This window comes from Diceros bicornis, chromosome 19, assembly GCF_020826845.1.
Source record: "Diceros bicornis minor isolate mBicDic1 chromosome 19, mDicBic1.mat.cur, whole genome shotgun sequence".
In the NCBI taxonomy this organism is placed as follows: domain Eukaryota; kingdom Metazoa; phylum Chordata; class Mammalia; order Perissodactyla; family Rhinocerotidae; genus Diceros; species Diceros bicornis.
The window spans coordinates 17,307,799-17,373,656 of record NC_080758.1 but is presented as its reverse complement, the minus strand read 5'-3'; the positions used below and the strand labels follow the sequence as shown (position 1 = coordinate 17,373,656).

General features: G+C 45.7%; 3 protein-coding genes and 1 pseudogene across 5 annotated transcripts; 3 read left to right on the top strand and 1 right to left on the bottom strand.

Annotated features, from left to right (window-relative positions):
* The first annotated feature begins 4,668 nt into the window (after window positions 1-4,668).
* LOC131418124 (large ribosomal subunit protein eL33-like) lies at window positions 4,669-5,015 on the top strand (annotated as a pseudogene).
* Window positions 5,016-13,074: 8,059 nt separating this feature from the next.
* Window positions 13,075-27,270, top strand: SGK2 (serum/glucocorticoid regulated kinase 2). 2 transcript variants are annotated; one of them, XM_058562119.1, is made up of 12 exons: window positions 13,075-13,125; window positions 13,657-13,706; window positions 14,225-14,282; window positions 14,478-14,561; window positions 15,488-15,619; window positions 17,011-17,123; window positions 17,427-17,463; window positions 18,503-18,589; window positions 20,734-20,829; window positions 21,794-21,949; window positions 24,203-24,292; window positions 27,078-27,270. In XM_058562119.1, the coding sequence occupies exons 1-12, from the start codon at window positions 13,090-13,092 to the stop codon at window positions 27,240-27,242; spliced, it is 1,104 nt and encodes a 367-aa protein (XP_058418102.1). In that variant the 5' UTR covers window positions 13,075-13,089; the 3' UTR covers window positions 27,243-27,270. The 2 variants fall into 2 exon arrangements, with proteins under 2 accessions (XP_058418102.1, XP_058418101.1); XM_058562118.1 differs by having other exon boundaries at window positions 13,090-13,125; window positions 13,675-13,706.
* A 3,705-nt stretch (window positions 27,271-30,975) lies between these two features.
* On the top strand, window positions 30,976-62,544 carry IFT52 (intraflagellar transport 52). 2 transcript variants are annotated; one of them, XM_058562668.1, is made up of 14 exons: window positions 30,976-31,087; window positions 33,490-33,614; window positions 35,103-35,190; window positions 38,331-38,460; window positions 38,758-38,833; window positions 39,926-39,997; window positions 44,175-44,301; window positions 47,469-47,555; window positions 48,726-48,794; window positions 52,331-52,485; window positions 57,104-57,191; window positions 58,182-58,290; window positions 60,225-60,370; window positions 62,264-62,544. In XM_058562668.1, the coding sequence occupies exons 1-14, from the start codon at window positions 31,067-31,069 to the stop codon at window positions 62,309-62,311; spliced, it is 1,341 nt and encodes a 446-aa protein (XP_058418651.1). In that variant the 5' UTR covers window positions 30,976-31,066; the 3' UTR covers window positions 62,312-62,544. The 2 variants fall into 2 exon arrangements, with proteins under 2 accessions (XP_058418651.1, XP_058418652.1); XM_058562669.1 differs by lacking the exons at window positions 30,976-31,087; window positions 33,490-33,614; window positions 35,103-35,190; ... (1 more) ...; window positions 38,758-38,833; window positions 44,175-44,301 and having other exon boundaries at window positions 39,925-39,997.
* LOC131418427 (peptidyl-prolyl cis-trans isomerase NIMA-interacting 4) lies at window positions 43,460-43,886 on the bottom strand. Its single transcript, XM_058562670.1, has one exon. The coding sequence runs from the start codon at window positions 43,872-43,874 to the stop codon at window positions 43,479-43,481; it is 396 nt and encodes a 131-aa protein (XP_058418653.1). The 5' UTR covers window positions 43,875-43,886; the 3' UTR covers window positions 43,460-43,478.
* Window positions 62,545-65,858: the final 3,314 nt, after the last annotated feature.

Genomic DNA, 65,858 nt, shown 5'->3' with positions numbered 1-65,858 from the left:
GCAGCGGTTAAGTTCGTGCATTCTGCTTTGGTGGCCCAGGGTTCACTGGTTCAGATCCTGGGCGTGGGCCTACTCACCGCTCATCAAGCCATGCTGAGGTGACGTCCCATATAGAAGAGCTACAACGCTACAACTATGATACACAACTGTGTACTGGGGCTTTGGGGAGGAAAAAGAAAAAGAGGAAGATTGGCAACAGATGTTAGCACAGGGCCAATCTTCATAAATACATACATACATACATACATACATACATACATAAAAATAAAATAAAATAAAAAGGAAATTTTGGGGCTGACCTGGGGGCATAGTGGTTAAGTTCAGCATGCTCCACTTCGGTGGCCTGGGTTCGTGGATTCAGATCCCGGGCACGGACCTGCATCACTCATCAAGCCATGCTGTGGAGGTGTCCCACATACAAAATAGAGGAAGGTTGGCATAGATGTTAGCTCAGGGCCACTCTTCATCACCAAAGAAAAAAGGAAATTTCATGTAGGTGAGAGACAATAGTCTACAAATTGAAAAGTCACACTGAATGCCCAGCGCAATGAATGCAAAAGGAATGTCACCAAGCTACGTTATTTTGAGATGTCAGAATATTGAGAACAGAGAGAAGATCTAAAAAGCTTCCAGAGTGAATAAAAGAGGTCTCATCCAAATGAACATGAGTCACTATAGTGTTGAACTTCTCAATAGCAATGCTGGAAGCAAGAGAGTGGAGCAATGTCTTCACAATTCCAAAGGAAATTTATTTCCACCCTAGAATTCTGTACTCAGCCAAGCTGTCAAACAAATGTGAAGGCAGAACATTTTTAAACATACAAAGTTTCAAACTTTTACCTCCTGTGCACCTTTCCCCAGGAAGCCACAGGAGGATGTGCTCCATCAAAATGAAAAAGTAAATCAAAAAAGAGGAAGATCCCAGGAATGCAAGGGTAGTTCAACACAAGAAAATCAATCTATGTAATACACCACATTACTAGAACAAGGGGGAAAAAACATATGATCCTCTTAATTGATGCAGAAAAGGCATTTGATAAAATCCAACACCCTTTCACAGTAAAAGCAGAAAACTAGGAATAGAAGGGAACTTCCTCAACATGATAAAGAGCACCTACAAAAAAAAAAAAAAAAAAAAACAGCTAGCATCATACTCAATGTCAAAAGACTGAAAGATTTCTCCCTAAGATGAAGAACAAGACAAGGAAGCCCCCTTTTACCACTGCTATTCAGTATTGTACTGGAAGTTCCAGCCAGAGCAATTAGATAAGAAAAAGAAATGAAAGGCACCCAAATTGGACAGGAAGATGTAAAACTATCTCTCTTCGTAGATGACATGATCTTATATACAGTTGACCCTCCATATCTGTGAGTTCTACATCTGTGGATTCAACCAACTGGGAATCAAAAGGCCTACAATGGTTGCATCTGTACTGAACATGTATAGACCTTTTTTTCTTACCATTTATCCCTAAATGATACAGTGTAAAAACTATTTACATAGTATTTACACTGTATTAAGTAACATAAGTAATCTAGAGATGACTTAAATATATGGGAGGATGTGCATAGGTTATGTGCAAATACTACCCCATTTTGTATAAGAGACTTCAGCATCTGTGGATTTTGGTACCCCGGGGGGGGTCCTGGAGCCAAAACCTGGCAGATACCAAGGGACAACTGTATGAAAAATCCACAAGAAAGCTGCTAGAGCTAATAAAGTTGCAGGGTGTAAGATCAGCACACAAAAATCACTTGTGTTTCTATACACCTGCAACAAACAATCCAAAAAGGAAATTAATAAAACAATCCTATTTATAATAGCATCTGAAAGAATAAAATACCTAGGAGTAAACGTAAACAAGGAAGTGAAAGACTTATATACTGAGAACTACAAAACATTGCTGAAAGAATTAAAGACCTAAATAAACGGAAAGACATCTGTGTTCATGGGTAGGAAGACTTAATAGTGTTAAGATGTCAATACTATCCAAAGTGATCTACAGATTCAGTGCAAACCCTATCAAAAGTCCAGTGGCTTTTTTTCCAGGAATGGAAAAGCTGATTCACATATTCATATGGAATTGCAGGGGGCCCCAAAAAGCCAAAGCAATCTTGAAAAAGAACGAAGTTGGAGGACTCAGACTTCCTGATTTCAAAACTTAATACAAAGATAACGTAATCAAAATAGTGTGATACTGGCATAAGGACAGACGTAAAGACTGATTGAATAGAATTGAGAATCTGGAAATAAACCCATACATCTATGCCCAGTTGATTTTTGATAAGAGTGTCAAGTCCGTTTGACTGAAGAGAACAATCTCTTCAACAAATGGTGCTGGGACAACTGGATTTCCATGTGTGAAAGAAATGAAGTGGGATGCCTACCTTACATCGTATACAAACATGAACTCAAAATGGATCGATTACCTAAATATAAGAGCTAAAACCATAAAACCCTTAGAAGAAAACACAGAAGTAAATCGTTATGACCTTGGAATTGGCAGTGGATTCTAGGTGTGACACCAAAAGCACAAGCAACAAAAGAAAAAGTAGATAAGTTGAACTTCATCAAAATGAAAAACTTTTGTGCATCAAAGGACGTTACCAAGGAAGTGAAAAGATAACCTACAGAATGAGGGGAAATATTTTCAAATTGTGTGTCTGACAAGGGTTTAATATCCAGAAAATATAAAGAACTCCTAAAACTAAACAACAAAAAGACAACCCAAGAGAGAAATGGGCAGAAGACTTGACTAGACTTTTCTCCAGTGAAGATATGCAGATGGCCAACAAACACATGAAAAGATATTCAACATCATTAGTCATTAGAGAAATGCAAATGAACCACAGTGGGATACCACTTCACACCCACTAGGATGGCTATAATCAAAAAAAAAAAAAAAAAAAGGAAAATAATCATTATTGGCAAGGATGTGGAGAAATTGCTGGTTGGAATGTAAAATGATGCAGCCACTCTGGAAAACAGTTTGGCTGTTTGACATAAAAGGACAAATATTGTATGATTCCACTTACATGAAATATCTAGAATAGGCAAATTCACAGAAACAGAAAGTAGATTAGAGGTTACCAGGGGTTGGGGTGAAGGGGGAATGAAGAGTTATTGCTTAATGGCTACAGAGTTTCTCTTTGGGATGGTGAAAAAGTTTTGGAAATAGATGGTGATGGTTGCACAACATTGTGAATGTACTTAATGCCACTGAATTGTCTACTTAAAAATGGTTAAAACAGCAACTTTTATGTTGTATAGATTTAACCACAACTTAAAAAAATTTTTTAAAAGAAGAGGAAAACATAGGATCCAGGAAACAGAATGTTCAGTGAGGAGAGAGACAAAGGGAATTTCCAGTGATGGGAAAGGAAGGGCCGGGTTGACAATTGAGCAACTGTCCAGGTGAGACAGAAGGATGAAAGGCTACAGGAATGATGAAAAAAACAAACACAAACCAAAACCGATATGTATTATTGTATGAAGAGGATACTTTCAGTTCTTATCAGAGAGTTTGAGAGAATTATATGTGTGTGTGTGTATATATATTCAATATTTCAAACCATCAAATGAGGCTATTATGAATTAAGTTTAGGAAAAGCAGAAGTGTGTGTTTGGATGGCCGAGATCTGAATATTCATGTTCCATAGGAGGAAGGAAGCCACTTCATCGTTTTTAAAACTGAAAGATGAAGGAATAGCAGTATAATCATGCTATTTAGACACATGGAGGTAAATACCAAAGGAAGCAGCTACAAAAGGTGAGGAATAGGACAAGGAACTGATAATTATCCACCTCATAGTCCTATTTGATTTTTAAAATTTTGTACATTTATCACTTTCTAAAAATCTTTTTTTCCAAAAGAAAACTGGGGGTGCATCTCCGACCTATGTGTGAACTCTGCTCCCAGCCCACGTGGGTAACAGATTTTTCTGTACTGACCCTATGCCCATTATTCCCTCTACTAATGGATGCATCGGCAGGTGTGAGAAGGTGTGTGCAGGTGGGGGTAATGGTGGGAGTGGGGGCGCAGCAGACAAAGCACAGAAAAGTGGGTGGAGGAAGGTCAGGGTGGAGGGAATATGCATGGCGGTGGGTTCCCATTGGCTCAGTCTCTTGCTTCCCCTCCTCATCCGTGAGAACCTATCTTTGACCTTCATACCCAGACACCGGAATCCAGCCAGCTGAGAGGGAAGAGACAGGGAGGGTGCGAGGGAAAAGAAGAAGGCAGCGGAAGATGGGGGTGGAGATTCATATCTGCAGGGGCCTCACAGCAGGAGTGGCCTTGGTTATTTTCTGCAGCATCGCTGAGGGGAAAGGGCACGCTCAAGCACTGCTGATAGCCGTGGCAGCTGGGACGACTTTTTACAGTAATTTGGTGGCTAGGCCACAATTAACCCAGCACTCCCACTTGTAGGAGTTGATCAGACGGAAACACTAGCACAAGGCCACAGGATATTAACACACAGATGTTCTCTGCAGCCTTGTTAGAATTTTTGTGAAATTGCTCCTTAGCAGCCTAAATATCCATCAGCAAAGGGACAGCGAGGTGGGATTAATAAGGAAATTAATCCCACATGATACAATGTGAGGCAGATGTTTTAAAAAACCTCTTTCCGCCATCTTGGAGGCTATGGAGGCCTTCTGGAGACAGGACTTCTAAAACGACAAGTATGTCTGGAAGGCTGTGGTCCAAGGCCATTGTTGCTGGCTAAAAGTGAGGTCTCTGGAACCAGAGGGAGCACATAGGCCTTCTTAAAATTGAAGGTGTTTATGCTCAAGATGAAACTGAATTCTATCTAGGCAAGAGATGCGCTTACATGTACAAAGCAAAGAACAGCACAGTGACTCCTGGTGGCAAACCTAACAAAACCAGAGTAATCTGGGGAAAGGTAACTCGTGCTCATGGAAACAGTGGCATGGTTCGTGCCAAATCCCAAAGCAACTTTCCTGCTAAAGCCATTGGACACAGAATCGTGTGATGCTGTACCCTTCAAGGCTTTAACCTTATTGAGAAGTAAATAAGTAAAAGTGTGGATTTGTAAAAGAAAAAAAAAATGTTGAACCTCTATATGTTGACATGGAAAGGTATGTATGAGAAAAAAAATGAGTTGCTGAACAATATGTATAGCACAGCCCATTTTTCTGGGAAAAAAAGTGTATAAGATGCGTAGCTTAGGGCTTACACAAGAGTCTGGAAGGATAGCCACCATTTAGTTAACAGCAGTTACCTCTGGAAAAGAGATTGAAGATGGGTTGGAGGAGAAGCTTTCACCTTTTATTCCACATTCTTCTGTATGTTGGAATTCTTTGATACAGTTTATGCAATACCATTATGCGGAGTTTTTTAAAAGCGGCTTGCGGAGTGCAGGGGAGGAGGGGCTGGGCGGAGCAGAAGCAGCTGCCGCTCTGGGAAGGGGCGGGACCCACAGCTCTGCCCTGATTTGCTCTGCTCTTGGGCCAGCTGCCACCACTCTTTGGGCGGGGGCCAGACACATGCTGATGTGTGTTTTGGTGGAGGTGGGGCGTGGGGCGTGCAGGGCTCCTCCAGAGCACGGTAGAGCAGCCAGTTTTTAAAGCACTAGAATGACGCGGAGGTGGTTGACATTCTAATGAAAAGGCAATAGAGGAAGCAGTGTGGCAATCAGACTCTGCGTTGTTGTCTACAGAGGAGGAGTCACCTGTCCAATAGGCCAGGCCCTGCCCCTGCCCTGAGTTAGAACCCTCGGTCCAGGTAACTTCAGGTCAACCAGGAGAAAGCCTTCCTTCCATGCGAGCTGGGGAGAGCTGAGCCCTGGTTCCTGAGCCTAAAGTCTCCGAAGGGCAGAGGGGGACATGGGTCTCAGCTTAGCCTTGGTTCTCCTCCCAGGATGGTGCCTGGGCAGTGCCAGAGCAGGTGAGCTCTGGGCGGCAGGCTTTGGCTCAACACATGAGAGTGCCAGTGGTGTCAGGCAATGAGGCTGGCTCAGGAGGGAACGAGCTGCCCCTCCCTGGAGGTGTCCATGAAAAGCCTAATCACAGAGGCTGGTGGTCTCCATCCGGGAAGGAGTAGAGGAGACAGTTACATGAGACAAGCCCTTTCCATGGTCAGTTCTCCAGGCCCTAAGAGAAAGGGAAAGTGATTCAGCTGATGGAATCAGGGAAGGCTATGTGGGAGAGTCAGCATTTGAGGAGGACCTGGGAGGTGGGAGGGAAGGGGGTTGAAAGGGACTTCAGAGACCCTCCCTGTGGGGTAGGACACACACCATCATCACCAATTCACATGAGGCTCAGGGAGCTGACGTCACTTGCCCAAGGTCACGCAACTTAAGTTGTGCAGTAGCTTTTAAAAGGTCAGAGGGTCCCCAGGGCAGGGTCCGTGGAGGAGCCAGTGGGTGCAGCCAGCATCGTGACTTAGGTCCAGTGGTTAATTAGTAACTGGAAGGCCCTGCAGCCAGCTCCCAGCCAGCTCCCAGCCAGCAGGGCTGGGAGGTTGAGCTGGTTTAGGAGCCCGAATGAGTGGGTGATAGGTCTCTCCTGACTGGGAAGGTTGTTCCTGCAAGTCGGGATTGGGTTTCAGGTCAGAGGGACCATGCGGAGAGACAGGAGGGCAGAGCTGTGCTCGGGGCTGCTCCCCAGGACCTGAGCTGGGACCCAGAGTTTTCAGGTGAGAGGCTCTACTGTGAGCAGGACACCTGCCTGCAGGCATGTTGGTCTGCCCAATTGATTGACTAGTTACCTAGCTAACTTCCTTCCTAACTACCTATTTACTTCCTTTCCTTCCTAACACCCTCCTTCCTAATTCCCTTCCTTCCTTTTTTCTTCCTAACTCTTCTCTCCCTCCCTTCCTTCTTTCCTAATTTCCTTTCTTCCTAACTTCTTTCTCCTTTTCCTCCCTCCTTTCCTTCCTTCCCTCTCAAGAAACTCTCTGCCTTCTCAGCTGCCTAATTTTCTTCCTTCCTAAATAACCAATTTATATCCTCACTTCCTTCCCACTAATTTCATTCCTTCCTTTTCTAAATTCCTAACTTCTTCCTGAAATTTCAGGCGCGAGGCTTTGGAGTCAGGCTGCCTGGGTTAAATCCCAGTTATATCGTTTACTAGCTGTGTGTCTTGATCAAGTCACTTCACCTCTCCATACCTCAGTTTCCTCCTCCTTAAAACAGGGATGATAATAGTTCCTAACCCATGGCATCGTGGGAACAAAATAAGACGAAGCTGGCCCTTGGTGTGCACTGTCATTGGGATGTCATTGGTGTGCACTGGGCAGGCAGGCGTGTAAAGGAATAAACAACAGTAGAGTCAAGACAGTGCAACAACAGAAGCAGGTGCAGAGAAGGGGGCGAGAGTTCATGGGATCAGGAGGTGGTCTGGCAAGGCTTCCAGGGAAGGCAAGTGAGGACAGATGAAAAGGGTTAGCCAAGCAGACAAGACTGGTCAGGAGAGAGTTCCAAGGAGAGGGAACTGTATGACCCCCCCACCCCCACCCCATTCAGCAGGTCCAGGGAAATGTGAGCAGGTCCATATGGTGATGGGGCAGAGGGATGCAAGTCTAGGCTAGGGCAAGTTAGGGGGAGGAACAGGCTTGAGGGCTCGTGGAGGGGCTTGGACCACCCCTTTGGAGTTCAAAGGGGTCTCTACAGGCCTGAAGAGTCAGGAGAAAATATTGATGCTCCTAGAAAATGTCTGGCTAGAAAATCAGAAGACAGTGGTGCAGGAGAGAAAGAAGCCTTAGAAGCAGAGAGCTGCTCAGGTGTAGGGGTCACAGTCAAGGTGATGGAGGAAGGTGATGTCAAAAGGCATGTCAAAGTTCCTACCAGGACTTAGTACCTAAGTATTAAGTGAATAGCAACATCTTGAGAAATTCCACACAACGGTACAAAGATAAAAACCTAACCCACTGTCACCTTGGGTCGTGGCCCTCCAGCTTTTTTTTGTGGCTATACACAAATGTACATGTGCACACATGTCGTTTTTTCTTTACAAAGATGGTATCCCTGGTATACCTACCATTTTGAAACCTGCTTTTTTGCTTGACATTGTATCACATATGTGTTCCCATTTCGATTTACATAGGTTTTTGTTGTTGGGTAATTTTTAGGTTTACATCTGTACTATAATTTGTCTTATCAATTCATTCCTTGATTCATCAGTCAAATATGTAGTGAACACGAACTCTATTCCTGGCCCTGTTCTAGGTGCTGGGCATTTGACAGCAAATGAGGAAAGTCTTTGTCCTCATGGAGCTGATGTTCTAACTTGAGACAGAAAATAAAGAGTTACATGAAAAGGTGTCAGAGAATGATAAGTGTTATGAAGTAAAATATAAAGTAGAAAAAGTGGATAGGGAATGAGCAGGACTGGTTTTGTAGACTGACCAATCATCTTGGTTTGCCCAGGACTGTACTGGTTTTAGCACTGAAAGTCTCACATCCCGGGGAACCCCTGACAAACCAGGACCATCAGTCACCAGTAATCAGAAAAGGCTCAAAAATTTGAGCAGAGACCTCTCTGACGTTAGTGGAAGCCAGCCATGCACATGTCTGGGGAAAAGCGTTCTAGGCGGAGGGAAAAGTAAGTGCAAAGGGCAGGAGGCAGAGGGCACTCTGTGTTTGAGGGACAGTGAGAGAGCCGGGGAGGCTGGCATGTAGTGAGAGGGAGACGGAGACAGGAGCCAGGTCGTGTGGAATCTCCTAGACCGTAGTAAAGACTTTGGATTTTGATCCTAGATGTGATGGGAAGCCACTGGAGTTTTTGAGCAACACAGTCACATGATCTGACTTACATTTTAAAAGAGTCACTCTGGCTTTTGGTGGAGAAAGTTTGTAGTTGGGTAAAGACAGAAATAGAGAGACAATAGGGAAGCTATCGCAATAAGCCGTGCAAGAGATGATGGTGGCTCAGGCGGCGTGGTTGCAGCAGTGGTGGTGACCCCCCGTGGGTTCTGGATATAATGTGAAGGTAGAGTCTAATGAGATTTTATGGTGGGATTTCGTGGAGCAAGTTTTCTAGAATGAATTCCAAGTTGCCGGCTTGAACTTTTGAAAGGGTGGTAGTGCTGTTACTGAGATAGAAGGCTGAGGGAGGAGCAGGCTGGGGCAGAGTGGAAGGAAGGTGAGTCAACACTTTCATTTTGGGCATGTTAAGAGTGAGGTGCCTCTTGGGGCCGGCCCGGTGGTGCAAGCGGTTAAGTGCGCGTGCTCCGCTGCGGCAGCCCGGGGTTTGCCACCGGTTTGGATCCCGGGCACGCACCGTCGCACCACTTGTCAGGCCATGCTGTGGTGGCATCCCAAATAAAGTGGAGGAAGATGGGCATGGATGTTAGCCCAGAGCCAGTCTTCCTCAGCAAAAAGAGGAGGATTGGCAGATGTTAGTTCAGGGCTGATCTTCCTCACAAAAAAAAAGAGTGAGGTGCCTCCAGACATCTAACTAGTGAAGTGTCGAGGAAGCATTTAGATGGATAAATCCAGAGTTCAGGAGAGAATCAGAGCTAGAGAGACGATTGGAGATTGTGGAGTATAGTTGGTACTTAAAGCCATGAAACTGGTTGAGATCAGAGCTGGCCATGTGGCGTAGTGGTTAAGTTCGCGTGCTCTGTTTCAGCGGCCCGGGGTTTGTGGGTTCGGATCCCAGGCACGGACCTACACACCACTGGTTAAGCCATGCTGTGGCGGCGTCCCACATATGAAAAATAGAGGAAGATGGGCACAGATGTTAGCTCAGGGCCAATCTTCCTTAAGGAAAAGGGGAAGATTGGCAATGGGTATTAGCTCAGGGCCAATGTTCCTCACCAAAAAAAGAAATGGTTGAGATCAGTTAGGGAACAAGTGTAGATAGAGGTCCAAGAGCTGAGCCCTGAGGCAGTCCAGTGTTTAAGAGTAAAAAGAGGAGGGGACTCCAGCAGAAGAGACGGAGAAAGAGCAGTCAGTGAGGTGGAAGGAAAGCCTGCTCCTGAAGCCAAGTGGGTCAAATCCTCAGAGAAGCCGAGTGAGATGAGGACGCAGAATTCATCACTGGTCTGGCACATGGAGGTCACCAGTCCACTGTTTTGGTGGCATGTTGGGATGAAGGCCTCTTTGGAATGGGTTCTAGAGAGAAAAGGAGCAGTGGAGACTAAGTCCAGACAACTTTTTCAAGGAGTTTAATTGAAAAAGGGAACAGAGAAATGGGACAACATCTGGAGAGTAATGTAAGGTCTAGAGAGGGAGATGTTACAGCCAGCAGGTGTTCTGAAGTGCCCTGTGGTGGGACATTTGGGTTATTATTATTATTATCACCATTATTTTCCTGTTTTAAGCAGTGCTGCTGAATGAAGGGCCCATCAGGGACTGTTACTGAAAAGAAGTGTCCTTGTTCTGGATATATGTTTTGTCAACATGACATCCTGCCCATCTGTGTACTGGTTCAACATATCTGTTTGTTGCAAGATGGAAGGCTCTGATATGGTTCACTTGGCTTTTCCTTGGCTGACACTCCCAGGTCTCCTGCACTTCAGAGCCTACAGAGAACCCCCGAGGCCACTGGGCTCAGGTCCCTGCCTGACCAACCCCCTTGTCCCCAGCCCCATGGATCCCTCCACTGTGGTGAATTGCCAAGGTCTGGGTGTGGCACATGGTAGCCACACAGTAAGTTCCAGAAGGGCAGGGGCTGTGTCGGACCCTGTAAACTCCTTCATTCCTCAGAACACCCCTCACAAGCTTCAGGGGAGAGAAAGGGACCCTGTGAGTACCTAAGTATCACACCAGGCAGCAAGGCCTTCATGAGCCAGGGTGCGGGCCAGGACCCTGTTTCCTGTCTCTTACACAGCCGGAGAGCTGTGAGACAACCAGCCCTGCCCCGGAGACAGCGGCCAGAGCCCTGGAGGGGTCAGCAGGGAAAGGCCCAAAGGACCAAGCAGTCAAAGACCAAGGCCAGCTGGACTGAGCCAGACACCAGGGCTCTGAAACACCTGCAGGTTCTCAGGGGGCAAAGTGCTCTCAGCTGCCATGGTTGGTCTCTGGAACCTCATCTTCAGCCCCAGATGGTCTGGTCTACACCTGGCTTGGTTAGGCCCTGCGGAGCGTGTCTTCTTACAGAGAGGCCCCCTACACACACACACACACACACACACACACACACGGAAATTTACTGATATGCACCAATATGAACACAGACTCACCACTTATCTATACACATGTGGTTACATTGTCACACACGTATTAATAGACACCCATACTCATCTGCAGACTCACTTATATACATACACACAACACATTAACAGATAGAAAGATATACACTGACATGTCAACACACTACACAGAGGCTCACTGAAGCACATCTGTACACACACAGTAAGAACAGTCACAGGTGCACAGACCCACTGATAAAATCACACAAACGTGGTCACACTGAGGCACACTAATAAGCAGAGCACATGTGGTCATCTACACAGACTCACACTGACAAACACCTTGATCCACAGGACACACTGACACACAAGACAGGCACCCTGAAGCACACCAATGGACGAAACACCTGCACACGCACGCCACACACACACCCTGACCCACACACTCATACCCTTTCTAACAAGCCCCAAGCATCTCCAGGGCTCTCCTGCAGCTGTTGCCCACCCCTTTCCACCCCCCACCCAAGGGGAGGCGACATCCCCAAGGGAACAGAGGTCTCTGGTGCCTCTTAAGCTCTGCTGGATCCCATGTGACATCAACAGCCCCCTTGCTGCTGCCGGGAGTTCTGAGCTGGGTGCTGGGGCCGGGCCGGCGCCAGGCACAGACACTTGGGCCCTTGTTGGGAGAACAGAGAGAGGCTCTCTTGTCCGCTGCCCGTCCTCGGCTCCAACTGCTGGCTCTGTCAGCGGCCTATCCTCGGCTGGGCAGGTACGTGGGGCCGGGGAGGCCAGGGCCAGGCAGAGGGGCCGTCAGGGTCAGCCTAGGAGCAGGTACGGCAGCCTCGTGCGTGGTCTGTGGGAGCACAGACCGTGGGGCACTGGCTGAGGCCAGGCTGCCCTCCCTATTCTAGCAGTTCTGCAGGTCGCTTTCTCAGGGCTCCGCAGGGCTGGGCCTCTCAGAGCAGCCTGGGCTGGGGGATTCCCCCCTTTACTTGTGGTCACTTTCTCAGCTCTCAAGAAGGCCATGGGGTGGTGCTTCCAGGAGCCCCCTGGTAAAGATGGGTGGTCTCTACCCAAAAAGGCCAGGCTGCAGCCCAGGCCCCACAGCAGGCCAAGGCTCTTGGGACGAGCAGTACCCAGCAGCCCCCACAAGCAACTGTGCTCTCAGGGGAGATCTCGTCTCTCGGACTTGACCTTCCAAGCAGGGGTTGGGCTGTGGGGCCGTGGGCACCTTGAGCCAGGGCCTGGACACACCAGCCTCCTCCACCCTGCAGGGAGGGGGCAGGGAAGACACTATGCTTCTGGCCGCATAGACCAGTTGGTCTGTTTATTCTCAAATAGACGCTGGTCAGTCTTGGGTCTCTCTGTGGCTCTGGCCCACGGCCCCCAGAGCAGCTGCCCTTCCAGGGGCATTAGGTGGAAGTCCTGGTGGCAGAGAGATAAAAGCACAGAGCCCAGCCTGGGGCTGTGCACAGGAATTCAGGGTTGCAACATGCCTGTATAGGAGCCTGGGGAGCTCAGCCTGCAGCTCACAAGCTGTGTGACCCTGGGTAAGTCCCTTTCTAGGCCTGAGGCTCCCCACCTGTGAAATGAGGGGAAGGGTTCAGACTTTATCCTCTGCTAGGGTCCTTCCAGCCCTGGCCATCCTGGACTTCCTGAGCTGTCCTGGCTCACAGGGATCATGCTGCCCTGGCTGCCCCCAACCCTTGAAAAGACTCGGCCTGGGAGGAGCCGTCCCGACTGTCCTCCCTCTCTTCCTCCTGAGATGTTTGATTAGAGAGGCTGGGTCCAGGGGATGTCATTTCTTGTTCCACACAGGGGGTGCTGGTCTCCAGTAGGAGACACCCAGGCTGTGGCTGGTGCACGGGGTTAGGGAGGGGCAGACAGGGCAGCCGTGTCTGAAGCCCGAGACAGTGATGTGAATTCCCCAACAACAGCTCTTTATGCCTGCTCATCCTTGTGCCCCCAGAGCCCACCTGATCACTGTTACAGAATGGACTCCAGTCCGGCGGGGACCCCCAGTCCGCAGGTGAGTGAGTCTTAGTTCCCCCATCCACCACCAGGGGGCTCACTTCCTCCCACGGCTGAGGAAGTCGGTGGAAGATCTGGCCAGCCAGGTGGGCTGCCCCAGACTAGGTCTAGGGGGCAGACAGGGGTTACTGTGAGCTCACAGAAGTGGGCCATTTGCAGAGTAAATAGAGAAGAGACTTGGGCAAGGGATTCAAGAAGTAAATGGGGTGGAAAAATCATGGGATTGGCCCTGAGGACCCCTGGGCTCTAATGTCAGTGGGGCTGCCTGTAAGGCCTTGGACAGCTCCCCTCTGGGCCTCAGTTTCCTCACCCTCACAATTGGCACAACAGCCAGCAGCCTCCCAAGGCTGTTGTAGGAGGCAGGTGAGATGGTGGATAGGAGGGTGTTTGGGTAGAGGGATGGAAAGAAGGAAGGAAGACAGGCTAGTAGAGATGTTGGAGAAGGGAGCAGGGCCTGGGCCAGGGCAAAGGGAGGGGGCCAAGGAGTAGGGACCTGCTCTTAATCAGCTCTTTCTGTAAATGTCTTTAGCCCTCGAGGGCCAATGAGAACATCAACCTGGGGCCTTCAGCCAACCCAAAGTGAGTTCTGGTCTCTCAAGCACCTTTCCTCCCTGCTCCCCTCATACCTGGCTCCCCTTGCCTTGAGAATAAAATCCAAGTTCCCTGGTCTAGCCTCAAGACCCTCTGCCATCTGGGCCCAGGACCATCCCTCAGCTTTATGTCCCACTAATTCCCCAGGCTGAGCCCTCTGCCTGAAATGTCCCCAAAAATCTGTGTCATTTTAGCTGCTCCCCACCCTTCAGGCCCATCTCAGGCTTTGGGGGCCAGATCCCTCGCCTTCTATGCAGTCATGTCTGGTTTTCTCCCCAGCTTGCCTGTGGTTTACTCGACTGTGAGATCCCCAGGGGCAGGGGCCAGCCTTATAGCCCCCTCTTGGCCGAGAGAACATGGCATGCTTCAGCAGCCAGGAGGCGTGGCTCTTAGAAAACTCCCTTGATCCCCCAGCTTCAAAGTTAAAAAGAAGCCGGGATTTGAACTCGGGCACCAGGCTTCCCAGGCTCACAAACACTGACCCATGTTCTTCCTTCTTCCCCCAGTGCCCGGCCCACCGACTTCGACTTCCTCAAAGTCATTGGCAAAGGGAACTATGGGAAGGTGAGTGATACGTGAGGGTGGGAGGCCTGGGCCTCCCATTCTCCAGCCTCCTCCATCCTTGCCCGTCACTTGCGTGTGCAAAGAGGGAGCTCACAACCTGCAAAATCATGGACGCAGGCCGGGGCTGGGGGCCATCGAGAAAGCCAAAGCTTAGAGGAATCACCTGCGGGGCCTTGCGACTGTGCTTCCGCTCAGGTCCTACTGGCCAAGCGCAAGTCCGATGGCACGTTCTACGCAGTGAAGGTGCTGCAGAAAAAGTCCATCTTAAAGAAAAAAGAGGTACCAGGGCATAGGCGTTTCCTCTCCCGCTTCTTGACCCCCGGCCTGGGGTGGCTTTCCAAGATGGGTCCCAAGTCTGAGGGGTCCATGGGGCTGGGTGCAAAGGGGGTCACAGCAGAGGGCCAGGTGGTGCCCAGGGTGCTGACGCTTCTCAAGGAAGGCAGGCCAACTGCCTCACCCATGGGGCCTTCTGCTTCCCCTGAGAAATTCAGGGCTCCATAGTGGACGAGTCCTCTGCCCTGTGTAGGTGCCAGCCTCCCAACTGTTCAATATGGGGTCATGCTTTACACTCTGCAAAGGCCCTTCAAGCCAGAGCCATCCTGGAGTTCTAGATACTTCAGCTGACTTAAGTCTCTTTAACACCAGCCCCATCAGGACAGAGCAGGCCCTGAGTGAGGATTGAATATCAAGTCAGAGGACTCAGATGAGGAAGTAAGGTTAATAAGGACATCGTGGGGTGGGAAGGGGAGGTCTTTCTGAAGGAGGTAGCCTGGCAGCTGGCCTGGAAGGTGGGATTCCGATGGTCTGAAAGCAGGGTCCAGGCAGGGGAAGCAGCATGAACAAAGGCACGAATGTGGTGGTGCATGGCTTCTCGCCTCAGAGATTTTCCTTGAGATTCATCTATGCAGTAATTACATATGCTTTGCTATCACCCTGGGGTGGTGGTGACAGGAGTTTCTGATCCAGGGGCTGGAGCTGCACCCACATGGACTGGCTGAGGCTGAGGCTGACCATGCAGAGCCCTGAATACTAGGCAAGGAACCTGGGCTGGCTCTGAGGGCAATAAGGAGCCATAGTGGGTGTTTGAGCAGGAGCATGAGAAGGTCCTGGGTAGGGCAACCCTCACCAGGAGGCCATGTGGGCTGAGCCAGGGTATGAGGGGCTGCGGTGGGCTGTGACAGGGGCCCCTGTCTGTGACTTCACAGCAAAGCCACATCATGGCGGAGCGCAGTGTGCTTCTGAAGAACGTGCGGCACCCCTTCCTCGTGGGCCTGCGCTACTCCTTCCAGACGCCGGAGAAGCTCTACTTTGTTCTGGACTATGTCAACGGGGGAGAGGTGGGTGGGCCCGCAGGGAGGTTCCCCAGGGCCGGCTCTTAGCTGGGAGCTATCCATCCCACAGGCCCCCTGTGCACAGGGTTCTGGAATTATCTCATTTCATCCTTACAACAGACCCATTTGTAGCTGAAGAAACCAAGGCTCAGAAGGTAATCACTGGCTCAAGGCCACACAGCCTGTACTTGGCAGAGCCAGGATTTGAGTGCGGGCCTGTCTGACTCCTGGCTGTAATCATTTCTTGACTTCGCCACGCAAAGCTGCCCAGACTCACTTTGGTGCATCTGGGAAAGGTTGATGCTACAGGAGCTCTGTGGTCGAGATTTCCAGGGCTCCCTGTTTTACCCCATAGGCCACTGGGTGGGGTGACTGGTCACTGTGGTAAATGGAGACCTGAGGCCACCTGGTGCCCCAGAAGCACAGCTGGGATAAGCTAGGCTACCTCCTGGACTTCACTCTGTCTTTCTGGGCACGACGGTAAAATCTGGTGGGGCCCCTCCCTCAGTGATCCCAGATTTAACCTGTGTGACCTCATGACTTTTGGCCTGTATCCCTAAGTTGCCTGGTAGAGGTAAAGGGCTTTCCATGCCGGCAAAATAGACCAAAGCAATTGGCCCACGGGCAGGTCTAACCTGGGCTCAGTTTGACAGCCATAATAATCTTGTCACCTGGGTTGGAGGAAAAACACGTCTTTGAACCACTCAAATTGAAATTGCAGCTGTGCCAATTACAAGCTACATGATCTTGGGTGAGTCACCCGGCTGCTCTGACCCCTCCCAGTTTCCTCTTACTGGAAACTGGCATCATTTCGATCCCTTGAAGGTAGTCAGGAGGATGAAACTAGATGAGAGGTGAAAGGGTCTGGCTTAGAGCGTGGAACTCAGTAGGTGCTCAGTCCATGCTAATTCATCTGTCCTGCAGACCCTTTGGACACCCACGACTGTTCTGTGGGGTGGGGGCCGGCGTGCCCTTTTTTTTTTTTTTTTATGAGGAAGATCAGCCCTGAGCTAACATCCATGCCAATCCTCCTCTTTTTGCTGAGGAAGACCGGCTCTGAGCTAACATCTATTGCCAATCCTCCTCCTTTTTTTCCCCCAAAGCCCCAGTAGATAGTTGTATGTCGTAGTTGCACATCCTTCTAGTTGCTGTATGTGGGACGCGGCCTCAGCATGGCCGGAGAAGCGGTGAGTCGGTGCACGCCTGGGATCCGAACCCGGGCCGCCAGCAGCGGAGCGCGCGAACTTAACCGCTAAGCCACAGGGCCGGCCCCGGCGTGCCCTTTTTTATCTGAGTACATTGCAGCTGAGAGGGGGTGACTTGGCCAGCTCCCCGCCGCCCTGCCCTCCAGGAGCTGGAGCCCCGGGAAGCCCACTCACTCGCCTGCTCCCCTCCAGCTCTTCCTCCACCTGCAGCGGGAGCGCCGGTTCCTGGAGCCCCGCGCCCGGTTCTACGCCGCCGAGGTGGCGAGTGCCATCGGCTACCTGCACTCTCTCAACATCATTTACAGGTGAGGCCCGCCTGTGGCTCAGAGCCGGGCCAGGCCCTTCTGCCCCAACAGCCAGGCGTTGTGTGGACCCCTACATCTTGATGAAATCCTGGTGAACTAGGCCCTTTGTCTGAGGAGGAGGCCCTCCCGGGTGGGCAGGGTGGGAGCCTCCTCCCTTCTAGGGTCAAGTGCCCATCCTCCCTGGGCTCTCCCTCTAATCTCTGTGAGCCTCCAGAACAGTCCTCCTGCCGGGAGCCCAGGTCCCCACCTCCCCTCACTAAGTGGCTGAGATACTACAGGGTTCTTTTCTCTTGTCTTCTGCAGGGACCTGAAACCAGAGAACATTCTCTTGGACTGCCAGGTTGGGATGTGTGTGTATGTGTGTGTTTGTGTGTATGTATGTGTGTATGGCTGCACGTGTATGCTGTGTGCCCGTGTGTGAGTGTGCATGAGTGTGCATGCATTGTACATGCGTGCATACGGGTAGAGATGCATTCAAGTATGTGTGTGCACATGTACCCATGCATGTGTACACACACGTATATGTGCACCATATGTACATGTACATGTCTGTGTGTGCATGTGTAGACAAGGTCTGGGGGGGCAGGGGTGGAGCCAGGGGGAAGCTTGTGGATCTTGTAGTCCCTCCATGTCTTAGACTAGGTTCCCTGGAAACAGACACTGAGATGGAGCGTTGGGTGCAGAAGGTTTATTGGGGACCACTCTCAAGAGATCCGCCTTTCAGGGGGTGAGGAGGCAGGAGTGGGCAGAGGAGGAAGCTCGGTTGCATTGTAGTTGCAAGTGAGGCCTTGGCTGACCTCACAGGGGTGGGGAGGGCCTGAGCTGGGATGGCTCTTTAGAACTGTTCCAAATTGAGGAAATGGGGGTACCCAGTCATGGGGTAGGGATTGCCCCTCGGGAGGGGGCATGACTTTGGGTGAAGGCAGTGTCCCAGCATGGAGGGATGGGCATGACAGCCCCTAAAGAGCGTGTCTGGGCAGAGCCCCGCAGTATCCACTCACTCCACGACCTCCACCAGCCACCTTCCTGCCCAGCTGCCACAAGGTGTGGTTGCTTTCTAGGTCCGCAGCCCCCTGTCTAGGGGACTGCTGCCACCAGGCCCTTCCAGTAAGGACATGCTGGAGCTGCACTGTTGTAGGGCATGGGTCTGGGTCTGTGATGAGCTGGGAGCAGACAGTGGAATGCCGTCTCCCCACCTTGCCCCTGTGCTGCTCCTGGCATCCAGAAGCCCTGGGTCTCTGAGCGGAGCCTCCAGCCTGTGCTGGGAGCATCAGACCCCACAGCCACTGCCCTGGGGTGTGGCATCTGGGCTTTGGGGTTAAGCCTGGCCATACTTTTATCTTAAACCACCCTTCTGCCCCTGCCCTCCTCCTCTGCAGGGACATGTGGTGCTCACGGATTTTGGCCTCTGCAAGGAAGGTGTAGAGCCTGAGGAGACCACGTCCACGTTCTGTGGCACCCCCGAGGTGAGCTAAACGTCCTAGGAGAGGCCAGGCCTTGAGTGGTTGAGGCCACAGCTCCTCATTAGAGCCACAGTTTACCCCTGAGAGGCTCACTCCTTCCACCCTAGCACTTCCCCTCAGCTGGCTGTGCGCTCAGCCTTGGTTTCCTTGTCTGTGTAATGGGGGGCACCAGCTCTACGGGCTGTTGGGACCCAGCCAGCTGCTGGTGAAGCTCTGCGGCAGGGCTGTCCTATAGATGTAGAAACAGAAATGCAAATGATACATGCAATTTAAAATTTCCCAGCAGCCACATTTAAAATGTAAAAAGAAACAGGCGAAACTAATCTTAATAATATATTTTATCTAAACCCATATATATAAAATATTATCATATCAACGTGCAGTTGTTATAAAATTGTATTTTATACAATTGTAAAAGAGATATTTTATTCTCTTTTTCTTAGTCTTTGAAATCCCATGTGTATTTTACACTTACAGTTCATCTCAGCTCAGATCAGCCACATTTCAAGTGTTCGTGGCCGCATGTGGCTAGTGGCTACTGTATTGGACAGCGCTGCCCTACGGGGTAATGTCCATGTCCAGCAGGAGGGCCTGGCCTGACAGTTAAGATCAGGCCTTGCGAGTGGAAAGCACTGCTCCAATTCCCTCTTCCAGCCACGAGCCTGGAGGGTTAAAATTTGTGAGTCTCAGTAGTAATTCACACATCTGTACGTCCTGCCAAGGCCTTCCTGCAGCCTTGGGGCTAAAACCTTTCCTTGGACTCCCACCGGTGTTGACCCTTGGACCTGGGACCTGAAGGAGTTCCCAGATGCTTGGACAGATGTCCGGGTGGGGGCTAAGGGGCTGAGGCTGAAGGCCTGGGAAGCTCCTCCCGACCTGGCGTGGATCAGGACTTGAGCTGCCCTGTTTTTCTCCATATGCCTGGAAACCTAGGTCTCAGATCTCAGCTGAGCCTCCTCAGTTTGGTTTTAGGGTAGCTGATGGGCAGATGACCTCTCTGAGCAGGGGCCGTTGCCTGTGTTTGTGCATGGGAGGGTGTCCGCTGGACAGGGCTGGCATCCCAAAGCCCCACAGCCCAGCCATCCCCTCCTTGGACACTGCCAGGGGCGGGGAGCAGGGGATATGGCACCCTGGCTCGTGGAGGAGACACGTGGCCCCAACACGTCGTCTCTTCCGTGACTCAGCCGCTGCCATGGTGCCAAGGAACACAGACAAGAGTAACCGCGTTTGCTCCCATTGTTTAAGGGCCTACACATATAGTATATTACACATATATGAGCACATATCCTTGAAACAGCCCCCAGGGAGGGGTTCTGCCACCGCATGTTGTGTATGAGGAAACCAAGGTTCTGCAAGGTTAAATGACCTGTCTGTAACCACACACCAAGTAGGGCTCAGGTCTGTGTATCTCCCCGCCCTTCCCCAGACCCACACAACCTCTCAAAATGGCTTTGTCCATGGACACCAGGCTAAGAGGTCACCAAGCCCTCGGGTTTGGCAGAAAGCACAGCTCTGCCTCGGGTCCTCTCCTTGTGCAAGGCACAGAGACGTCGCAGGCATTCATCTGTCAGTGGGAACTCAAGTGTCACCTCCTCTTTCCTGACTCCTCTCCATCCCTCTGTCACTAAGGTTTCCAGTACAAGGACATGCCACATTTGCCTACACTTTACCCATTAGTCTCCCCACTGCACTGTGAGTACTCCCAGGGCTTTCCGATTCCCAGGACACTGACTGGATGCTTTTGTGCAAATTAGAAACAGGCACCCCTCTGGGCAGACTAATTAGAAAAAGTTACCCCTTTAAACACAAATAAAGTTGCCAGATATAGCTGTGTACTAGGGTAATGGCTTGGTGAGTGGGTCACAGCCAGCACCCATTACCCCTTTGGCTGGTCCTTTTGTGTGGTGTACAACATATACAACCATACAGGGCAGTCCTGCCTGATCTCCTATATGTCCCCAGCACAGTGGCAAAGGGCCCTGCACAAAGCAGGCCTTTGGTGAATGGATGTTGAATGAACACATGGATAGCCAAATGAATATCACAGCAGGATCAACCCCTGAAGATCTCTTCCTCCAAGTGCTTTGTTTACAAATGGGGAAACTGAGGCTGAGGGTCTTTCAGGTAACTGTGTTTCTCCTCGACAGTACTTGGCTCCAGAAGTGCTTCGTAAAGAACCTTATGATAGGGCGGTGGACTGGTGGTGCTTGGGGGCAGTTCTCTATGAGATGCTGCACGGCCTGGTGAGTGGGGTAGCTGTCTGCAAGGGACATCTGGCTCTGGGGAGAGATAGGGGTGGATCTGTCCCTGGTGTGGCCTGCTCAGGCTCTGCTGAGGACACTGAACAAGCCATCTCTCCAGTCTAAGCTAGAAAACGTGGTGCCAAATTGAACACAAGGCTTATATTTTTTTTTTCAATAATGTTAGTTCAGCACTTTACGGTTTACAACACGCCATCTCATATGTTATTCCTTTGGTACCTCAAAACAGCGTTTGGAGGCTGGCACTACAGGAAAGGAAGTTGTTCTTATTTTACTGGGAGGGAAACTGAGGCCCAGAAAGGTCACAGTGCTGGTAGGTTGTGGAACCAGCCCCTGGGCCCAATCCCATGCCACCTGGTTAGATGGGCGCAGGTGTAGACTCGCCCCGGGGCCAGGCTTTGCTCTGGAGTGGCTTTACCAGCATGGCTTGGTGGCTATGAAGGAACAGGCTCCGCGGCGTCAGGAGAAGGCAGAGCTGGCAGAGGAGGTGGAGAGAGACGTGGACTCTGGCTGTGGTTTGGGGCTTGGCTCTCTTCCTAGCTTTGTGGCTGAATCTCTCTGAGCCCGGTCTTCTCATCTGAAAAATTACAACCTGTCTCAAAGGACGGTTGTGAGGCTGGGATGAAATGATGACGAGGGAAGTGTTAACTTTGAAAAGTGCACAGTTGATGCACAAGCAGGATTAAGAGAGGCGGGATAGGGGATGCTCCTGGGAGGTCCACAAGCCTCACATTGAGGGGGAGAAACTTCTGGCCTTCCCAGCAGCCCTGTCCACTGTGCTGGAAGCCTGGAGGTCTCTGTCTCTCTCCAGTCTGCCATGTGAGCTATTGCACAAGACATGGGTCTGGCTGAATCCTTCTAGCTACTCAGCTTTGCTGCAAGTCTCCCTGAGACCTGCGCCCACTTAGCATGGATGATCCTCCAGCTTCTCTCCCTCTCTTACCAGCCGCCCTTCTACAGCCAAGACGTGTCCCAGATGTATGAGAACATTCTGCACCAGCCGCTACAGATCCCTGGGGGCCGGACGGTGGCCGCCTGCGACCTCCTGCAAGCTCTTCTCCACAAGGACCAGAGGCAGCGGCTGGGCTCCAAAGCAGACTTTGTAGGTGACCTGCCAGTGGAGCACTGGCCACTCATAGGGCTCTCAGCTTTCTGCAGAGGCAGCTCAGCACAGTGACGTGCATCCAGCTTTCCTCTGAAGCCAGGCACTGCTCATTCATTCATTTGGAAATTCACAGCTGCTGCTGCGTGTTAACTTCCTTCCGTCTAGTTCTTTTTTGTTGTTGTTTTTCCCCCAAAGCCCCAGTAGATAGTTGTATGTCATAGTTGTACATCCTTCTAGTTGCTCTATGTGGGACGCCGCCTCAGCATGGCTTGATGAGTGGTGCATAGGTCCATGCCACCGAAGCAGAGCATGTGAACTTAACCGCTATGCCACTGGGCCAGCCCTTCCATCTAATTTTTTATTCCACCAGTATTTACTGGGCACCTGCCATGTGCCAGGCATTGAGCTAGGAGCTAGGGATTCAATAGACTGGGTCTCTGCCCTTGTTAAGTTTGTTGGGGGAGGGCAGACAACAAACAAACATTACATACAATTATTACAGAGTGTGACAAGTGTCAGGAAAGAAATGAACAATGAGCTGAGATAGACAATGTGGGGAGGGGACAAATTCACAATGGTGTGATCAGAGAGGTCCTCTCTGAGGAGGTGACAATTAAGCTGAGGCTTGAAGGATGAGAAGGAGCCACTGCAGAGAGCTGGGCAGAGGCATCCTGGACACAGGGCATAGCACGTGCAAAAGTCCTGCAGTGGGAACAAGAAAGTGAGTGGTACGCTTTAGGGTATTTTGAGCAGGGGAGTGGCAAAACCCAACTTAAGTTTTAAGAAATTCTTCTGGCTTCTGTGCAGAGAGTGGACTGGACTGGACTTCTTTTCACAAATATCATAAATTTCACAAATATGAGCACTTTCTCCTTGCTTGTGCCCAGGCTGGGCACTCAGGATATAGAGATGACTGATTCACAGTCCATTCCCTTAACAAGTTGATGGTATTTTTTTTATTAAAGTAGCTTTAAAAATAATCTTACATTCTCTACTCAACAAAAGATAATTTGGATTTACGAAAAAAAGACCACAGTACCTTTCTCCCTAGAAGTCAGTTTTCTCTTCCAGCGTAGTGGTTGAGATGCATGGACAACGAAACAGACTACCTAGGTCCAGATCCCTTCTCCTCCACTTACTAGTCCCAGGACCTTGGGCAAATTACTAACTTCTCTCTGTGAGCCTCAGTTTCCCCATCTGTAATAACAGCATCTAGCTCGTAGTTGTTACGAAGATCAAATGAATTAACGTATGTAAAGTACTTAGGCCAGTGCCTGGCATATAGTAAGTGATTTTTAAGTGTTTGTACCAACAGCCCTACTGTGTACCTCAGCCAGATACTGTGAAGTGTAACAACATTTAGGGCATTTGCCTGCCCATCCCTGGCCAGCTTAACGAACAGGGCTTTCAAGGAGACGGATCTCCTTCTTCCCAGGGGAAATTTGCATCTTAAAAAATATGTGTGATTTTTTAAATAAAGTATACATTCACATAGATCAAAATTCAAAGGATATGCAGAAAAAGTCCCTCCAGCCACCCAGTTCCTTAATTTAGTGGCAACCAGTGTTAACAGTTTCTTAGATATTCTTTTGAAGATATTTTGAATCTGGCTTTTTAACAAGCCCTTGGGCGTTCTGATCGAGGGAGCCAAGAGCATCATTCTTCGAGAAACACAGAGAGAGGGAGGATCCTGCTGGGACAGGAGGAAGTTGGTGCCAAAATTGGTTTTGATTAGGAGGGAAGTGGTGAATCACGCCCAGGGCTGAGTCCTAAACTATGGGTTTCTGGGAACCTGCAGCTTTTCTTGGGGCTTTATTTCTCAAACCTTCCTCAGTGAGTTGATTTGGTCTATTTCTCTGGTTTGCATTCTGGAAGAGTCAAGATGCACTGACGCAGAATGGGGGGAGGGGTCCCCAAGATCCCCCGGGACCCCTGGGGGTGGGTTCACTGACATACCTCCAAAGCTCACCACAGTGCTGGCCCAGAGTAGGTGCTCAGTAAATAGATGTGGAATAAACACATGCTAGGGGGCAGTAGGGCCTGGGTTCTACGTCATGGCGAAGGGGAGAGGCCTGGCTGCAGTTGCTCGTTTGTCCCAGGAAACCAGAGGGAACTGTAAGTTACTTTCCTAGTAAAAGTTTTAGGGCTTGACAGCCAGTTGCCAGCAGAGTTGGAGCTCCGGGTCGTGTGGGGCTGGGGTGGGAGCGCCTATGGAGAGGGCCACTGCTAATCAGCGCCTTCTTCCTGCAGCTGGAGATAAAGGCTCATGTTTTCTTCAGCCCCATAAACTGGGATGACTTGTACCATAAGAGGCTGACTCCACCCTTCAACCCAAATGTGGTAAGAGGTCACCGGGTCCTAGATTCTGGATTCCCAGGGCTGGTGGGAGCTTGGAGAGTCTCTGGGCCAACTCCCTTTCTACAGAAGGGAAAACTGAGGGTCCAAGAGGCTCAATGATTTTTCCAAGGCCACACAGTAAGTTAGAGGCAGAACTGGGTCTAGAACCCAGAAGTCGTGACTGCCAGTTCAGCTCTGTGTGATGAACCCAGCTGCCATGACTTTATTTTTAGCACCAATAACCCTAATTGCAGAGCCCTTTACAGTCTTTAAAGTGCTCTGTGTCACGTAGCACACCCGGACAGAGCCAAGCCCTGTAAATATATCTTTATTTTTTCCTATGTTTAATTTTTTTCCTGATAATAAAAATGACATGTATTCATTGTAGAAAGTGTGTAAAACAGAGAAATTTAAAGCAGCAGGGAGAAAAAGCTTATTATCTCACTACCCAAGAGAAACCATCCCTGGCATGTTTCCCTCCAGTCTTTTTTCTATGTGTTTTTTACATAGGTCATACTTTATAGATATCTTCTCCCCCTCTTTTTTTTTTTTTTGGCTAAAAGCTATGTCATTATTTCCCCAAGTCATATAAAACTTTATAAGTATCATTTTAGATGGCTGCATAACATTTAAATCCTATGTTGGTAACATAATTTATTCAACCATGTTCCTAATGGTGAACTCTAGGTTATTACCAATTTTTCTTTATCATAATTTACTGATGAACATCTTTAAGTGTGTATCTTTGCCCAGAGTTCTGATTATTTCCTTAAGATGGATTCCAGATGGGGAATTACCAGGTCAAAGAGTGTGGACATTTTTAGGTTCTTGATTCAGACTATTTCAGGTTCTTGATTCAGATTGCCTTAACTGTGTGTTAGGGAGCACAGCCTACTTCCCACCAGCAGTGTCTGCTGGAGAGTTCTCATCTTACTCTCTGCAGCATCTGAGGTTGTTACTGTTTTTTTCACTTTGCAAATTCAAGTAAAAAATGGCATCTTGTTTTGTTTTAATTTATATTTCTTTGATTTACAGTGAAGATGGTTAGTTTGTAAATGTTCATTAGCTGTGGTAGTATGAGTGAAAGGGGTTCCCATTTGAAGTGGACATTGGAATTTCTCTTGGCCACCTGTGAAGTGTCAAGCCATGTCAAGCCCCCTCCATCCAAGTAGTCTACACCCCTAAACACTGACCATGTTAACTCGCTGTTTACATCTTTCCTCTGGTGAATTACCTGTTCAAGACGTGTCTTTGAGCACCAGATTCTTGACAACAGTTGTCAGATAGGATACACTCAGTCTTGGCACCTGAAAAGTTTCTTTATCTGGGGATTTTAAAAAGACCCTGGGGATAATACTCAACATACACCCCGGAGAGAGATTAATACAAAAAATACTAGACAGAGAGGTAATAGAATGCAATGCCTGGCAAGGCCTGGATTTTAGAGTGAGACAGACTGGGGGTGCCTTCCTGGGTCTGTCACCTACCACTTGTGAGGCCTTGAATAAGTTTCTGTAGCATCAATGTCTTCATTTGTAAAAAGCAGAAAATACCTGCGTTGTCTAGGGCCACACTGCTAACAAGGGCCAGGGCCAGGATTCACATTCTGGTCTTGGAACTCTGAGCTCTGGGCTGGGACCACTGTGCCCTGTGGCCTTTTTGAGAAGCTGGAAAGACAGTCTGTTTGGTTCCACAGCCTAAGGCTTGCATACTAAAGCAGATCTGCAGACCCTTCCACTTGCTCGCCTGCTTACTTCAGAAAACCCAGGTGGCCGATCCTTCTCCACAGACCGTGCCTCCTCCACAGAGAGGTTTTTATCAGTTAGCTCTTGCTACATAACAAGCCACTTCCAAAATAGGTGGCTTAAAACAACAATTTTTTTTTGTTTTAATTCTGTGGGTCAGCTGGGTGGTTTTTTTGGGTCAGCTGGGTCAGGCCACCTGGTCTCTGCTGGCCTCTCTCATGTCAGTGGTCAGCTAGCAGGTCAGCTGGCAGTTCATGATCTAGAATTGCCTCACTCACAGACTGGCAGTCGGCCAGCAGCTGGGGCAGCTGGGGGCTCCTTCATGAGGCCTCTCCTACTCCAGCAGGCAAGCCTGGGCTTGTTCCCATGGTGGCCTGAGGGTTCCAGGTGCAGCAGGAAAGAACTCCCAGTGTGCGTTTTTCAAACCTCTGCTTGCGTCACATCTGGTAACGTCCCATTGGCCTGTGCAAGTCCCATGGCTAACCCATATTAAAGGCATGAAGAAATAGACTCCACCGCTGGATGGGAAACAGAGAATCTGTCACCATTTTTGCAGTCTCCCACACAGGTCTTCCCCCAAATAACTAAAGCCCAGTCACTATTTACCATATTACCCTATTTTATCTTCGTCATAAGACCTATCAACACCTGAAATTGTCTATTTGTGTACATGCTTATTATTAACCCTCCTACTCCTGCATAATGTAAGCTCCGTGAAAGCAGAGGCCCACTCTATTTTGTTCTTCTGTATTTTTAGTGCCATGAAACAGTGTCTGGTAGGCAGTCAGTCAGTGTATGTTGGCTTGACTTGTCTGAGGGTTGGTGTGGAGCTGCAGGGTGTGAGGGGGTTAGAGGAATTGAAATGTGGTTAGAGGACCTTGCGGAATAAAATGACTAATGTGAATGCATGAGTGAGTGACAGTTAAGTAAGGGTGTCCACGAGGCACTCAGAGGGGAGGCCTAACATCCCTCTTGGGGCTTGTGGGTTCCTTTGGCAGCTCCGACCCCAGTGTTCCCTTCTTATCGTTGGCTTACATTCACAGGCAGGACCTGCTGACTTGAAACACTTTGACCCAGAGTTCACCCAGGAAGCTGTGTCAACATCCATTGGCTGCACTCCCGACACGATGGCCAGCAGCTCTGGGGCCTCAAGTGCATTCCTGGGATTTTCCTATGCACCAGAGGATGATGCCATCTTGGATTGCTAGAAGGAAGCACCTTTGAAACCAGTGAACACGGCCGGTATCCGTAAGTAATTACCTTCAGCCGCTAGTAACAGAGACTCAAAGTAACAATGGCTTACACAAGATTATTTTTTCCCAGCACATAAAAGAAGAATGGTGTTAGTGTCCATGGCTCGTATGACAGGTCATCAGATACTCAGAGGCTTTCTGTATTTCTGCTCTGCCATCCTTGGCAAATGGCTTCCAATATTAGGATTGCTACATTATCACAAGATGGTTACTGGAGCTCTAGCCACTGCTTCTGTGTCCTGGGCAAGGAAAAAGGAGGAAAGGAGGCAAAAGAGCACCTTTATAGAGCTCCCCCAGAAGCCCCACCCAGTGACTTCTTCTATCTTGCTAGCCACCCACCCTACTGTATGGAGGCTGGGATATGTGTCTTATTAGCTGGGCACATTACTACCTGTGCCTGATAACACAGGGTTTCTGACACTAAGGGAGAAGGGGAAAATGTGGGGTAGACAAACAGCACCTCTTTCCCAGAGGGCCTCTTGGTGCCTGGATTTTTATCTCACTGTGTAAAATGACAGACACGTAACAAGCTTATAGGGTATCACCCAACAGCCTCTTATTTTTCTATGTTGATGGTGTCTTTGTTGTGGGTGTTACTGGACTTTTGTTATTAGGTTTGTCAGCCTGATATCTGAACCCCGTCCTATATTCAGGGACTCTCCTAATTTATGAGCCTTGATGAAGGGCAATAACTACCTCCACTTACACTGGAGCTGGAAATGCTAGATACTGACTTTCCCAGCCTCCCCTGCAGCTAGGGCCAGGGATGTGGTCCAGAGATGCACCTGTGCCAGATGTTGACTCAAGGGAGGGACTGGGAGCTCTCTTTCCTGTGGTAGCTATGGAAATATCACTATTGCCTTTTTACAAGGTCACAGAAGTTGTTTCTTGTCTGAAGGTCACATAGCTAATAAAGGCCAGAACTGGGAACTGGAGCCATAGAAACTCTCACATGTAACATTTATGCTGGTCTGCCCCTCACTCTGGCTGTTAGGTGCAAGCAGAATGACTGTCAAAATATCTAATGAAGGCCAGCCCCAGTGGCCTAGTGGTTAAGTTCGGTGTTGTCCGCTTCAGCAGCCCGGGGTTCGGTTCCTGAGTGTGGACCTGAGCTACTCGTCTGTTAGTTGCCATGCTGTGGTGGCAGTTCACCTACAAAAGGAGGAAGATCGGCAAGAGATGTTAGCTCAGGGCAAATCTTCCTCACCAAAAAAAAAAAATCTAATGAGAGCCAAGTCATGAATTGGCTGGAAAAAGCTAGGTGGTGGGAAATGGGATCTTGAAGAGAAGACATTCAACGGGACACTCATGATCGGAGCCTGGCTGCCACATTCATGCTGTGCTCCACCTCACATGCCCTAGTATGTTTGGCAGGTCTAAGGCCATGGGGAGCTCAGGCCTTAAACAGGGCTGGAGGCTGGTGCAGGCTTGGTGACCAGAGCTTCCTGGCCACCTATGGAGGTCCATGTGTTCAAGATTAGTCATTTCTAAAAGTGATTCTGACTGGACAGAATGTGTGCACAGAACACCTCGTGAATTCAGGACACCCTGCCCTTGTAGGATGGATCATGCTGCCTTATTTCAGGGAAAAGTGGTTTCTTTTTCACAAACCTGTGGTTCCTCACCTACTTCAGGGTGGTCTTATCAGCTTTCAGGTTTGTGGACAAGAGGGGAACTTTCTTAACATCAGTGTGTGCTAGGGATTTTATTGCCTTTTCCTCTTAACTCAGTGCCACTCTTTCCCCCCATTTTTGTTTACCAGCCCCTGCCCCAGGAATTATAGAGGATGAAGCTGGAAGACCATGGCAAACACACCAACAACACTGACACTGACCTACTGGAGATGGAAGCTGGGTCAGGAAGAGCTACTGTTACCCTTCGGCATGTGCTGAGAACTCGGACAGAAACAATCTGTCTGTTAATTAACAAATGTGGGCCATGATGAGGGAGAGGCCAAAATTCCCCCAACTTCCCAAAACAAAAAGCAGAAGAGTGTAATTGTCAGAAACGTAATAATATTGTTAAAAGTACACAATTTGCTATGGATTGTGAAACACAAAGTGGTTCTACCTGTTCGAAGACTGTAAGATCACAACATTTTCACTAGGATAGAAAATAAAAATGACGAAAAATCATGCTATTGAATTGATCATGCTATGCCTATGTCTACTGAGCACATTCTGAGTTTTATGCGCATTATCTACAATCCTCACAGTAAGCCAGCATTTAGAAATTATTAACCTCACTTTACAGATAAGAAACGTTCCCTCAGAGATATTAAGCAACTTGCCCAAGGTCACCCAGCTGGTACATGGCACAGCCAGGAAATGAACTTGGTGGCAGCTGATTTTAAAACTCTTGCTCTTTCTACTGCCTCCAACAGCGGGAGAAGTGCTCTGGGCAGGTACTCTTGGTCTTCTAGCAAACACTGACTGCACATCAGGCAGAAGGATCCCAAGACCAGTCCCAACCCTCAGGTGGCACAGCCTACTCTCTCTCCAGTGGGAATACATCACTTCCATTTTTATCCCTAACTGCAGATGCTATTCATCCAATTTTGCACCAAAATACAGCCTCCCTAGGAAGAGAATTCACCATCATCCTCCACTTTTTAACTTTGCAGTGACAGCAGTTGTGAAAAGGCAACAAGAGTTGTGTGTGCATTTTGAGATCCTAAAACTCCTACTACTCTATACGTGTTGAAGATGGTAACAAATATAAATGTAAACCAAGACCGTCAGATGTCTCTGCTCTCCAGGGTTTGACTCAGCCAGGCGGCAGCGTTGCCCACAAGTCCACACTCTCTCAGGGCAGGCACGGAGCGCTCCCCTCTGAGAAGGGTGGCCTGTTTTTGGTCACCGGCGCCTGGTTTCTCATTTTCACGGCGGGTTATTTCGCATAAGCAGTTCCTTCTGCCCTGAACGCCCTTCCCCAGCCCTTGCCTTAATGAATACCACACTTCTTTCGCATCTTTGCTCATTGGGGGCGCCTTTCTCCCCACCTCCTGCCCCTCACAGCTCTCTTCACACAGTTTATATTTTTACTTTTTTCTAGGATCTGGCCAGGTGTAACTCCCCACCTGGGGACGCCTAAAAGGCAGGTTCACCGCCATCTCCTGGGCCTGGCACTGTGGCTCTCAGACACGCGGAGCTAATCAAAGACAAAGAACTCTCACTTGTTACCATCCTCACCACTAAACCTGCCCTCCGTCCTCCAGGAAGACCTCCTGGCCTCCCAGAGCGCCCAAGCCCTCCCACATCACGCATCCAGCCGCCAGTCCCGCGTGCCCTACACTCCCCGCCGCCCTAGAGTCAGCGGCGAAGCCCCACCCCCTGCCCTCCGCCGGCCCTGCCGCTCCGCGCCTGCGCTCACGGGGTCGAGGCCGCGGCGTTCCCCACCCTCCTGCCGGAAGCTTTCACTATGCTCCTCTCTCGGGATGGAGCGAAGCTTGGGCCCTTGGGACCTACCATTTTTATCAGTGTTTAATAATAATACTTGATATTAAAGGAGAAAATTAAATGGGTTTATGTTTGGCCTAAATTAATCCACGTTCTGTTTGGATCCACCCCTCATTCAATATAATGGTACAGTCCCACATTGGCCCCGCCCCTATCCACACCACCCCTGTCGGTCAAGGTGCAATGGCGTCTTCCGTTCTGTCGTCATCACGTCAGATAGATCCTCCCCGCGGTCCACGGCTTCCCGGTGCGCCGCTTCGCCTCTACGTTGCTAAGCGACCTTGGATACTTGGCGGGGATGCTGGGCGGCGTCAGGTGAAGATGGTGGTCACTGGGCCTCAGGTAAGAAGGGCTCCGACGGTGATGGGCCGGCCAGGGTGTTGCGGCGGCCGTGGAGCTGGCAAGGGCCTCGCCCGACTGTCCTCGGGGCCTCTGGGCCAGTCTTAGGGGAAATCGAGTTCCGCTGGGGTAAAGTAAACCGGCGGCGCAGATATAGGCCCGGATCCTCGACCTCAGACGGGGCTCGAATCTCCGTTGCCTCCACCTGGGAGATTTTTGGTCGTCCTGCTGAGTATGCAAGAGCCTTAGACAAGGAATCGTAACGTCTTAGTCTCATCCCCTTTTCCTAGGTATCTTGCTCTTAAGAATCTGCCCTACGGCAAAAAATAATTAATGGCAAAAGCAGAAATATATAAATTATAGTAGTACCTATGATGGCGAAAAATTGAAAAGATGCCCGTGAAGGCAGTAGTTGAGTTCATTATGGGATAACCATGCAATAGATCATGCAACCACTAACCTAATCACAAAGACTTTTCTTTCAGAAAACAGGAGAAAGCAGAATACAATACTGTGTGTACACACGGTGAAAACAAGCATGCGCATGGGTGGAATGGAGCCTGAAAAGATAGCTGTGGTGGGATCATGGGTGATTTTTTTTTTAACATGACACAATGATTTTGAAGTTCCACTGGAAGAATAAATATGTGAGACTAGCCAGGAAATTTCTAAAAATTAATGATAATAAGGGGGATTAGCTCTTCAACACCACCAGATATTATAACATAGTATACAGCTATAGTAATTAAAATAGTATGGAACTGAACAGGAACTTACAGGCAGATAAAACATAATACAATTCAGAGTAAGATCCAAACATTTATAGGGATTTATTATATAGTCAAGGTGGTATTTCAAATCAGCATTGAAAAGATGGATTAGTGTCAGGCAACTTTCTAGTAATTCAAAAAGAACAATAACGAAGTTCATTTTGAGCACCAAAATAAATTCCAAATTGTCCAAAATTTAAATCTTAAAAAACGACATCACAAAAGTACTAGAAGAAAGCATTGTTGGATGTATTTATAATCTTAGCATGGCAAAAACTCTCCTAAATATGTCATGCAATCCAGAAGCCAGAAAGCAAAAGATTAATGCTTTTGACTCTACAAATTTAAAATCTTTTGTATGGCCTGCAGAATTCAACCAAATCAAACCAAAAAGCCACCAGAAATTAAGTGTAAAAACAAACTTCTGGACGTATTTGTTTAATGGTCAATTAGAAAAATATTAAATCCAATAGAAAAATGAGTAGAGCATATGAACAAGAAAATCAGAAGAAATATAAGTGGCCAATATACACTGTGAAAGATGGCCATCTCATTTCAAAGTGCAAATTAAAACAATAATGAGGGGATTTTTCTGGCCTATCTTATTAGCAAAGGTGAAAAAGACTGGAAATAGGATTTTGTAGAAACAGCAATGTATTAGTGTTAGTGGAAATAAGTTTTGGAGGGGAACATGGAGATAATTTACTTAGCTCTTCAACAGGTAGGAATTTACAAATAGGCAAAGTGCACAAAACGTTCAAGGATGATGTTTGTAGCATTGTTTTACTAGCAAAAATTTTGGGAAAAAAACAGATGTCAATCAGTATATGACTGGTTAAATCAATTATGGTACATCCATTAAATGGAATATTGTGCAGCAGTTTAAAAAAATGTGGTAAATCCATATGTACAGACATGGAAAGATGTGAAAGATACAAGGTTAGGTGAAAATAATGTGTTGCAGAGTAGTGCATATGGTAAGATCTTATTTCTTAAATAAAACTATAAGTTAACATATGTATAAAAAGAATCTAGAAGACTATACCCCACACTTAATAGTAGTTAGCAGTGAAGAATCAGTTGGGAAACATGGTCTCCCCACAAGGGTAGGGTGATTGCAGGGCAGGGCCATAGGAGTGTCTGGTGGAAAGGCCAGGGCGAGAGACAGGAGGCAAAAGCCAGGGTTGGCCTAGGTTTCTGCAGCTGTGATTATTCATTTCACTCTCTTTTTTTTTAGTGAGGAAGATCAACCCTGAGCTAACATCTGTTGCCAATCCTCCTCCTTTTTTTCTCCAAAGCCCCAGTAGATAGTTGTATGTCATAGTTGCACATCTTTCTGGTTGCTGTATGTGGGACGCGGCCTCAGCATGGCCAGAGAAGCAGCGCGTGGGTGCACGCTCAGGATCCGAACCCAGGCCGCCAGTAGTGGAGCGTGTGCACTTAACTGCTAAGCCACGGGGCCGGCCCCATTTCACTCTTGACCTTTGAGAATTGTGGGGATTTCATAGCTAGATTGCAGCTGTATACCTTTTCTTGATAAATTAGAAGAAGTAGACTATTTATTCCTTTTGGGGTCTTTCTTTTGCAATATTGTTTATTGTTTCCCTTTTTCTGATTCCTTCTTTTTTCCGTGAGGTAACCATGGAGAAAGAGCTTCGGAGCACCATTCTTTTCAATGCATACAAAAAAGAATTATTTACCACCAACAATGGCTATAAATCCATGCAGAAAAGACTTCGGAGTAATTGGAAGATTCAGAGGTGACCATGTGTATTATTTTCCCTTCTAAGTGATAATAATAGCCTGCTGGTAACACTGAAAAGTTTTTATTTTCTTATGTAAGATAGATTGTTCTGGTGGGAGGAGCTCAATTTAAAGATCGTTCAGAAGTAAATAAATTATTAAAACATTAGGGGCCGGCCCGGTGGCACAAGCGGTTAAGTGCGCGCGCTCCGCTGCGGCGGCCCGGGGTTCGCTGGTTCGGATCCCGGGCGCGCACCGACGCACTGCTTGGCAAGCCATGCTGTGGCGGCGTCCCATATAAAGTGGAGGAAGATGGGCACAGATGTTAGCCCAGGGCCATCTTCCTCAGCAAAAAAAGAGGAGGATTGGCGGATGTTAGCACAGGGCTGATCTCCTCACACACACACAAAAAAAACATCTCTTTCAATAAGTGGCAGTTAGCATATTGTTAAGTTGTCCCCCAAATCTCAAATCAAAAAATTATTCTAGGGCCAGCCCCATGGCTTAGCAGTTGAGTGCGTGTGCTCTGCTGCTAGCGGCCCGGGTTCGAATCCTGGGTGCGCACCGACGCACCGCTTCTCCGGCCATGCCGAGGCGCCGTCCCACGTACAGCAACTAGAAGGATGTGCAGCTATGACATACAACTATCTACTGGGGCTTTGGGGGAAAAATAAATAAATAAATAAAATTAAAAAAAAATTATTCTAATTATACATATACAACTTTTTTTTTTTCTTTTTTTGTGAGGAAGATCAGCCCTGAGTTAACATCCATGCTAATCCTCCTCTTTTTGCTGAGGAAGACTGGCTCTGAGCTAACATCTATTGCCAATCCTCCTCCTTTTTTTCCTCCAAAGCCCCAGTAGATAGTTGTATGTCATAGTTGCACATCCTGCTAGTTGCTGTATGTGGGACGCCACCTCAGCATGGCCGGAGAAGCAGTGTGTCGTTGCGCGCCCGGGATCCGAACCCAGGCCGCCAGTGTGGAGCACATGCACTTAACCGCTAAGCCACGGGGCCGGCCCCATATACAACTTTTTAAGAGATTAAAGGCTTTCTCCTATTTTAACTTGGGTCAATACTTCAGTTTAGGGAAAGGAAAAAAGAATCTCTCTCTGTCTTTGTGTGTGTGTGTGTGTGTGTGTGTGTGTGTGTGCATGTGCGTGCGTGTGTGTGTATGGTTTTTCTTAATAATTAAAGGTAGGTAATCATACAAGGTAATGGTAGAGGTGATTGAATTAGTAGTTGGAGGACTCTTTGTGCTCTAGCATTGTTTAATTTGTACACCCTGGCTTATAAGAAGTATTTGAGCAGAGGCCAATGATTGTGGGGCCGGCCTATAGGAGGGATTCTCAACTTTGGGAGAAAGGCTGGACCAGGTACCTCTAAATCCCTTCTTTGCTGCGCCTGTGTAGCCTCTGGTTCCATACAGTCTAGAGGCTAAAATAATTCATAAATTGGCTTAAATTATGGATCTAACACTTGCTTTTAAAATCATATTTCCAGCTTAAAAGATGAAATTACATCTGAGAAGCTAATTGGGGTAAAACTGTGGATTACAGCTGGGCCAAGGGAAAAATTTACTGCAGCTGAGGTAAGAAATATCCGTAAAGAAATATATTGAGATGGTTAGGAGCATGGACTCTGCAAGCCTAGATTTAAATCCCTCTTCACCACTTACCATGTGGCCTTAAGGTAATCACTTCATCTCTCTCTTCCTCATGGAGTAGCTGTGATGATGCACTGAGATAAGGCATGTAAGGTGCCAGACACATAGTGCAGGCTCATTAAATATCAGCCATACTTCTTTGCCATATTTTTGCTTTGAAAATAGGAAAATTCCATTAAAAATTAAGCTGGTTTTTATTCTGTTTCATGGAATAGACAAAGAGTGATAAATGTAAAGTCCAGAGAACATAAATAACAAGTGTTGGCAAGGATGTGGAGAAATTGGAGCCCTTGTGCACTGCTGGTGGGATGTAAAATGGTGCAGCCTCTGTGGAAAACAGGATGGCAGTTCCTCAAAAAATTAAAAATAGAATTATCATCCAGCAATCCCACTACTGGATATATATCCAAAAGTATTGAAAGTAGGATCTGGAAAAGATATTTGCATACCCATATTTATAGCAGCACTATTCATGATAGCCAAAAAGTGGAAGCAACCCAGATGTCCACCAGCAGATGAATGGATGAACAAAATGTGGTATATATATACGATGAATTATTATTCAGCCTTAAAAAGAAAGGTAATTCTGACACATGCTACAACATGGATAAATGTTGAGGACGTTATGCTAAATGAAAAAGAAAAATACTTTATGATTTTATTTATGTGATGTACCTAGAGTAGTCGGATTCAGAGAGGGAGAGTTAGAATGGTAGTTGCCAGGGGATGGGGGAGGAGCGAAATGGGGAGTTATTGTTTGATGGGGTAGAGTTTTAGTTTTGCAAGATGAATTCTGGAGGTTGGTTGCACAGCAGTGTGAATGTACTTAACACCACTGAACTGTACCCTTTTAAAAATGGTTAAGATGGTAAATTTTATGTTATGTGTATTTTACCACAATTAAAAAACAAAAAACCCAGAATAAAGCAAGAGCCTTTCTCACTGAAACTTGGAAGTGCCTTGGTGTTCAGGGAGCGTTGTCGGGAGTAGGGAGGTCGAGGCAGGGTGGGGCCGGTGTGGTCCTTAGACGGAGGCCGTCCAAGGTGTCCTGCCCTTACCTTGGGTGAGGCCAGGGGAGGAGGTCCACAGGGGAGCAAGCAGCCTCAGGAAAGCCAGAGCATCCAGAAAGAGGCTCCGAGACCAGTATCTGGCCCTTTTCCTAAGAGGGGTGAGTGCCAGGCCAAGCCTTACTTAAAGCTCTCAAGGATGCAAGGCAGTGACTTCCAAAATATGGGAGTCCTTTGAGAGGCAGATTTGGTTCCAAAGAGCTAAATTAGCCTAATAAAATGTGCTCTTACCAGACCAGTCCCTGGTACCACACCTTCTCTCTAGAGTTGGAGTGAGGTAGGAAGGAAAGGGAGAAAAGCTTTACCTTCTTTCTAAAAACCAGTATTCCTTTGCATTTTTATTCTTCCAGTGGGCTGATCCTAGTGGTCAGCAGAGGTCTTCCTCCAGGGTGGAGATCACTGCTACTGGCCTTTTAGGCCTAGTAAAGGGGTCGGTTCACCCCTCAAGGACTATATGATCCCTCTTTGATGATGTCCTCCAGAAACTTCTGTGATGGAACAGACATCGTATGTCTGATGTTAGATGATAGAATGAAGCTAGAAACTAGGCTGAATTCAGAGTCTTCCCCCGTTTCCCACCTCTACGACATTGGCTCATCATGCTTGCTTGGTGGTGGTTTTCAGTCACCTCCAGTTGTCCCCGACCATGCTTCCCAACTCGGTCAGACCAACGTCCACCTATGTTATAAATACCACCTTCATTACCTTGAATTGATAATATAACCCACCACCATTTAAATAAAAAGTCAATGTCCTAACTGTAATGTAAAGAAATTAAAGGAACATGATTTATAAAATAATTTGTATGCTTCAAATTATAAATGTTTGTGCAGATATACACTAGAAGAATATATGTATTTCAGTTTGTTAATGCTTGAGCATACATACACTAGAACACTTTTATATTTAACGTTTTGAAACAAAGGCTAAATAAGTATATAGAATCACCATGAACCAGGAAAGTCTATTGTGCAGAGTCCAGGATCTGTGAAGTTATGTCTCATTTGGGAGCAAGCCCTCTTGATGGTGTTAATTGTTGCACTATGTTTTTTATATTTAGGGAGTTGGAGGGGAGAAGGAAATCTAGGGAGTGTGCAAGAGCAAGTGGGGCCTTGCTGTAGCCACTCTGGTCCGTGCTGGACCAGTGGTTTCCAAAGTGGGATGCATGTGATGAACTGGGGTGCCAAAAGGAAATCATAGTTATTATTCATATCTTTATTATCCTTAAAAAATTTCCTTTTGGGGAATATGTTTTATAATTATATAAATACATACTTTATATACATATTGGAGTGCATGTTCACGTTTTTTCTGATGGTGTGCTTAAAGAAGTTGAGAGGCTGTTTGTCTAGACCACCCGCCCCAGGTTTTCTCAGGCTGGGTCAACAGGATCACCCCTGGATTTTTCTGCCCTCCCCAGCTTTGTGAAAGCAAGAGAGAGCTCCCCAAGAGATAAGCAGACGACATGCATTTCTCACTGTGGCTTGATCAGTCAGTGACTTGAACAGAGTCCTCCCTGGGGGTGGTATGAAACGCCTTCCTCCTGATATCCTTGGCTGGCAGTGAGGAGAAAGCATGGTCTAGATCAGCAGTTCTCAGCCAGGGGTGATTTTGCTCCCCCTCCCCTGGGGACATAATGGTAATGTCTGGAGACATTTTTGGTTGTCTGGAGAGGGTAGGTACACCTGGCATCTAGTAGGTAGAGCCCGAGGATGCTGCTGATTTGAGGAGACCTGTGAGCTTCCTTCAGCTAATAGTTGTCCACTCTTGGTTTGCTGTCCAGATAGTTAGCTTGGAAAATGTCAATCCATTTTGAGTATTTTGGAGCTTATGCTTAAAGACAAGCTTGGAAATTTTACACAGAGAGTAAATTTTATATTATCTTATATGCATTTATATTGAAGTGCCTTTATGGATTTGAAGTGTTTATTTTCAGCTAGTAAAGGTCTTGTTTCTAGTATTGGGTACATTCCTAGATTGTTTTTCTCCTTTGCGCAGTTTGAAGTCCTGAAGAAGCACCTTGATGGCGGTGGAGATATCCTTGTGATGCTAGGAGAGGGTGGGGAATCCAGATTTGACACCAATATTAACTTTCTCCTGGAAGAATATGGAATCATGGTTAATAATGGTAATTATTATTATTTATTATTTTAATAGAGGCAATAATTTCCTATTTGTTGTTCATATTGTAGCCCTCTGGGCCTAATAGTACAATAGAAAAAGCCCTGGGCTGTGGGGGTACATGGTGCAGCATTCTGGCCTCACGGGCAGTCTGAACCTTCTGGGCCTAGGCCTCTTCCATTTATAAAATGAGAGGGATTGGAACAGAGTTTGGGGTTCCTTTCAGATCAAAGTTTTATGTGTCTGTAATATAAAACTTATTTCTGTTATGTAAAATGTACCTTCTTCTCTTTTCCCCTTAAAGATGCTGTGGTTAGAAATGTGTATTATAAGTATTTCCATCCTAAAGAAGCTCTGGTTTCCAATGGGGTCTTGAACAGGTAAGTGTGTTGCAAACAGAAATGTCTTTTCAAATGACTCATCTTTCTACATGAGTCTTCCCTCCTCTCTTCTCACACATTCTTTTCCCTGGCGCTTCTTCCTTTCTCGCCTTTTTGTTTTGTTGTATTATAATTTATTTTATTATATTACTCCTCATCTATCAAATTATATTCCTCCCATCTTTTGAAACCTTACTCGACATTCACCTTTTTGTCAGTCAAAATACATTCAGTAGCAAGCAACAGAAAACGCTGTTCAAATGGGATTTAACAATAGAGACTTGATTGATTCGTGTGATTGAAAAGCCCAGAAATAGGGCAGGCTGTGGATATGGATGGACTGAAAGATTCGTGATGTCCTCAGGGCTCCAGTTCCATTTGTCTGCAGTTCTCTTGGCTCTGCTCTCCTGTGTGTTGACTGAATAGTTAACAGTTCCCAAATTCATATCCACAGGCCACATCATCCAGGTTGAGAGAGCACACGTGGGTCCCAGCATTACCAGCAAGAGTAGTCCTGAGGCTTGCTCTGTTTGAGCTGGCCTAGGCCACATGCCCATCCCGAACTGGTCGCTGTGGCGGAGGGCATAGAATGCCCTGATGGCACAGCTAGATCATGTTCTCCACCCCTGGAGCCTGGGATGAAGTCAGTTTTTTCTGATCCACTGGATCCTAAAACATAAATTGGGGGCTTTGAGGAAGTGCGAAATGAATGCATGAGGGGCAAATCAGGGGACCTCTGTGAACGTTTCCCTGTACTCAAAAGGATTCATTCCACACTTGAACTTGCTGTATGCCAGGCACTCTGCTGGGTCTGACGATGCAGAGTCTAGAACACGGGACTAGAATGTGGGTCTAGTATATGGACCCTTCCCTCAGGACTCAAAAGAGGAACTGATCATTATTTTCATGTTCACTTTTGCAAGCTTCCCAAAAGAGGAGGAGGTTTGTAGGTGTACCTTTATTTAATTTTTAAGAATTGTACCTTGAACAAGTCTGCGAAGTCCTTGCATCTAGGTCATACTTAGTGTTAATGAATGGAGTGTGAAATTCCCAAATTTTCTTGTTTACTAGATTTTAATTTTTTTCTTCAAGGGAAATTAGCCGAGCTGCAGGGAAGGCTGTGCCTGGAATCATTGATGAGGAGAGCAGTGGAAACAATGCTCAGTGAGTGTGTTTTCTGAGACCACCTGAAGAGGATGTATTTGTCATTTTGAAGGGTTTTTTCCCCAAAATGAAGAGTTTTCATTTTGATTCCAAAAGTAATTCTCACCAAAAAACCAATTTGAACAGTTCAAAAGGAAGAAAGTAGAAGTCCTCCATTGTGAATCCATGCCCCTCTCCTTGAAGATAATCAGTCTTAACAGTATGGTATTTAGATTTCTAGATTTTTTTTTTTCATATATAAAAATACAGATAGGTACCTTATCATTTTAATGACTGGATAAAACTGAATGTATCCAAATTTATCTAACCAATCTCCTATTATTGAACATTTAGGTAGTTCATAATATTTTGCTTTAATAGTACCACCTAACATTTACTGAGCACTTCCCATGTGATAGGTGTGTATTACCTCCTTTAATCCTCACAACAGTCCTGTAAGGTTATAGACACAATAACGGAGAGGTTAATTACCCAAGCTCACTTGACTAGTAAGTTTCAGAACTTAGTTTCAAACCTAGACAGTCTGCTCCAGGGCCTGTATTCTTAACTTCTGCCCCATATTGTTACTATAAACAATTTTATATTTGTTATTATGAATAACAAAGCACAAAGTGAACATCTTTGTGTACAATTTTTGTGCACTTGTGCTAATATTTTAGTAGGCTGGATATTAACATTGGAATTTCTTTTTTTTTTTTTTTAATTTATTTATTTTTTCCCCAAAGCCCCAGTAGATAGTTGTACATCACAGTTGCACATCCTTCTAGTTGCTGTATGTGGGACGCAGCCTCAGCATGGCTGGAGAAGCGGTGCGTCGGTGCGCACCCGAGATCCGAACCCCGGGCCGTCAGCAGTGGAGCGCACGCACTTAACCGCTAAGCCACGGGGCCGGCCCAACATTGGAATTTCTAGGTCAAAGGTCTTCCAATGGATACATTGCCAGGTCACCTGCCAGGCAGTTTGTAGCACTTACTGTCCCCATGAACATGCCCCTTTTTCCTCTCTTACCAGCATGGAGTATTCTAGTGAAAATGATACCTCTTTATTTTAACTTGCATTTCTTTGATTGTTAATGAGTGGGATGGCCTCTAAAGTCTATTGGCTGATTGTATTTCTTCTGTGAATTTCCTGTTCACTGCTTTTTGCCCATTTCTCTATTGATGGTTTGTCTTTTCTTATTCATTTATCTGACCTCCATGTGTTGCACATATTTTTCCCAGTTTACCTTTGTACTTCGGGGTATTTTGCCCCATAGACGTTGAACATTTTTATTTCCTTAAAGCATACTACAAAGCTCTAGTAATTAAAATAATGTGGTAATAATACAGAATAAGTAAAAAATAAGTAAAAAATTAGAATCAGACTCAAAATATATATGGAAAGTGGGGGTCATTAGTTTATAGTAAAAGTGACTTTTTTTTTTTTGGTGAGGAAGATCGGCCCTAAGCTAACATCCTTTGCCAGTCTTCCTCTTTTTGCTGAGGAAGATTAGCCCTGAGCTAACATCTGTGATCATCTTCCTCCATTTTGTATGTGGGATACCACCACAGCATGTCTTGATAAGCGTTGCATAGGTCCATGCCTGGAATCCGAACCTGTGAACCCTGGGCCGCTGAAGTGGAGCACGCAAACTTAACCACTGCGCCAACAGGCTGGCCCTGTAACGTTTTAAATTATTGGAGAATGGATGGCATAATTTTGGCTAACTATTTGGAGAAACATTTCCATTTTCAGACCACATCCAAAAATATATTTTAGATGGATTAAAAATTTAAATATTGGGCCAGCCCAGTGGCGCAGCAGTTAAGTGCACACGCTCCGCTTCAGCGGTCCGGGGTTCGCAGGTTCGGATCCTGGGCACGCACCAATGCACCACTTGTCAAGCCATGCTGTGGCAGCGTCCCATATAAAGTAGAAGAAGATGGGCACAGATGTTAGCCCAGGGCCAATCTTCCTCAGCAAAAAGAGGAGGATTGGCATCAGATGTTAGCTCAGGGCTGATCTTCCTGACCAAAAAAAAACAATTTAAGTATTAAAAATGAAACTATAAAAGTACTAAAAGAAAATTTGGGTGAATATTGTATAATCTTAGAGTAGGGAAGAGCTTCCTTACTATGAACCAGGGTGAAGTCATAAAGAGGAAACATGTAGGACAACTTACAGAGTTAACAGTTTTGACATTCCAGAATCACAATCTAATTCTTGAGCTTTGTGTCAGCTCATCCATTGGTGTAGGTAAAAGAACTGTGTACTTGGAGTTAGAAGGAGTTAGAAGTTTGATTTCATGTCGTACTTGCAGGGTGACCCAGGGCTAAGTAACTCTCAGCTTCTGTTTCCCTCTCTATGTAATGGGGACAATATTAGTCTTTCAAAGTTGTTGGGAAACTCCAGTGAGGTGATTCTTGTGAACGTGCTTGTACCTTACGAGGTATAAGGCATAGTGTCTTACCTGCTGTTGTATTATTACTTCATTGGTAATTGTATTGAAGGGCAAATGGCTGCGTAATCTGGAAGCAGCACAGCTTACTAGTAGGCTCTGAGATGTGGCTAAGCAGTCCTGCTTCGTGCTTTGAAATATTTTGTCCTATTGGAATCTCAGATTATCTTGGCCCATTCTCAGAGAGTCTCAGATTCTCAGCCTCATTTCTTATCATGTACCTTTTCCCTTCTCTCTCTACTGTAGCTACACTGACCTTGTTTCAACTCCTTAAATATGCTAAGCTTCTTCTCACCGTAGGGCCTTTACGTATCTGTTTCCTCTTCCAGGAGTGCTCCTTCCCAAACTTTTCACCTACCTCATCTTACTCATTCACATGTGGTTTGTAAAAGGGGTAGATGCGACTTTACTGAAGGGATGGGAAAACTGACACAGGAAGGAAATAATTTTAAACTTAAGCTAAAAAGAATTTTCTAATAGTCTAAGGGAAATTAAAATCTTTATAGGGGATTCCTCATGGGCCCTCCCCCTGCCTCCCCACACCCTGCCCCAAGTTTCTAACTTTATGCTCTGGTTTTAAGATTCCTGTTTCTCTCCATTCTAAGAACACTTCCTTCAGACAGCTACCTTTGCAGAGCTCCATCTTTCTTTCAGTAAAACCCTAACCCCTCCTGCATGGGTCCGCCTGCACCTCATCCTTACCCTCTCCATCCCACCCTTTCTAGGAGGACATTGCCCCAAGTCAGACGGACTGACTCTGGATGCTCTGAGTCTTTGTTAGGACAGTGGAGAGTAGAGGAGGGACTGCAGGGCAGGGCTGTGTGGAAGCATCCCGTGTGGGGTAAATGCATGCCTCTGTTCATGTAAGCACTCAACTGGTAACACACCCTTCTAATGACTGGCGGTAATTCTTAGAGATGGCACCAGTCAGATCTCTGAGGAGGAAGATGTTTACCTCTAAGACACTGTTACACAGAGCAGGTTCACGTGTACCTCTGGTTCCATTCTTTTTTTTTTTTTTTTTTTTCAGTCTTTCATACAATTTTATTTTCTCCCTTCAACCATAATAATATGATATCCAAATTTTGTCTTTACTGGAGGGTCTGTAAACACAGGCTTATCCAGCCCACTGATAGGCAAGGCAAATGCTGCTTCTTGAAATGGTCCCACCATAGACCCTCTGGTCATCCAACCCAAGTCGCCCCCTTGCCTGGCTTTATCTTCACTATATTGTGCAGCCACTTCATTGAATCTCATTCCAGACTTTAACTTTTCCATGGCTTCCATGATTCTTCCTTGTTTTTCACACAGAATGTGTCTGACCTTTACTGCATTGCCACCACCTTTGGGACCCTGAGCCTTCTTGTCAGAACTGTCACTCCCAGAGGCTGCTCCTCCTTTCCCTACTTTTCCAGAACCACTTTTTCCTTTGGGCGGCATCTTCGAAACTTGCCGTTCTCTGGTTCCATTCTTAGATGAGGCCCCCTCTCCTTCCTCCCCTCCACAGGGGCTATTTTAGTCCTTCCAGTTACAGTCATTTACACTTGCTTTTATTTACGTTCTCACCTTAAAATGCTTTATTAAACTTGTAGCTAGAGTTATACCAATTTTCGAGTTAAGAAACCAGAGCTTAGAGGAAATTTTATGTTTGATGGTAAATTGCTGAAGAAACATTGAGATTATCTTAAAAATTTTTTTATTCATTTTTTTTAATTTGAATATTTATTTAATTTTTTACAGGGCTCTCACCTTTGTCTATCCTTTTGGTGCTACACTGAGTGTCATGAAACCAGCAGTGGCTGTTCTGTCCACAGGCTCTGTCTGTTTCCCGCTTAACAGACCCATTCTGGCTTTCTATCACTCGAAGGTACAGCCTTTCCTAGATATGGGTGGATATGTTATTCTTATTACTGAAATAGTAAAAACTACTTTACTGTTCCCAGAGGGGTTTCATATGTTTTATCATTGATCTTCACAACAGTCTTGCGAAGTAGTATTTCAATGATCTGCATTTTACTTATGGGGAAACAGTGGATTGTCCAGTAATTGATGGAGTCAAGATCTAAACCTAGCTCTTAACATTCTAAATCCAAAGCTTTTCCACTGTAGCATGAGGCTACCTGGATTATAACTCTTACGATAACTTGTCATCCTGGTATGACTATGGGCTCTCACCCTCATTAGGTCTATTCAGGGAAAGGTTGAGTTAACAAACGACACCAAATTGTGCAGAATTGTGCTGCTTTTATTTTAGTTTATCCCAGAAAAACATATCAGAAGACTACTTGTCCAGTTCTCATCCTGGAGGCCCCACAAATGTGGGAACAGGTGCTCCCAGAGGACACAGCCGCCCTCATTATGACCCCACTTTTCCTCTGCCTTTTAATTCATATTGTGCTGAATTCACCTTCATCTGTCCACTGAGACATAGAATTCACCAGCTGACCTCCCAGTTTTTCTCCAGAGACCTAGATGTCCCTAGTTCCTCACAATTCTATTTTTCTTTATGGGACCAAGGTATTACCTTTCTCTCCCATATTTAAAAGTTCTGACCTCATTATATTAGGAAGTAAATACATGTTTATGCTATGTTTGAAAGATGATATTTAGACAAAATTCATATAGCTATTATGGTGGTTAACCTCTTCCAAATGGCTGGAAATATTGCTTTAAAATTAGAGTGAAGTATTATTAAATGATTGTGGATATGGAAATAATTGGTTTATACAGGCCGTCAGTTTATAGTACAAAAGTAACGAGACTATTTTTAGGGGCCTCTGGTAGTTTAATACTAGAAGTATAATTATTCAATTTGTGCACAGAGATTTTACCTGGCTTTATCAGTGGATTTTTATGGAGCATCTGTTGGGTTCAGAATTCTGTACTAAGTGTGGCGATTTGTCTGGAACTCACGAGATTATCATCTGCCCATTGCCTAGCCATTTAAAGCCCATTTTCTCCTCCTCACAGGCTTTCCGTTCTGCTTTATGTAAACGTAATGTTTCAGAGAGGTTGTTGCCTGTCACTCGTAAGTTTGTGAGATGAACCAGTGGTCCCAGAGAGGAGGCCACTCTCCATCCTCCTGGAAACCATGAGCAAGGCCAGGCTAGCACTGGGGGGTTCTGCCTCCTTGTCCAGGGCCATTGCCTTCATTGAGGTTATCATGAACCTTTCTGGGTCTTTGGTTTACTGGGATAGACTCGTTAATATTGAAGGAGCAAATCAGTTCTTAAGTAGACATACTCTTGTTTAATTGGAACAAATGATAGATAAATGCTGGAAAAGAAGGCTGAAGACAGTGGTAGAGTATCTGTCAGGACAGAATAAAAGGACTAAAGGAAGATCCATAATCTATTTGAAATAAATGAGGTGGGGAAAAGAAGATAATATTCAAGAAAAGAAAGCCTAACTCTGAGTGTAGTGAGAAGGGAAAGTCCTTCACTCTTCCTGTATTTAGTTACTTATGTGGATTCAAATTGCAGCTCAGAATTCTACCAAATTCACCTCCTGTTTTCGGTAACTGATCTATTTTCAATGGTTTTGGTATAGTAATAGCATTATTTTCCTATGAAGCATTTGCATAATGTGGTACAAGTCAGTTTGTTTTGCAAATTTTGTTTGATTTATGGAATTTGTGTGTGTATCTCTTGACGTCTCTGGCTTTGGTGTAATTCTTTCCTGTAATTATAACTGTGCCTGTTCCCTGTATGTGATGCTGATAGAAAAACTTATTGCATTTTGTATTTTAATATTGTACTGTTTTTCTCCTTACAAAAGTAATACATGCTCACTGTAGAAAAACTGGAAAATAAAGAGATGAAGGAGGAAGAAAGAATGCCTCCCGTTGCACGGCTCTGATGTAGCCCAGGCAGCCGTTTCGATCATTTCCCCCACTTTTGCTTGTGCCTCGTGTGTGTGTGTGTGTGCCTCGCAGGCTTTAAACTAGGGTAGCTGTGCGGTTGTGGTATACTTTTTTATTAACCTCATGTTATGACGGAAGCATTTCCCCACGTTACTGAAAACCCTTTCTAATACATCATTTAACAAGTGGAGGAGGTTCCATTATTCTTAACCATTTTTCTGTGGTTGAACATTGGAATTTATTTCTAATTTTTTGTGATTATGACTATAAAATTGTGCATAGAGTTTTTTGTGTATTTCAGACTGCTTTGTTGCATATGTTGACAGTTTCACCAACAATGTCTGAAAGAACTTATTTCACTGAAACCTGACCAACACTATATGTAGTCATTTTTTCATATTTATTAATCTGATAGGCAAAAATACTGTTTTGATTAGTTTAAAATTACTAATATTGAAATTTTTTCATATTAACCAGTTATTTCTTTTGTGAATTTTTTTTTTTTTTTTTTTGAGAAAGATTAGCCCTGAGCTAACATCTGTTGCCAATCCTCCTCTTTTTTGCTGAGGAAGATTGGCCCTGGGCTAACATCCATGCCCATCTTTCTCTACTTTATATGGGATGCCGCCACAGCATGGCTTGACAGGCGGTGCATGGGTCCGCACCTGGGATCTGAACCTGCAAATCCCAGGCCGCTGAAGCGCAGCACGCAAACTTAACCACTATGCCACCAGGCTGGCCCCTCTTTTGTGAATTTTTCACGCTCATGGCTTAGTTTTCCATTTGGATCTTTAAGTTAAATACTATTTTTTGGTACTCATAAATGTCTTTAACTCTCCACAGATTATCTTTGGATTTATCTTTTTCCTCCTTCAGGTTACGGTCTTCATTTATAAGACAACTGATAATGGGAAAATGCTATAGAACCAATTCACAGTGCTTTTTGTTAAAGTCAAATAGAGGAATACATAAGTGTCTAAAATGAGAGGCAGGTTGGAATGCAGTTCTTATCATAGTTGGTATTTCTAGACCATTAAAACCCTGATGAGAATTGGCCCTTATTAGTATATGAGACAGTAGCTCACATGAGTCTGATGACAAGGGTTTGGAGACCAGGATGCATGCAGTGCATTTTGGGATCTGAGTATCTGACCCTGCTTTGTCATTGACAGAACCAAGGTGGGAAGCTGGCAGTGCTTGGCTCGTGTCACATGTTTAGTGACCAATACTTAGATAAAGAAGAAAACAGCAAAATCATGGTAAGCTTTTCTCTTTTATCACATTAATGTGTAATGCGAAAGTATATTTTCATGTCATTTAAAAAAATACTGCCAAGTTCATCTCTTCATTTAAAACCAGCTATTCAGAGCCCATTATATGCCAGGCACTGAGAATACAAAGTTAAGTCAGGTAGAGTGTCTGCTTTGAATAAGTTTATAGTACATTGAGAAAGAGTGAGAGAGACAGAGAAGTAAATCCAGAAGGATATGGTGAGCGTTTCCAATTCAACTTGGGGTGGGAGCCGACCTTGGAGAAGTGGTGAGGAGCAGCCCAACCAGGGCCGCACACGTAAAGCCCAGGAGCTTGAACTTTCTGCAGAAAGCCACGGTGAGCCCTTGGAGGGTGTTCAGCAGCCTTGGGCATAGTCAGAGCTGTGTTTTGGAAAGACTCCTCTGTCAGGCGTTTGAGAAAGGAGGCGGCGGCCTGGAGCCAGTTAGGAGACTGGTAGCGTCAGCCAGGTGAGAAGGGAGGAGGACGGAATGAAGGAAGGGGAGGTGTGCATGAGGGGAGGGCTGGCCCACACGAGTGGCATTTAGGAGGCGGTATGTATAGGACTGGTCACTGACTGACATGGGGAATGGGGTAAAAGCATTGCAGTTGTTTGTCAGAATAGTGCAAAGGAAACCTGTCCTGTAAAGGATGACAGACAGTGCGTGCCAGGGCTGGACACGGGTGTGATTCCAGTGAATCACTTGCCAGAGGAAGAGGCTCCCACTCCGCTTTCTCATAACTGCTGTGTTGGGAGATTGATTCAGCTCTTGTTTCTGTGGAATCCACGTGAAGCTCCAGTGTCTCTAGAAACACTCTGTGGGGATCTAGGTATATTCCAGTTTTAAGACTGTCATCAACACCTTAAACAGGGATTGCTTTGGAACTGTGAACAAGTTTTAATAAATTTTGGTTGTGGTTAGAGGTTAGAGTGCTCTAAAATAGATGACAAATTTCCGATAATAAAAGTGGCATTAGGGTGAGGAAAACTTTTAAGTTTTCATATGATTTCCAAGAGAAGGGTGGCTACCCTTTTTCAAATCACTGCTTTAGTCTTTTTCCCCTTACTGTTTTTTCTTGGTTGATGTAATTCTCTAGTGTTGCCCTCAGCTTTCTCAGATAACCAAGTACCTAATTCTATGTTTATTTTTTAAATCCAGGATGTTGTTTTCCAGTGGCTCACGACAGGAGACATCCACCTAAACCAGATTGATGCTGAGGACCCAGAGGTAGGAGGTTGTGAATCACTAAAAACTTTTTAGATGAAAAATGGGTCCAGCTTCTCAGCACCACTTCTAACAGTTCCAAAGGAATATATATCTCTTGCTTTATCATAAGACAGATGGCAAGAAGTGATGCTTTTTGGGGGGGATGTCCACGTTGTAAAAGCTAATAAATCAGTAAATGCTATAATTAATCATAGAATTAATTGGGGTGGGAGCCTCTACATGTGTATAACAGTTGAGATTTAATGTATGCTCCCTGGCCCAGACTTCCAAAATCAGTATCTGTAGAGAGAGACTTCTTTCAGAAATATGAAGGATATAAAATTAATTTTTTCTTGAAGAAACAGAGATCATCAGAATTTGTTTTAAACTATAATTTTGTTGCTTTTAGGAATAACAATCCTGAAGGCATTTTGATGATATTTCTCAGACAGAGGAGAGTGGTAAAACCAACACTGGACTAGGAACAGTAACCCGCAGTCTAGGTTCTGCCCCACTGCTGGCCCTTGGACCTGAAGCAGGTTATTCTGACCTTTCTTCATCCTGGATTTCTAGGGGACACTAATACTGTGCTGTCTGTCTCACAGGATGATTGTGAGTCCGAAATTCATAGATGTACATTTACTTATTAAACTAAAAGGTGTAAAAAGTGCTATGTATCTGTAGGACATTTTTTAACTTTTGTAGTTATTATATACCAGGCACTATATATCATATACTTCTACTTAAATCATCCTATTTCATTCTGACAACAGCCCTGGGAGGTACATGGTCTTATTCCCATTTTATAGATGAAGAAACTTAAATTCTGCAAGATTGCAGCATGCTCAGAGAGCAAGCAAGTGCAGAGCCAGGATCCAAACCCAGGTCTCCTGATTCAGAGTTTACTCATTCTGCAATTGCTTCTGTGTTTATTAGACTCTGAAATGTCAGAAAAATTATTTCCTGGCAATGGGTAGCAGGAGGTGGGCAAGAAGGCGATCAGAAGGGTGGTCTACCGACTGCTTTCTCTCTCTGCTGAGGACGTGGCCTCCCAGGGGCTGGTTTGGGTTAGGAAACAGGAAAGCCCCATGTCTAAAATATTCCGTTATATGGAAACATTAAGTTTATGGATATTTTGCTTAAATTCCTCCTGAAAAGTGATGTAAGCCCCAAAAATAAAAGAACTGGGGTACAGCCAGGAATTCGCTCTTCAGATCTCACAGGACCCAACTCTGAGTGGACGGCATCTTTGGCAGCTGCCAACCCTAGTTAGTGTCGTGGGTTGAGGAAAGCAGCACTGAGAGATGCTGCATCTGCTCCTGTTCTGTGTGGCTACCTTGCTCCTGCTAAGTTTCTGTCCTTCCTGTTTTCTACCTGAGGAAACTGAAGTCAGTGAATTCTTCAAGGTGCCTACTTAGGCTAATACCTGGCCAAGCCATTGTTAATTCTTATGACAGGCTGATTCTGGAGCCTGTGCCTTTTCTTCTGGTCTGTCGTTCACTGTCCACCACACATGACACCGGACTGGTTCAGAAGGGAAGCATCAATAGAAAGCCAGCGGAAGATAGTGTTGTGAAGGCCTTTCTCTAAAACTGTGCAGTTATATACATCTTCCAGATGTGAGACCTGGCGAAATATGTCTTTGTATTGTAAGGCTTTGGAAAGTGAAATGCTAGATCCAGTAGCATTGCAAAGTAAGAAATTCTGAAAACCTGAACTTCCTAACTATGATTTCAGATCAAATCTTGCTGTATCCAAGTGGATTTCAAACTGAGACAATAGCTTAGTTTTAAATGATATTTAATAAAAATAGTGGCTCAATAAAGAGCTAAAGGAATTACATAAGAAGTTTTAACCTCAGAATCTGCTAGGAAGTCATGAAAACCCGTGGTCTTGGGAGCACTCGTATGTTTGTCTGGACGTCTAAGGCCATGATGGTTTTCTGAACTAGGATTTTGTAGCCAGCCTCTGTGCGGAGATGAGATCAGCCTCAGGACCTTTGGGATTGCTGGCCCATTACTGATCTCTGCACTGTGTTCTGGGCATGTGTCCTGGCAGAGTTTGTGTCATTAGTGCTCTCACCTTCAACCCAGTGTCCTGTTAGAGGGTCGAAGCTGCTAAAACGGCCAGATATTTTAGGGAAGAGCCGTTATTTGTCTGTGCTCTTTCCTTGTTTCTTGTCTAAAAAAATGTTTGAGGATTAGGGGAGTTTTTGACCCTTGGGATATAGAAAAAAGCAAGCCTGTTTGTCTTGACGTCTTATTTCTGTAATGCTCAGGCATGTCTCCTCAAGTGCTGGTCTAAAGAATGTAGAACAGTATGTTGCAGGTGATTTCAGAGGACCAGTTTTGAAACTATTCCCCAGTTGGCCTTGTTAGAAGTCAAGGCAGAATGCAGTTCAAAGGGCAATTAGGAATAAGTTTCTTATTGCCAGCATGCATTTATTTAAACTTATTTTTTGAATAGGTAATGCATTCACATAGTTTGGAATTCAAAAGCATGCACAATGAACAGTCTTCCTTCTGTCTTTGCCCAGCCGCTTTGTTCCCCTCCCCAGTGACCACAATCTTGGTGGGTTCTCTTATGTTCTTGCAGAGATATTTTATACGTGTATAAGCAAATGTGTGTGTGTGTACTCTCCTTCCCTCTTGTTTTACACAAATGGTACTATATACACTCTGGATATACACTGTCCAGCACCTTCCTTTTTAAAATTACCAATATGTCTTGGAGATTTTTCGATATTTATACTTAAGAGCTTTCTTTTGTTTGTTTTTTGAAAACTGTATTTTCCATTGTTTGTACTGCAGTATATTTCACCAGTCTCCTACTGGTGCACATTTAGGTTTTCCTGCTTTTTTACTGTTACCAACACACAGCATGTGTCATCATCAAGGGCTCTCAGCAACGCTGGGGGCATGTCCTTGGCTAGGGGAGAGGGGCTGGATCTAGTGTCCAGGAGGAGGGGTTGTCTGTGCTGGGGACGCAGGCATTCTGTACACATCACAGGAGAGAAGGCAGAGTGTGTGGCGCAGATGCTGGTGGGTGGATAGATGTAGCGGGAGCTCGTGGGCTTTCTCATATGATTGTTTCTGTTTTCTCACTGAAATAGAAAATAAGGTCATCAGCTAAAATTAAGAAAGGGAAGATTGTTTTAGATGGTTGAAGTGACAAAAAGAAAGTTTTGTCCAGGAGAATGGGAAAGTGAATGATCTAGAGAAACATAGTTGATTGCCGAGCAACATCAGTGATCATGAAACTGAATGGGGACCAGTCAGCATGCTTGTGTGTTTCTCCAGCTGTGTTCAGCTGTGTGAGTACTGACACGAGTAATTGGAGCGTTGGATTTAGCTAGCATTAGGGTTTAGCCAAGTGACTTTTGTTCCTCTTTCCATATAAAGTGGCTTATTTAAGGCTTAGTTGTCAGTGACTGTGAACAGTGAAATCTCTTGGCAAGAGGGTATAAACATTGCAGATTTATACCTGAGACGTTGGAGATTAGACAGATTAAATTCTTGCTCCTGGTCTGCTGAAAGGAACCCTCTTGTGGCTTTCAGATTTCTGACTACATGATGCTGCCCGACACAGCCACCCTATCAGAGCGGCTTCGAGTGTGTCTCCAGGAGGGCGATGAGAACCCACGGGACTTTACCACCCTCTTCGACCTGTCCATTTACCAGCTGGATACCACCTCCCTCCCCAAGGTCATCAAGTCAGTACCTGTGGCTCTCTGAGCTGCACTGCACTCCATTCTCAGCATTTGGTTTGAAAATATGAGCCTGGGGACAAGAGCTAGGGTCATGGCAAAGGTGGTTTGCAAAACGTGTTCTCAGATCTGTGAAGTCGACAAAGACAGCTGGGATATTGGGGGGGGGTGGGGGGTGCAGATGAAAATGCCAGCAGTTATTAGCCCCTGCTGTGTTCCAGGCTCTGTATCAGGCATTTCGGGTGACCAGCTTGTTCTGGTTTGCCCGGGACTTTCCTGGTTTTAGCACAGAGTCCCATGTCCCAGGAACCCCTCAGTAAACCGAAGGGGTTGGTCACCCTGCAGGCACTCCCTGTGGTTACTTCACTTAATACTTTGAGTAGGCCTGAGTTACCTGCCTCATTTCCACATGAGGAAACTGAGGTTTGAAGAGGGTAAGGGATTCTCCCAAGGTGAGAACAGGGATTAGAGCCGGGCCTGAATGACTTTGAAGCCAGGGCTTTACCCTGTTTTATTGCACGCATGTTGTTGTTGTTTGCCATCCCTGATGTCGGGGACAGGGACTGACATTTTTGAGCATCTTTGGCCTGGCATGGGCTGTACATCTGGACAAACCAAAGGCTGAGGGCGCAGCTACAGATGACTGTCTCACTTCCTCCCATATACCTGTGTTCAAGTTCAGCAATACTTCCAGAGCTCTTACTGTGCCAGGCACTGGGCCTAAAGTTTATGGTTTTATGGAGGGGACAGACAAAAGCTGTGAGGCATGGTTATTATATAATGCTAAATGTAAAGTACAGAATAGAGGCCATGGGCGTCATGAAGAAAGAGAATTTAATTCTGACTGGAGTGAGCAGGGCAGACCATGAAAAAGGGGCCCATTTAGCCAGGCATTAACTATGTTAACATTTCTTGGGGCCTTGTGTCTGCTTGCACTACGATGGGTGTTGCACTTTAAGGGGTGAGAAAGATTTCAGGGGGTGGGTGGGGATGTTGGGAGGGAGCATTCTGCAGCGATGTAGCTTATGTGAGCAAATCCCTAGACATTCACACGTGCAGGTGTGTCCAGGCAAGGGCGGTTATTCTTAATTGCCCTTTGAACTGCTGTCAGCCTTGACTTTTAACAAGGCCAACTTGGCAGTTTAAAAATTGATCCTCTTAAGTCACCTGCAACATACTGTTCTACATTCTCTAGCTCCAGCACTTGAGGAGACATGCCTGAGCATTACAGAAGAGGTCAAGACGAACAGCCTGAGGCTCAGGACAAGGGTCGGACTTGTGGAACGGGATCCTAGTGAAGACCTCTAGGGGAAGGACATGATTGAATCTGTGTAATCCAAAATCAATCAAACAGTTTCTTGCAGCAGTTTGTACAGTTAACTGGAATAAAGAAAAAGCAGTGAAGAAAGCCAGTTAGGAGATTGTTAGAGCAGACCAGGAGGGCTGAAAGGTGGAGCCAGTAATAGGAGTGGTTGGTTTCAAGAGATGTTTGGGAAGAAAGAATCACAAGACATGGGCCCTGGGAGGCTGTGATGGAGATGTCTGAGAGACTGATTTCTTCTTGGGGATCTGGGCGACTGGTGATGCTGTTAACTGGCACAGAGAATGCAGGAAGAGGAGAGAGAAAGGAGTTCTGTTCCAGGCGTTCGATCTCATGTGGCTGAGAGGTTTCCCTGTGAAGATGTGCAGGTGAAACTACTAGTGTAGACATGAAGGGGTCTGGATAAGGCAGTTAGGGAAGCTGTGGGAAGGGCTGGGGACACCCAGGGACAGCAGTAGAGTGGGAATTGAGCTTGAGACAGGACCTCACCGCCGCCAGTGCTTGAGAGGCAGGAGAAGAAGAGGGCTTGTGACAAGCTGGGGAACAGCAGCTGGAGGGGCAGCACAGGGACTGTGGGCAGCAGTATCCCTGGACACCAAGGGAGGAGGAAATGACATGGAAGTAGTGGGGTCCGGAGATGGGCCACAGGGCTCCTCCTCCTCTGCAGTTCGGGGCTTTTCTCAGAATAACAGAAGATACATCCGGCTGCTCCACTCGCCGGTTCCAGTCCAACCAGCTTCTGCCGTTTCGGCCTTCTTCTCTCCTGATGTGGTTTAGACCAGGCCACAGTGACCGCTCTTCAGTGTTGAATGAGGGTGTGATTGAACTGTCTACTATTTTAGTGTCAGCAGAGTCACACAGTGGATATTTTGGAGGCTTGGATGGCTCTTTTAATTGTATTTGTCTCATACCATAGCAAAGGGCAGTAGTTACTGGCTGACGTTTCCATAGGTGCTCTCAGGTATTTTTATTTCCTAATATCTTTTGAATGCAATTTCTCTTTTTTGAGTAAAACTCAATTAGTCTTTAAATATTTACTTGGTTTATAGGGTGTTGCTCTGAAGTAACTTCATTGGTCTGTCTGCTATTTATCAAGGCCTGTAGGTGTGAGGTAGAGACGAACAGTGTGGGGCCTCTACCCTCTGAGTTCATGGCCTGGTGGATTGGGGACTGAGACACGAGATGGTGAAAATGCAGTGCCAGAGGTCAGGCCAGAGTATTCTGGGAACATATAGCTCAGCTCCATTTCACAGATTTGTGTTGAGCGTTGGCATTTATTCTTCCCCTTTTCCCCTACTGAACAGCTTTCTCAATTAGGTTTTCTTGGTTTTCAGATTAGTTTCTCCACTCATCCCCTACTCCCATCAACAACATGTTGGCTATTAGTAGGAGGAAGATGTGGGCAGGTGGTGAGCTGAGTGGAGAAAGAGAAGACAATGGAATTTGTCTTATTATTAACATAAGGCTTGAGCACAGTCAGCTCTATCTGGGGACAGAAAGCAGAAAATCCCGGCTGGGTTGACCGAGGCCCGGGCTCGGCGGCTGGATTCTGTGTGTGGGGGTGGTGGGACCTTGAGCTTAGAACTGCCCCTAATGACATTCTGCCTTCTGAGTAGACTGAGTTATGGGGCTTCTGGTTGGCAGGGACTGGCCAGGTCTGAGTTCTGATCTTGCCTTTGTCACTTCTCAACTGTGTGACCTTGGGAAGCACTTCATCTCTATACCTGGAGATTACACCCACTCTCCAGGGTTGTTTTGAGGATTAAATGAAGTAAGTTTAAATGCCCAGCACAGGGTCAGATACAACACGTGGCATGCAGTAAGTGCTCAGTGAAAGTTATTTCTCTTCCCTCCATGGGCATACGCTGCTCATGGCTAGGGGAGATTCTCCCAAGCACCTGGGAATAGTGGAAGAGGTGACAGTGGAAAGCTCAGCTAATCGCCTCTCTGCAGAGACCTCTCTCCTCGGACATAGAAGTGGGCATGAACTTTGTCCGTGCCTGTTGGCATTTGCTTGTTTAGCTTAATTTTGAAAGGCCACAGATGTGTATACAATTTAAATTGGGTGAGTATATTTTAATCTGCCTCATCCGCAGAGGAGTTTAGCCAGCTTACAAAATTATGTACAAGGCAAAAGCATAAAATGAATGTCTGAGAAAATACAGGCAAAGGGGAAGCCACAAAAATAACGCAAGGGGGGCTGGCCCTGTGGCTTAGCGGTTAAGTGCGCGCACTCCGCTGCTGGCGGCCTGGGTTCGGATCCCGGGCACGCACCGACGCACCGCTTCTCTGGCCATGCTGAGGCCGTGTCCCACATACAGCAACTAGAAGGATGTGCAGCTATGACATACAACTATCTACTGGGGCTTTGGGGGGAAAAAAAAAAGGAGGATTGGCAATAGATGTTAGCTCAGAGCCAGTCTTCCTCAGCAAAAAAGAGGAGGATTAGCACGGATGTTAGCTCAGGGCTGATCTCCTCACAAAAATAAATAAATAAAAATAACGCAACGGTAAGACCAGCACTTGACTGTAAACTCATTCTGGCCACTCTCCCTCTGCTGTAGCCACTCTGGCTGCCCTGCTGCTCTGTGAAAATGCCTAGCACCCTTTCCCGTTCTCCCTGCTCTGCTTCTGCCTGGAACTCCCTCCCTCCCTTCACTCAGGGCTTCTCTGACAAGCCACACTCCCTGTATCTATCGGTCTCTCCTGATTTGCATTTCTTCTTAATGCTTAATACTTGGCATCTTGGGTTTTGTTTATTGTCTCTCTCTGATCCACCTGAATGTAAGTTCCACGAGGGCCTGCCTTGGTCTCTTTTTTTCATTGCTGCTGTACTCCTGGTGAATAAAACTGCCTGGTACCTAGCAGATATTCAGTAAGTATTTGTTGAGTGAGTGAGCACACAGAAGTGCATACTATACAGAACTGTTGAGTTGCCAGAAGCAGAGCACACTTCAGGTTTGACTGAATCCTGTCTTCTGATGATGAAAACAAATAAGGAAACAGTGAGTTACAAGATTCACAGTGTCCACTGGGTAAGAATCAAAAGCCTATTTAGGAGAAGCCTGATGTGAAACTTGAAAGAAATTTCACTTTCAGTTCTCAATAAAGTCATATGGTATGACACAGTAGAGAAGATTCCTGGAAGGATCATTACATTACATATAACAACACATTTTGTGTGTTTTTCTGCGAAAGAGCTGAACCGCTTGATTTGATCAAGAAGAGCACAGTGTGATCAGTTAGACGTGCTTTGCCACAGTGTCTCATCTTGATCTCTGCTTTTTTGTCTTGTTATTACAGGGCTCATGAACAGCTAAACGTGAAACATGAACCTCTCCAGCTCATCCAACCTCAGTTTGAGACGCCGCTGCCAGCCCTTCAGCCAGCGGTGAGTAGGTGTGCTTGGGGGACCCTACTACAGAACCCCACTGTTGGCCCTTACCTCACCAGCTGGGCCCCTCATGTCATTTCTGGCATTCATCATGGAGTCACATTTCTCTGCCTCTAAACATGCACAGAGACCAAACATATTAATATTCTGTAGGGATTTCCATTTGGTGTAGTTCCCAACTGAGAAATCAAGGGCATGGACTTTTCTGACTGTTAAACGTTTCCCGCCTTGTTGGGTTGGAGGTCATATATGAGAATTCCTGGGTAAAAAGGAGGAAAAGCTTTGTACTGCGGCTTTCCAGACAACAGGCACTCAGATTCATAGCACAGTTCTGACAGCCCAGGGGACGGTTATGTGTATACAGGTTATTTTTCAACATTCCAGTCCAGCATTAACTCAACTTGCCTTCAAAATTGTCTTATCCCACCACATTCTGGAATGTTATGAGCTAGTTGGCTTCATCTTGGTAGCTTGAAATTGGCCATGGTGGAAGTATTTACATGACAGAAAATGACAAACGCTACAAATCAGGCCTTTTGTTTTGTTATGTTTTGAGAGCTGACAGTTAAACATTTATCAGCACACCACTGGTTCATACCTATGAATTCTGGCTCCAAGTTCAGCGCTTTCTACACTAGTCTACATCTGCTTCCCCAGTTTCTGTCCCTGAAGAACTCATGATTAAATGAAAAACAAGTTGTACAATCAGTTGTTCAACACAAACAAGCCTATTAAGCCCCAGGGTTTGTGTGCTTGCATGAGTTAATGGGCACTGGTATGTCAGCTTGGTCAACGTAGTTACAGCTGGTTCTGCTTGGTGGTTTACAGTGGGCTTGTCGTGGTGCTTGATATGGTCTAATGGGTTAGGGCCTGTGGGTGGTTCATCCCAGGGAAGGGCTGAGTTGGCCTCTCATTTCCCTTATATGTCATTTCTGTCAGTTATAGCTTTGGATATGCTTTTTCATGAAAAAATTTATTTCCTTTTAGGTTTTCCCTCCTAGTTTCAGAGAATTACCACCTCCTCCGCTGGAACTGTTTGACTTAGATGAGACGTTCTCCTCTGAGAAGGCACGGCTTGCTCAGATTACCAATAAGTGTAAGTTTGGCCAAATTTTTGTTTGTTTCTTTTGAGTTTTATTTAATTGTGAACTTCTGAGATTTGCCATGAGAGAAAGCTTAGAGTTTATTTAGAGAGAACAAAATATGAATGGGAGTATAAAATTACAATTTTTGTTTATTTCATGTAAATGATGTTGATTGTTTCTCTCGAGGCCAGTTAGCTTAGTGAGTTAAAACATGATGATAAGCAGAAGCCAAGGTCTCAGTTTTAATCCCTGTAGGTCTTTAGTTCTGACCTATTGAGTGACCACAGGATGAATTCTGACCCTGGCTGCCATTTAGCAAATCTAGATCATTGGTCATAGGAGCAGTTAAATAAGAAAATTTAATCATGGTTATAGACTTCAAATTGGAAGGGATCCTAGAGAGATTCAAGTGTGCCCACCCTGACATGCACTGCCTCTAGCACAGCAAATGGGCCTGCACACATGTGCTCAGAGGCATAAAATTAACCATCCATTTTGAGGCAGTGACCCCACTCCTGGAAATCTAATCTAAGAAGATAAATGATGGTACACAGATGACTACTACATTATTTATTTAAAAAATAAAATACAATTGGGAATAGCCTTAGTGTTTACTAGCAGGGGAATGGTAGTAAATTGTGCTACATTCAACTGATGGGACAACATGTAGTCATTATAAAAGAAGTTTACAAAGGCCAAGGAGTGACACTGATAGAATTTAAGTGAGAATCCTAAATGAAGAAAGCAAGATACAAAACTGCATGTACAGTAGGATCCCAACTATGTGAACATCTGTCTGTGCCCAAAGACCAGAAAGGAGTATGCAAAAATGAAAAGAGTCCAGTATAGAACACTTCACTGCATCTCTGTTCTGTGCCAGCCATTGTGGTAGGTGCTGGGCAATCAAAACTTAGCAAGACATAGTGATGAGTCCAGTGGGAATAATAGACCTGTGAAGGATCAGATGCTTTGACCCAGCATTTCCATTTCTAGCAATTTATCCTACAGAAATCCTTGTAGAAATGCAAAACAAAAAAGAGATAGCTATAGAGATATTAATTGTGGCATTTGAAAAGTTGGCAACAGTCTAATGGTCCATCAGTAGGGGGACTGGTTAAAAAATATATGAAATAAAGTGGAATATTATACATCTGTTAAAAGAAAAATATAGAGCATAAGCTTTGAGATGGAATGTCCATGTTATATCATCAAATGATGAAGGCAGCTTACAGAACTATTATAGTGTGATCCATTTTTCACACATATGTAAATATGTAGGCATATGTGGCAGTAATTACTCTAGGTAGTATTGGTCAGCATAGAGCTAGGGCGAGAGATTTTTGCAGCTGTATGGTTTGAATATTTTAATAAACATTTCTATCATAACTTTAAAAATTTCAAATCGGGGGAAAAAAATAAATTACAGTATGTTGTAAGAAGGGCAGTCATGGCTATCCATCCTCAATATAGGGCTGCTGGGATGGCTTCACAGAGATATGTTGTTGGTGGAATTATGGGTAATTTTTTTCTTCTTTAATTTCCTGTTCTATAATATTGCTCTAATAAATGTTATTTAAAATATCCATATGCCCTTCTCATAGTGGTTCTTGCTGCCTACAGCAAATGGTAATTTGATTTCTTACTGGTTGCTCCTGTTCTTTGTAACGTAGGAATGCTGGATCTGGGAATAGGAAAGCCAGAACCAGTCCAGCTTTATTCTAATTAGGAGTATCACACTTTTGTCCTAATTTATAAAAGCAGTAACATCAGAGATCTCTACATTTTGTCACTGATTAAGTCCTTTGGTCACATTACCCGAGGAAGAGGTGAGTGATCTTGAGAGATGTAGGAACCTGACGGGGGAGGGATTCCTAAACCACAGTAAGTCTGTACTTGGGGAAGGGCAGAAGTTAAGGGTTAATCTAACTGCCCCAACTGTGCTTAGGTACTGAAGAAGACCTGGAATTCTATGTCAGGAAGTGTGGTGACATTCTTGGAGTAACCAGTAAACTACCAAAGGACCAACAAGATGCCAAACATATCCTTGAGCACATCTTCTTCCAAGTGGTGGAGTTCAAGAAACTGAACCAGGTACAGAGCCTAGAAGGCTACTAAAGCAGGAGCCCTTCAAGTGGTGGGATCCTCCATAAACTGGACTTCTCGTGTTTTATGCTATTCACTCATTCTGCAAGTATTTGTTAAGTACCTACTAGGTGAAGAAAACAGACAACGATCCCTGCACCTACAGAACTTATATTCTAGCTGGAGAAGGCAGACAGTAAACAATAAACGTAATATACAAGTCAATCACACAGGCTGCTAGAAGATGTTAAGCAGGTAGAGCAGGGTAAGAGGGATCAAGTGCGCTGAATGTGGCAGTATTCAACAGGGTGGCCAGGGTAGGCCTCACTACAAAGCTGATATTGGAGCAAAGACCTGAAGGTGTTGAGGGATTTAGCCATGTAAACAGCTGGGGGATGAGTGTTCTAGGCAGAGGGAAGGCCTGTGCAAAGTCCCTGAGGCTGGGCTCTGCCTGGCATGTTTGAGGAACAGTAGTGATGCCAGTGTGTCTAGAGAGAACAGAGCAAAGGACACAATAGCAGAACATGAGGTCAGCACCTTGTTAGAAATCATTTTTCTCTGGACTCAGGACCAAGAACTTTAAAACTATGCCTGGCCTTCAGTTTTTCTATCCCTTGACAGGATTTCTAAAATTAAATGCCTAATCACTGTTGGTAGATGGGCATTCATATGCTACAGATGGGAGAATAAATTGGTCTCACTTTTCTGGAGGTATTTTTTATAATGTTATTCAGAAGCTCTAAAAACGTCTATACCTTTGACCCAGTAATTCTAATCCTCAGACTCTGTCTTAATAATATAATCCTGAATGTATGTTAATTTACCAACCAGGATGCTCAATGCAGCATTGTTTTAACAGAAGAAAAGTCTTCATCAGTAGGGAACTGGTTAAGTACCTAGGCTGTATCCGTAAGATTAAAAATGTTTTAGAAGAATGTTTAAGGAAATGTTTAGGAAGAATTCATGATACAGTAAATGGGGGCAGGAGGGCTATAAAACAGAAAGAGATTCCATTTTTCATATATTATACACACACACTTAAGATTTTAGATGCTGAGTGGAAAGATTAGTTAGGGTATGAGCCTCTACTGGCAGGGGGCTGGCTCTGCTGGGTACTCATACTGAATGCCTCGTATGTGCCAGGCGTGGTGCTAGATGTCGGGCGGGGCTACGGCAGTGAACACGATGAATGCAGTCCTTGTGTCTCTCTCGGACCTCCGTGCAGTGGGGGAACAGGAGTGTATAGGCAATTACAGTGCTCTGAGATAAGTGCCATGAAGGGAACCCAGAGGTAAGGTACTGACATAGCTGCTCAGCACTGAAATGTGGGATGGGGGCTCAGGTAGATTCCCAACAGTACCTGCCCTGGTGGCAAGGGAGGGACAGGCCCCCAAGGCCAAGGTAAGAAGCCTGGTATGGTCTTTGCATCAGTGCCTGCAACTGTATTTGCTCCTCACTCATCATGGTGGGTGGTGGGTAATGGTCAAAAGCATACTGTCTGGTAGTGAAAACTTGATCCATTGGGGTAGATTCAGCCTTAAAGCCAGAGATTACCTATGTGTCTCAATTAGTGATAATTCAGAATGTCTAATCAGAGTCTAAAATACTGAAGCAGGGCCGGCCCCGTGGCTTAGGGGTTAAGTGTGCGCGCTCCGCTGCTGGTGGCCCGGGTTCAGATCCCGGGCGTGCACCCACGCACTGCTTCTCCGGCCATGCTGAGGCCGTGTCCCACATGCAGCAACTAGAAGGATGTGCAGCTATGACATGCAACTATCTACTGGGGCTTTGGGGGTGAAAAAATAAATAAATAAAATCCTTAAAAAAATAAAATAAAACACTGAAGCATTCACATTTTAGTCTTTGTACTGAAATACTGAAATTCTGTCTTATTCCCTCATCCAGGAACATGACGTTGATACAAGCGAAATGGCATTCCAGAACAATTTCTGAGGACCATGCCTCTTGAAGCATTTTCCGCCTCCTGATTCTCTCTTGGTCAACTATTTTTGAATTGTTCCTCCACTCCTTGTCAAAATTTTCTATACACTCTTTCCTCTATGAGCTGTGGAAGGCGTGTGCATCTTCTGTAGTGCCCAGATAGGTATAACATTTCTAACTTAGAAGATCCTTATGTAAGATACGTTCCATTTTTTTAAATTAAATCTGACTGAATCTGTACTTAATTTATGAAACAGTCTTACACTGAAGTCTTTTCTTTCAACTCCAGTTGTGGATTTGAGTCTCTCTTATCAAAGGCATAAATAACTCTCAAGCTTGTTGTGAATACTGTACAGCTCTTGGACTAGTTCAAAAGGATACAAAACTAACTTAACCCACAGTCTGTCTGCCACACCGTACCTGGTAAAAGAGATAAAAACACACCTCCCTTACATAGATCACTCACCCCTTCATCTCCCAGCTGCCCACAGGACACAACCATGTGGAGGCTGTTGTCTCCACTCACACTTTGTCCCCCTCCTCTGAGCTCCTGAAGCATTCACGAATTTCTGTCATCATTTTGGGTTTTATAATACAGGGCAAAATGTGATCATCTGTCCCAAGGACAGTGGGTGAGACTGTACCTGCTCGAATGTGGCAGCTGATGTGGAAATGCACAGCAGCGTACTAAATACACTGGGAGCCAGCGCTGGGCAACTCTGAAAGCCAGAGATAAGATGTACTCAACAATTACCTCCCCACCCATATGCTCTTCTCTTACCCTGTGGGTTTGGTGTTCCTGCCATTGAAAGGTGAGGTCCCTCCCTCTGAATCTGGCACTATGGTGGAAGTGACGCTGTGTGACTTCTGAGGCAAGGTCATAAGAGGCTATACAGCTTCTGCCTGGTTCTCTTGGGACACTTACCCGTAGAGCCACAAGCCTCCATGCAAGTAGTCTGAAGCCATGTGGACAGGATATGTGGATAGGCCAAGTGTAGGTGCTCTGGCCAACAGCCAGAGGCCCCAGCCCATACCAGCATCACCTGCTAAATGTGTGAGTGACATCGTGGAGGAGAGACGAGCTGTCCTGCTGTGACCTTTCTGAATTCCTGATCCACAGAATCCACAAATACAATAAAATGGCAGTTTTAAGCCACTAATTTGGAGTAGTTTGTTATGCAGCAATAGATAACTAGAACACATAACCTACAATTTTAGAAGGAACTTTCTGGATCTATCTGAATCTAATCCAACTTCACTTTCCAAAGGGGACAAGGAGACCTAGGGGCAGAGCAGCACTGACAGCCTGCCTACTAACCCAGAGCTGCTCCCACCACACTCCTGACTCAAGAAGGTGACTTGGAGGAGGCAGAGCCTGTCCTGCCATGGGTCAGGGGGCTTTTCCTTTCAACTATGGATGACTTGTGGCAAAGATGTCTGTTTCTTCCCAACTTCTTATGAAAAATTTGAAACATACAGAAAAGTGGAACGAATAGTACAATAACCAGTACCCACTACCTATTTTCAAATATTAACATATTGCCACATATGCTTTATGTATAATTTTTCTTACTGAACATGTGAAATTAAATTTCAGACATTATAATACTTCACCCATTAATATACTTTGTTATATAATCAATATATACCACTCTCACTTCTAATACTTAATGCTAATTAAGATATCCCCAGGGCCGGCCCTGTGACTTAGCGGTTAAGTGCGCATGCTCCACTGCTGGTGGCCCGGGTTCGGATCCCAGGCGTGCACCGACGCACCGCTTCTCCGGCCATGCTGAGGCCGCGTCCCACATACAGCAACTAGAAGGATGTGCAACTATGACATGCAACTATCTACTGGGGCTTTGGGGGAAAAAAAATAAATAAAATTATTTAAAAAAAAAAGATATCCCCAAATTGTCCCCAAAATGTGTTTTATAGAGTTTTTTCAAGCCAGGATCCAGTCAAGGTTCACACATTGGATTTGACTATCTCTTTAATCTCTTTAATAAAATCTAAAACACACTTTTTGTGTGTGTGTGTGAGGAAGGTCAGCCCTGAGCTAACATCCATGCCAATCCTCCTCTTTTTGCTGAGGAAGACTGGCCCTGAGCTAACATCTATTGCCAATCCTCCTATTTTTTTTTTTGCCCCCTCTTGCTCCCCAAAGCCTCAGTAGATAGTTGTGTCATAGCTGCACATCCTTCTAGTTGCTGTATGTGGGACGCGACCTCAGCATGGCTGGACAAGCGGTGCATCGGTGCATGCCCGGGATCCGATCCCGGGCCGCCAGTAGTGGAGCACGTGCACCTAACCACTAAGCCACAGGGCCGGCCCCTAAAACACACTCTTTGTTTTGTTTTTTTTAATGACACTTACTTTTTGAAGAGACTAAATTAAGTATCCCACACTCTGGATTTATCTGATGGTTTCATCATGTCTATTAACTTGTCCCTTTATTTCCTGCAAACTGGAAATTAGGTGTAAAGGCTTGACTAGGTTTAAATTGAACTTTTTTTTTTTTTTGGTGAGGAAGATTGTCCCTGAGCTAACATCTGTTGCCAATCTTCCTCTTTTTGCTTGAGGAAGATTGTCCCTGAGCTAACATCTGTGCCAATTTTCCTTTGTTTGTGGGACACTGCCACAGCATGGCTTGACCAGGGTGTATAGGTTGATGCCCGGGATCCAGGCCCACGAACCCCAGGCCACTGAAGCGGAGCACACAAATTTAACCACTATGCCACCAGGCTGGCCCTATTATGTTTTTGGCAAGAATATTTCATAGGTGATGCTGTGTATATCAGACTGGTCCTCTATTAGTGACATTAATCAACTGGTTAAGGTGGTGAGCACGAGTGTTTTAACATTCAAACATCAGCTACAACAATGTCCCTTTATCACAGCTGTTCATCTATGTGCATGAAGTTTTTCTGGCACATAAGCCACTTGAGATGAAAAAGTCAACTGACTAGAACAAACATTTCAACTTCACTCTTAAAAAAAAATGATAGTACCAGTCCTAGCAGGTAACAGCATAAAAATAACCTGGAGATTTTATCTGTTGCATTCGAATACATCTCTGATTGGAGAACCTTTAGTATCAAAATGAAGAGTAGATAACATAATGAGAAAGGGGAGATACCAGTCAGTGACAAAACGTCTGTCCTCTCCCCAGGAGCAAGGAGGAAAATTTGTGGCATCTTATGATTTATAGATCTACTGTGTGGCTTTTGCTAAGTTAGTTCTTACTTGTAAAACTAAATATAAGAGGTTTTTAAATTCCGTTCCCTAAAAGGTGCTAGAGCGCTACATATGCCTTAATGAAATTAAATTAAAAAAATTTTAATTAAAAATTTAACTAGGTAATATCTGAGCACGAACTGAAGGATACTGAAGAGAAAGAATTTCACCCTCTTCGGCCATTCAGTTCCCCTTTCTGCAACCAACGTTATCAATTTCTTCCGCTGCCTTCAAGAGACAGGAAGAAATATATACTTTAAAAAGAGTAATAAATCTTGCTTCCACCAAATTTTAACAGGAAGCCCACTAATGTTGCACCCTA

Coding starts and splice junctions, on each gene's coding strand:
- SGK2 (XM_058562119.1), top strand. CDS start 13,090: ATGGACTCCAGTCCGGCGGGGACCCCCAGTCCGCAG. Junction 13,707..14,224: donor GGGCCTTCAGCCAACCCAAA/GTGAGTTCTGGT, acceptor TTCTTCCCCCAG/TGCCCGGCCCACCGACTTCG. Junction 18,590..20,733: donor CGTTCTGTGGCACCCCCGAG/GTGAGCTAAACG, acceptor TCTCCTCGACAG/TACTTGGCTCCAGAAGTGCT.
- IFT52 (XM_058562668.1), top strand. CDS start 31,067: ATGGTGGTCACTGGGCCTCAG. Junction 38,834..39,925: donor TCCAATGGGGTCTTGAACAG/GTAAGTGTGTTG, acceptor TTTTTCTTCAAG/GGAAATTAGCCGAGCTGCAG. Junction 47,556..48,725: donor AAGAAAACAGCAAAATCATG/GTAAGCTTTTCT, acceptor TTTTAAATCCAG/GATGTTGTTTTCCAGTGGCT.
- LOC131418427 (XM_058562670.1), bottom strand. CDS start 43,874: ATGCCGCCCAAAGGAAAAAGTGGTTCTGGAAAAGTAGGGAAAGGAGGA.